Source organism: Phallusia mammillata, chromosome 4 (genome assembly GCF_965637545.1).
Source record: "Phallusia mammillata chromosome 4, kaPhaMamm4.hap1.1, whole genome shotgun sequence".
In the NCBI taxonomy this organism is placed as follows: domain Eukaryota; kingdom Metazoa; phylum Chordata; class Ascidiacea; order Phlebobranchia; family Ascidiidae; genus Phallusia; species Phallusia mammillata.
In genome coordinates, this window is record NC_137255.1 from 17,815,869 (window position 1) to 17,886,760 (window position 70,892).

The 70,892-nt window shown below is 38.7% G+C and overlaps 6 protein-coding genes, 1 long non-coding RNA gene and 2 pseudogenes across 10 annotated transcripts in view; 4 read left to right on the forward strand and 5 right to left on the reverse strand.

Moving 5' to 3' along the window:
* Positions 1 to 354: 354 nt before the first annotated feature.
* Positions 355 to 5,079, forward strand: LOC145224998 (uncharacterized). The gene is made up of 3 exons (XR_013859779.1): positions 355 to 472; positions 1,771 to 1,866; positions 4,811 to 5,079. It is a non-coding gene; the product is annotated as an uncharacterized LOC145224998 (long non-coding RNA).
* Positions 5,080 to 6,356: 1,277 nt separating this feature from the next.
* On the forward strand, positions 6,357 to 8,517 carry LOC145224874 (AP-3 complex subunit mu-1 pseudogene; annotated as a pseudogene).
* A 1,899-nt stretch (positions 8,518 to 10,416) lies between these two features.
* On the reverse strand, positions 10,417 to 15,657 carry LOC145224976 (uncharacterized). Of its 2 annotated transcripts, XR_013859775.1 has the most exons (3): positions 14,881 to 15,657; positions 10,715 to 14,798; positions 10,417 to 10,632 (listed from the first exon to the last, which is right to left on the reverse strand). XR_013859775.1 is itself a non-coding variant. In XM_080091615.1 (2 exons), the coding sequence occupies exon 2, from the start codon at positions 14,339 to 14,341 to the stop codon at positions 11,189 to 11,191; it is 3,153 nt and encodes a 1,050-aa protein (XP_079947741.1). In that variant the 5' UTR covers positions 14,342 to 14,798; positions 14,881 to 15,657; the 3' UTR covers positions 10,417 to 11,188. The 2 variants fall into 2 exon arrangements, 1 of the variants encoding a protein (XP_079947741.1); XM_080091615.1 differs by having other exon boundaries at positions 10,417 to 14,798.
* Positions 15,658 to 27,305: 11,648 nt separating this feature from the next.
* Positions 27,306 to 29,222, reverse strand: LOC145224088 (GTP:AMP phosphotransferase AK3, mitochondrial-like). Its single transcript, XM_080090520.1, has 8 exons — positions 29,146 to 29,222; positions 29,000 to 29,088; positions 28,832 to 28,927; positions 28,650 to 28,772; positions 28,418 to 28,590; positions 28,235 to 28,353; positions 28,085 to 28,179; positions 27,306 to 28,002 (listed from the first exon to the last, which is right to left on the reverse strand). Exons 1-8 carry the CDS (start codon positions 29,175 to 29,177, stop codon positions 27,962 to 27,964), a joined length of 768 nt encoding a protein of 255 aa, XP_079946646.1. The 5' UTR covers positions 29,178 to 29,222; the 3' UTR covers positions 27,306 to 27,961.
* Positions 29,223 to 32,541: 3,319 nt separating this feature from the next.
* Positions 32,542 to 35,685, forward strand: LOC145224089 (uncharacterized; annotated as a pseudogene). The gene is made up of 9 exons (XR_013859559.1): positions 32,542 to 32,728; positions 32,799 to 33,245; positions 33,311 to 33,401; positions 33,490 to 33,693; positions 33,898 to 34,062; positions 34,192 to 34,335; positions 34,854 to 34,884; positions 34,955 to 35,055; positions 35,147 to 35,685. The product of XR_013859559.1 is annotated as an uncharacterized LOC145224089 (transcript).
* Positions 35,686 to 44,409: 8,724 nt separating this feature from the next.
* LOC145224865 (AP-3 complex subunit mu-1-like) lies at positions 44,410 to 46,442 on the forward strand. Its single transcript, XM_080091469.1, has one exon. It carries the CDS (start codon positions 44,516 to 44,518, stop codon positions 45,764 to 45,766), a length of 1,251 nt encoding a protein of 416 aa, XP_079947595.1. The 5' UTR covers positions 44,410 to 44,515; the 3' UTR covers positions 45,767 to 46,442.
* Positions 46,443 to 58,127: 11,685 nt separating this feature from the next.
* Positions 58,128 to 60,870, reverse strand: LOC145224704 (transmembrane protein 53-like). Of its 2 annotated transcripts, none has more exons than XM_080091265.1 (5): positions 60,717 to 60,870; positions 60,210 to 60,362; positions 60,004 to 60,149; positions 59,625 to 59,759; positions 58,128 to 59,216 (listed from the first exon to the last, which is right to left on the reverse strand). In XM_080091265.1, the coding sequence occupies exons 1-5, from the start codon at positions 60,868 to 60,870 to the stop codon at positions 58,947 to 58,949; spliced, it is 858 nt and encodes a 285-aa protein (XP_079947391.1). In that variant the 3' UTR covers positions 58,128 to 58,946. The 2 variants fall into 2 exon arrangements, with proteins under 2 accessions (XP_079947391.1, XP_079947390.1); XM_080091264.1 differs by having other exon boundaries at positions 59,541 to 59,759; positions 60,717 to 60,816.
* A 1,780-nt stretch (positions 60,871 to 62,650) lies between these two features.
* LOC145223562 (uncharacterized) lies at positions 62,651 to 63,809 on the reverse strand. Its single transcript, XM_080089969.1, has 2 exons — positions 63,558 to 63,809; positions 62,651 to 63,256 (listed from the first exon to the last, which is right to left on the reverse strand). The coding sequence occupies exons 1-2, from the start codon at positions 63,807 to 63,809 to the stop codon at positions 62,651 to 62,653; spliced, it is 858 nt and encodes a 285-aa protein (XP_079946095.1).
* Positions 63,810 to 66,116: 2,307 nt separating this feature from the next.
* The window catches only part of LOC145224649 (kelch-like protein 12), a 7,060-nt gene continuing 2,284 nt past the window's right edge, over positions 66,117 to 70,892 (reverse strand). The window contains exons 3-8 of the mRNA XM_080091186.1: positions 70,182 to 70,402; positions 69,628 to 69,777; positions 69,461 to 69,572; positions 69,313 to 69,389; positions 68,984 to 69,158; positions 66,117 to 68,760 (exon numbers count right to left, since the gene is read on the reverse strand). Of these exons, the coding sequence (XP_079947312.1) occupies positions 68,603 to 68,760; positions 68,984 to 69,158; positions 69,313 to 69,389; positions 69,461 to 69,572; positions 69,628 to 69,777; positions 70,182 to 70,214 (705 nt within the window). The 5' untranslated portion in view covers positions 70,215 to 70,402 and the 3' untranslated portion in view covers positions 66,117 to 68,602. The remainder of the gene's footprint in view (positions 68,761 to 68,983; positions 69,159 to 69,312; positions 69,390 to 69,460; positions 69,573 to 69,627; positions 69,778 to 70,181; positions 70,403 to 70,892) is intronic.

Sequence of the window (70,892 nt, forward strand, 5' to 3'; positions counted from 1 at the left end):
ATAATCGGCCATGTAAAATTTAAGATTTTAGCAAACAAGGTACGAAAGAAAAACCGGGCAAACAGCTACTTTTCTAAAACGAGAACTTGGACATATATGTGTCATAATATCGTTCTAAATAAAAAGTTGTTAGTTTTTCTACTCCTTCAATTGTTGTTGCATAGGCCAGAGGTCGGCAACCGTTGGTTCGCGGCCCGGTGCCAGTCCGCGAGGAATTTGTTACCAGGCCGTATAGTTTCAGGTTAAATCCTTTAAGTTAAAGCATTCTGCCTATGTATCCCGGGGATGATAAACTAATTTAGGCGTTTTAGATTGCTGAATATTTGTAGTTTTTTGTAGGCCGACCCACAAGTTTTCAATGTTTTGACAGAACTAACATTTAAGGAAAGTCCACTAACATCTGTACAACGCAAAATGAAGTTTAGTTGGACAAGTGCTTTGATTCTTTTAGTTGCCGTTGGGTTTATTGAAGGTAAGAAACAAATCTAGGAGTAATTAAATTTTCGGGTCTGGTTCGCGTTTAAGTTGAACTAAACAGGGCTCGGTTTGCCCCCGAAATCATATGATTTTCATACTAATTGTCGTCATGCGGGTAGCTTTTTTAATCTGGTTTGGGCCGGGTTGTGGGTGTGTATTCTCAGGTTCGGGCTCAATTAATTTTTTAATCCGCTTAAGAATTTTAACTTAACCTAGCTGTATGGCCGTAATAGGCCAACGGTTTGTGCAATTGTTTTTAGAGAACAAAATATTTTAACAAAAATAAAATAAAACTTACAAATTGCCATCCAAAAAAATTCGATTTTGCATTACGAATTGGCTTAAATTATAATATTTTATTATCAGGCATATTAAAACAGCCAATTAGCTTACAATGAAGGGCTACAAGTAGTTTTGTCTAACGTCCAGATACAAAAGGTAAAAATTAACGAGGTCCGGAGACTTCTGTCATTAATGCCAATGCAACATGACTTTGCCAATTTTGGCTATAGCTAATGGGAGAATCGCGGTTCAAAATGAAACACAGTTGTTCAAACCGAATGTTTATTTCAGGTAAACAAAAGCTTGAAACAGGCACTAAACGTGAATTTAGTACACTGCACAATTAACAAAACAAAGTGATCCTGTAGATAAAATGTGTTTTTTATGTCGATGTGCCAATATTTTCGCAAAGAGTAAATTAACGTTTAGCGCTAAATACAATTTTGTGTTGTTACGTGTTGCTATCATACATTCGGCTTAAACAAATGTGTTTCTGTTGGACCGAGTTTATTTACAACCACGATTGGCTAAGACATGTTGCTTTTTCATTACTGACAGAAGTGCCTGGACCCCGTTGTTTATTACCTTTTGTTACTTATATGTCCCTTTGACAAAACTATTTAAGTAGCCCTCATCTGTAATGAGGCCAGCAATGTGGCCGTTTTTTCGCATTGTTTGCGAACAAATGGCATGAAAAAAGTCTGACGCTTATGACTAGTATAGGCTGGTAACCTTTGCCAGCACCTACAAAATCTTCTTAGAGCAGTTTGAAAACGAAAGTATTTAGCAAACGAGTTTGATCCATGTTCACGGTTGCCAGTATATATATGTCAATATACATGATTACGGGTTGTGGTTGGTTGTGCACCCCGGAGGGGCGAGTTTTAGACATAGGCTATATAGATAAAATGGTTAAAAATGGATAATATTACTGGTATCAAGTAAACAATTGTGGTACAGCTGGGCCTAAGTGTATATATTTCATGAGAACAAGTACATATTCATTTTTAGGTCGATTCCATCACCGAATTTTGTTCCAAAACTGTATGAGTTCCTATTGCAGTCGCGAATGGCTTTCTACGGGTTTGAGTTGCCAATACGCAAGACGTAAGTGTTCACATGACAAGCAAAGGCGGTTTGGACATCGTTCTTTACACGTAGCTTTGTGGTTTGGTATTCCAAGAGTTGTAAACGTCTCATAATCAGGATCGGAACCTTATATAACCTTCTTCGCACTGCCGATGATTTTAAACCGGATTCTTTTGCGAGCCGATCTTTTTTCAAAAAAAACGTTAAAATCTTAAGTATTTTTAGATTCATTCACTGAAGTTTTAAACAAGGGGTTAATGAAACTGAAACATTGCCAAAGCGGCGTATTCAACCGAAATATTTATCAATAGCTAAAACGTGATTGTTGAACGTATTTGCCTATAGATGCCCTGTTCCAGTGGTTCTCAAAGTATGGGTCGCGCAGGTCAAAAAATGGGTCGCGCTATAGTGATTCAATTCTGAACGAACTATTACTGCATTAAGTAAACACAAACGAATTTACCTTATGTAGAAATAAAGTCACCTCACTCGACCACGTTGTACAGTAAAATGAACCAATCATTGCCACATACAGAAGGCTTCCAACTTTACTGTTAAGCAAATGGCGATTGTAACGTCGTAGCACGGGAAATAATAGGACAAGTTAATCATGCGAAACTGAACTTGGAGATGTAACAGTTAGCGTTTAAGGATGAGTAAGCATTCGAACAAGGAAACATTTTTAGATTTGGGATTCACTTCTATCCACAATCATGGTGCTGCAAAGCCACAATGTGTTGTGTTATGCGGTGTTCGTTAAGCCTGAATCGACCTCGTTAAGCCTGCAGCCATTTTGACATGGGCAGCCTCCTCGACGTGGCCTCAAAATTCCAGACCGCCTCGTTATCGACAACACCGCATAACACAATTATTTGCGGCGACGACGTGGCCTCAAAATTGCGGTCCGCCTCGTTATCGAACAGCATAGTTAAAAGTCGAATCACAGACCTTTTTCTGAACATAAAATATCAAGTGGTCTCTTGAATGAAAAATAGAGCCGTGCATTGAAAATTTATGAAAGAAAAGTTTCAATTTCAACAAACAGCTAAAATCAATCAATCATTTGTTTATAATAAATAGTTGTTTCATAGTACTGTGTACTACAAATGGCTGTCTGCGTCTTTTTTCATGCATATCAGAAAAAATAAAATTTTTGATGTTTGAGGCTTGGGTCGTGAGATGTTCATAAAACTCAGATTTGGGTCGCGGTCAAAAAAGTTTGAGAACCACTGCCCTTTTCCAAACATCAAACTAGATAGCCCCTTTTTCCACAACAAAGAAACTGAATAAAAAAATACACAACGTTTTGATCAACCGTTTCTGATAATGAAACGCTTGGTGTGTCTTGAAACCCAAAATGACTTGATTAAAAACACGCAAAATTTCTTTTCATCGAGTTTTTGTCATTTCAACTTTGTTTTCTGTTTTAATGTTGGCACAGGCGTTGTTACCAAAACCGCCAAATGCAAAATTTCAACTTCATCAAGGCCCTGGAGGCATAATACAAACATTTTAAATATGTACTGTAGATTGTGCCGCAGTTTGGGTTGCACTTCGCATGAGGTTATAAAAGATGTATTGAATGCAGTCTATTTTTGAAGCAAAGTCGCGGCGATACAACGGTAGCCTGCAAAGAAAATCGCACCTTCATGGTATTTGAACTCGAAGCCCCGATGTCCTAAACAACGTAAATGATATAGGTTACTGGTCCCAAAACTTAAACGATTTTGTGGGACCGCCAAGTGCCAATATAGTCCAACTCCAATTACCCGGTTTAATGGCAGATTGTGCGTCAGTAAAAGTGTAAATTGGTATGAAGGTGCATTTAAACAGTCGTGTGAGTTTTTATTTCTCAACAAGTAATACAAAAAGGTGGAACGGTTAAAAGGCCGTAATGTAACACAAACTTTGATTCTCTGCTATACATATGCGTGGATTACCGCAAAACTACAGGGAAAGCAAGTTGTTAAGGATGATTTAGTCCTTGCAAACGTACGCATTTTTCTGTTTTAGCTCTGTATATTCATCATAGACCACAAAAGCTCAAACTATGCGATGGGGCGACCTACGAAAAAAATATAAAAGTTTGTAAACTACTCGCCTATAGGCCAATGATTCCTTGTAACGTATTAGCCTATCTGATAAAACTAAAAAAAAAATTAGTTTTTGGAAATATTTTGCATATTGCGCTACATACATCAAAAAAAGAAGAAACACAAAGGCTTTTTGAAATTAAATCGTTTTTAGAACAACGAATCCAGGGCTGTTGGGCATTTCGGGATATTGGAAAGGTTTCTGGTTCTCATTATGGGTTCCATGCCCCAATAACAATAATAATGCATTAATTAATTCACATTTAAACAACATCAAACGAACAAAAATTAAACGCAACGAACGGTACTCACAAGTATTTTTGTAATTGGTTTATCAAAGCGATACAGTTGAATGATTGTTGTCACATAATATAGGCATGGGCGCCGCCACGTAGGGGCAAGAGGGGGCACTTGCCCCTCCTTGGAATTTCAGTGTACCTCAATTTAACATATTTAGCAGCAAACCTAATTAAAGTGGCAGCGCGGGGATTCGTGACATGGTTTAATGCTTTAACTTTTAGGCAACTCAATTGTGAAGTACACGATTTATGGCTTCATATGTAACAAATTCTTGATGCGGTAAAGGATCAGCCAAAATTTGCCCCCTCTTGCAAAATTTTCTGCCGGAGCCCATGAATATAGGCCTAATATTAAATCGCTTTTCTACGCTAAGGACGTTTTTTCGTCGACGTTTATCTTCTTGTCAGAAAGATCGGACTAAAGTATACATCATTCACATAGGCCTAAAGCTAAGGCGTGTCTTGGTACTTTGTACATACAATGACAGTTTCATGATATAGCCTATTTAAATCGCGACTTTGGCCTATAGTTAAATCACAAATTTTAAACACCTGTTGTTTGTTTTAAAGATCACCGACCATGTCTTTGGTGCCAGATGCACGTGTGTCGTCTATTCAGAACTTGTTTCTCAATTTTCGGAGACAGCATCTGCTGAATTAGTCCGCTGACAACACTTTTCGTTAATTCTTGTGTATATGCCCTCACACCAAGCGTACATAAACACCCTTGCATGCTTTTTTCCTTGTTTATCTGCACATGCAGTTTCTTATCTCGCTGCTTGCAAATTTGAGATTCCATCATTAAAGACCCCTTTTAACCCACGTAAAACTTTAGTTTTTACAATGACTGTGTTTTTTGACTTTGTAAAATGTACATTATTCAATCACTATTGTTGTGTATATACCCGTTGTGTTTCTCGGGTTAAACTTGGATACCGCAAGAGCCTGTACAAATATAAAAGCGTTCCCAGATCAAAGATATGCTTAGTGTGTTTTGTTCGCTGCGGCTTTTGAAAAGCCTGGCGAATTTCTTGAACATGTGCGTGATGAAATGTCAAATAACAGCCTCAACAGGATTAATGGGGAGTTTCTGACGAAATTCAGAACATCTCCTTTTAACCTCATCGTGAGATTTAGATTACATGTGATACAGCATTCTTACTTTCACGTTCAGTGTATTTAACGTTTAATAGGCGTGGTCCGTCGAGCTAAAAGTAGGGTTTCGGAATTAAATTGGAAATCCCAGGATTAAAACACCAGGCGAAAAAGTGTATTTTGGGCTGTTTTTTTAGCTTACATTAACTGTGAGTTTCGTATAACGCATATTTCGCGAATTCTGGGAAAAAGTGAGGGGCGACTGACATGCTACGTTGGTGAAACTGGCCAACCTGAAATCTAGAACCTAACCACACGTGTAACAAATTATGTTTGTTTGGTGAATAAATTTGTATCACTTTTAAACTATTTAATGGTAATTGTGGATAGTAGGTGTAGAATGGACTTTCAAAAACCATAAATCAATATTTTTTAGTTTTGTTCAGCCAAGCGGAAAGACTTAATTTCTCACATGACTGACACTTAGTCCGAACACGCAGGAGTACGACTTAATAATGTTCATGTGTTCATTGAAGGATTGTGGTCGAGGATTGGTTTTGTGAATGTAACTTTGTCATTTTACATAATGAGAGGAAAAACTGTTTTTACTTTGTAAAACTCCGTCAACATAATAATAAGTCATGCACGCATAAGTGATAACCAGAAAAAAAACGTAAATAAGTATCCCAGAATTACATCTAAATTTGAAGACTGTTTTGCCATTTCAGTTGTTGAGTAATATTTGTCACTTTAAAGAACAAACAAACATAGCTTTACTTGTACAATTGCAATACTTATTCAATTAATTTAGCACTGTTTTGGCATATATGCGTACTAAAAATTGTAAACACTGATTGAAAAAATTGTTTTAAGCAAAATTTTTTTGTTTTAAGCATATTTGGCAAATTTTTTTATTGGTACCAATTAAAGCTACAGTTATTAGTCGAGAAGTTTTGTTTTTAATAAACATAATAATGCATTGACTTTGATTAGGCATTAATATATCACGTTTATAAGCAACACTGTTTGTCTCATATTAGCTGCAGTTGTATAGTTATCATTTGCTGTTAATACTTCTTTAAATAGGACACTTTGTAATTAACAAGGATGATTCACAGTCTTTTTATGGTTAATTCCCACCATGACATTTTCATGGAAAAGCATTGGAAGACTGCAATAAAGAAATCTATTTGTGACTACTTCTTTGAGGCTTTAGAAAAAGCTTAAAGTCCAGAAGATGTTCCTCCAGTTATTACTACACCACATCACTACTTAATTAGCATCTATCGTGAACGGCTGTACTTTGTGTCAGTTATTACCAAAGAAGTGCAGCCATTATTTGTGATTGAATTTTTACATCGAATTGTTGACACCTTCATTGACTAATTTGATGAGTGCTCAGAGCGTTCCATAAAGGACAACTATGTGGTAGTGTATGAGTTACTTGAGGAAATGTTGGATAATGGTTATCCTCTAGCCACTGAAAGTAACATTCTCAAGGAACTTATTAAACCTTCAAACATACTCAGATCAGTTGTAAACACTGTAACTGGACAAAGCAACATTGCGGATCGTTTGCCAACTGGGCAACTATCCAACATTCCATGGCGACGCACTGGTGTAAAATATGCCGCAAATGAAGCCTACTTTGACTTTACTGAGGAAGTGGATGCTATCATTGATCGTTCAGGCTCAGTTGTGTTTGCAGAGATTCAGGGCAGCATTGATGCTGTGGTAAAGCTCTCTGGGATGCCTGATTTGAACTTGTCATTTGTTAATCCCAGGCTTTTAGATGATGTCTGCTTTCACCCATGTGTGAGATATAAAAGGTGGGAGTCTGAAAGAGTATTGTCATTTGTACCTCCTGATGGCTCCTTCAAACTTTGCTCATACCATGTTGGATCTCAAGGCATGGTCTCTATCCCTATCTATATTCGCCATAACATCCACTATGCAGGAAGTGGTGGCAAGTTTGAAATCACAGTCGGTCCTCGCCACACAATGGGAAAAGTGATTGAAGATCTTAAAATATCTGCCTCAATGCCAAAACAGGTGCTAAATGTCAACTTGCTGCCCACTCAGGGTGACTACAACTTTAACCCAGTGGAGAAGGAATTGGTGTGGGATGTGGGCAAAATAATGGCCGGAAAACCTCCAGTCATTCGTGGCATGGTTAGTTTGCAATCTGGAGTACCAGTTCCAGAGGAAAAGCCAACTTTATCTGTTCAGTTTAAAATTCAACAGTTGTCCATATCTGGTCTAAGGGTGAACAGATTAGACATGTATGGTGAAAAATACAAACCTTTCAAGGGAGTAAAATATATAACAAAAGCCGGAAAATTTCAGGTGCGGACTTGAAACCCGCATTGCTTAAGGCATGGACAAACTTTTACCATGTTAATATTTATTCACAAATACAATATGTTATATATATTAGTGTTTTTGATTCTTGTGGTTTGGTATGTTGTAGATCGTGACTGTAATTTTTGTCTATATTTTGAGAACTGCCATGTATTGTTTTCATGATTTGGGATTGAAACATGTTTCTTACTGACAAGCAAATCCACTCCATTAGTAACACCACTAGTAATGAAATATAGCAAATGATATTCTAAAAGAGTACTATTTTTTGAAAAAAAGTACATATTGATCATTGAGTGATACAAAAAAATGCTTTTGCAACCTGGTGGAGTTCACACTTTCATAATCCTGTTAGTAGATGGAGGACTACTAACTAAACAGACACTGTATAAACCACTTTTTTGCAACAAGTAGTATGTTTACATATAGCATTGGTCATGAAACTACAGCCCAGGGCTAGATCCTGCCATCCAGTTCATTTCATCCGGCCCGCGGCTGTTTTTTTATTTGCTATATCGTATTGATAACTCTGTCATATTCAAAAATTAATGTAGTCTCTACAAACTTTCTCCTTCAGCGGCATGTAGGATTAATTATGGGTCCCCTTATTGCGGGTTGCCTTTCCTGGTGGGTCGTGAGGATGTAGAACTGTAGCTTAAAAAATTAGCTGTAAACTCTTTTGCCATGTTTGGTGATGTAAAGCAGTGCAATGTGATAATCGTTGTTTGACCTTTTGTGGTTGTGTTGTCATTCATGAACTGCTAGATGGCATTTGAGAATCAACAATATGTAAAATGCAAAATATTAATTCCATACCATTGTTTGAGACGTGCATTTGTCAACAGTTCATATAAAAATTAGATGCATACAGAGGGTTGCCATCGACATAGACCCCAAGATAAGGACAACCGAAAAATTAGGTTTTCATACGAACGAAACAAACGTTTTCTAACAAATCCATTACTGATCACATGTGATATTTTTTACCAGAAACAATCTGTTCCAGCAACTTCTTGGTCGTAGAAAAAACATTTTGCATCTCACGACAGGTCTAGGTTTACTTTTACTTGTAGCAGAGAATTAAGATCATTTTATTAGATTTGTATCTATTGTTGAAAGTAAGGCAAACTAAGGACTCAAGTCAAAAACAAGGACATTTCTTATAAATAAGGACAATAAATTTTTCTAAGGCATTGCCTTTCAAAATAAGGACAATTCTTAGAAATAAGGACGATATGGCAACCCTGTGCATACATTCTTAATTCCAAGTTGTTTCAAACATTTCGGACTCCAATGAAACCCTAGTTCAAATAGTTTTATCTTGAGATTTTTTTACAGCCCATTGAGCTTTCTTTAAAAATTTTAAACAAATGTCGAAAAACGTGACAGATAAAAAATGTAGGCTTACGTTCCAATCATGTATTTAACGCACCAAACTTGACTCCTAATCGCTTGAAAGTTTAGAATTCTCTCCTACACCCAGAATTAAATCATCCAGCTATGATCTTCTAACAAAAAAAACTTGGAGATTTATGGCCTAAATCAGTCACAGCAATACAACCTTCAACCAGGTCCTGCGTTTTAAATTCTTCACCCGATAGCAGGTAAATCGGTTACGGACTCACACTCTTTCGTCCATTCGTCTCCACAAAAAGTGGGATACGTTTGTTAAGGGAAACCCGGGAAACAATGCCTTGTTTGCTCGCAATGCGCGAAAGTGTAGCTCTCTAACACAATACAATATTATGGCCTGCTCATTCGTCAGTTTTATTTGCCTGAAATTTCTCACCAGTTCGAGACTGGACAAAAAGTACGAATCTGGTTTAACATGTACCAACAACTTTGCACCGTCAGCCAAAACAATAAACCAATTTTTAAAGTCATAACGATGCCTCGAGCATTCCACAGAAGATACTTGCTTGAGTTGTATTATTGATTAAAAGCATAGCAAATAACGCACAGAAAAGCAGAATCAAGTAGAATAGACACGATTAAACCAATCTAGACCAGACTGTACTAATTAGGCACATAACATTAGTAGGCTAAAGTAATTCGGGTTCTTTGTTCTAACGCCAAAATCACGACTTATGCCTTTTGTAAATTAAGCTGGTTGGGTGGAAGCGTGTGACTAATTTGGGATTCACAGAAAATATTGTCTTTTAACAAAGGTAAGAAATACAGTGAATGATAGCACCAAAAGTTTGCATTAGGGCTTTTAAACGGAAAACTGACTAAACGATTTGAGACAATGCCAGAAAATGACCTTTATTACGTGGAATCTAAACACTTTAGCTTGAACATCCTGAATATTGTTCGTTGAACTTGTCGGAAACAAACCAGTAAATGCAGTCTAAAGGTTTTTTTGTAATCGCTGCTTTTTCGAGCTTTAAAACAAGTCTTGGTGCAATTACATTTAATTCCACCGTAAGATCAGCAATTTAAATAACTGGTCGTATAACGCATCAGGGTTATAACGTAGTGATGGGACGATACCAGGTTTTGAAGCGAGTACGGATACCGAGTACCACATGTATATACCTTCGATACCGAGTACTGAGTACGATTACCGAGTACTTAAGTACAGTGTTGCGCTGTCTTTTAATTAGTAGAGGGCGTGACTCTATGCGCCCAGACAGCACAGCAGGGGTGATCGCTTATATTCCTAGAACGGTTCTCAACGCGCCTTTCCTCGCGCTCAACAACTCCAAGGCACCAAGAGCCAAAATAACGAATTCTTTTATTAAGGCAATTCAGGACAGAGATGGCGCTCAAGGGTTCAGCAGCAAGACGAGCACAAGGGCAAATGCGATTTCTGCAAATATGCACTAATTTAGTTAAGGAAACAGACGAGAAATTATCAGTACAGTTGACTCTTACCGAACTATTATAGGACCAGAGTCACAGTAACATTCAAAGCGATCAGGAGATTTTACGTTCTGCAAATACAGCATCAAATTCAATAAACATCACCAAAACACATTAGTAACGAACTGCGAGACTTTAAGCAACAAGGCTTACCGGAAAAATGCAGTTATTTACAGCAAACAGCAAGTTGGCTGACGACGGTGGGATCCGTGGGCCAGAAATGCACAAATTACACATTGGACGACCGGCAACAGTTCAGTTAGCACAAATTTCCTATTCGTTAACAAAGAAACAAACATAACCGGTCAATTAGATAAAGCATTCTGCCTCTATAACATCCAGTCGCTAATAAACACGAGGCAGTCACGCTTACAAGTTGGGACTTCAGTAAAACAATGCCAAGGTTGTGACATCATAAGCACCAAATATGTGACAGACAATGTCACCAGGTTGCACAACATTGCGCCATACAAGTGAGTTAAGCCTACTGGCGGGAAACATAGAAAACATAATAATATGTACGATGGCGATGTAACACTCCCCCACAAAATGTGGGACACATTTTCAAACACAACATCGCCAATCGCGCGCGCATCGCAATGCGGCAAAAACAACGTCGGACAGTCCTCAACACCAGCGCACCGCACAGTCAACTCGGCGTTCATCCCAGAAGTCTGGGCTGCAATCAGTCGGAGGGGCTGATGCCGAACTCTCATCAGAATCAATAATGTGGTCAAGTCCTTTAACCGGACACCGGAGCGTACCGCCGCTCGCCAGTGCGAGCTCGATATTAACTCCTCGAAATCCACCAGGATTGGCACGAAAGATTAGCTTCTCACTGAAGTGGCAACGGGAATCATCGATCAGTGGAACAATGTCGTCATCACAAGACGATCGCAGATCACACAACCAGGACCCAAACATGGGCACTTTCATCCCATGAGGCGTCGGAGAGCAGCATGAATTTCCATCAGGCCATAAATGAAAACAAATTCTGTCAACATTCGGAGGCTCCATAGCACAACCCAAGTGAGGACCCAGCACTTCAGCATTATCAGGACAGACCTTTGGGCTCCTAGCACAACAGTTAAGCCGCCTGTCTAGCTTGTTCTCACTCGAATTTAAATTGAACGGCAAACACAAAAATTGCCCAGGAGTAGAAACCTCTTCAGCACGACCCTTGGAATTGTAAGTCTGCATCGTATCAACATCCTTTTCACAGAAACCTTCGCTGTGTAAACTGACGAGACGCTTGCCAGCCATCGAGCGGCCAGCCTGCAGCGTTTCTGCACGAACCTTCCGTGACAACGGAAGTTTTGAACGTTTATCGCGGTGCTTGACAGACCTTTTTGTTGAATCCAGAGTGATTCGCTCCTTGCCAAATGTAGGCGCACCGTGAACTGGTTTCCTGTCGCTATATTTGCCTTTCCTTTCCTGTTGGTACATAACCTTGGCCACTCTCATGCATCGGACGTCGGTCTTGTTCGTAGCGGACGAACTAACTTCGGGACCAAAAAGTGACCACCCAAGGGGTGTCTTTACAGCACACGGACCTTGTGGACCCGAGCACGTACTCAGGACGTTAAAGGCAGATGGAACGTCAGCGCCAATGAGGATGGTGACCGTTCCTCCTTTCAAACGGGGCAGGCTGCAATCTTGAAGATGTGAAAACTCGTGAAGAACACTCGGTGCTGGATTACAATTCGGCGAAACAGGAATTTCGTCAATGGACAAAACCTCTTTCAACTTTAGAGGTTCTCCACCTTCAAACGGCGTGACAGTTAAGGACACCGTGGAACCTTGATACACTCGGGATTTGTCGGTGAGTGTACTCAAGCAGATTTTTCGACCTTTACGCTGCAAGCCGAGTTTGTCAATCAGTCGTTGTTCACAAAATGTAGAAGTAGAGCCTTGGTCAAGAAAGGCATATGTGTGTACCTCAATCCCGTTATGTCTGACCTTTACCGGCACGATATTGAGGTAGACCCCGCAGTTATTGTCGGACGCATTCGTCGTTACCATGGCAGAATTTCTCGAATTTTTGAAAGCTGGCCTTCTCTTGAAGGTTCCATGCAGCTTCGTGTGATGAAAGTTACCAGCGCAACCCTCAACGGAGCACGATTTCCGAATCGGACATTTTCGACAACGATGACCCGAACAAAGACATTTGAAACAAAGGCTATTTGAGCGCACAAACTCACGACGCCTGAGCAGTGTCATTTTGTCGAATTCCGGGCACACGGACAATTCATGTGACTGCTTGCAACAGACACACGAAACAAGAATTGGCGAATTCTTAGAACGTGCCCTGTCGAACTTCGATAATGAGATGCTGTATGCCGCGGCCCTTGAACCTTTCCTTGTTTCAATTCGCGGTTTATCGCGCACGGCCTCGTAGACCACTTCTGTTCCAAACAGCGAATTGGCCACACGAGCGCACCGCACAACGAAACTTGTAAACGCAAGGTATCCAGCTTGTCTCCCGGTCTCGTCAAGCACTTGGAAAGATCGTTCCACCCATTCCCTTTGAAGATCAAATGGAAGTTTCCAGATCAATTGCTTCAACATATCCAGTGAATTCAAACTCGCGTACTCTTGGATGTCTTCCAGAGAGCTACGGCATCTTTCAAGCAGATCAGAAAACTCCATCAGTTCCTTTGGTCGATCGGGTCTAACGGGCGGGAAAAGCCTTAAGCGACGTTCGCAGGCATTGGCAACAATGTGTGGCTGACCATAATCATAATACAGTCGGGAACGCGCCTTTGAATACCCAGAGACTGTATCCTTGCTGTACATTTCGAGTTTGTCAGCAACAGAATCTTCACAGTATTGAAGCAAGCAAACAAGTCGCGATTCTTCAGATTTTGTTCTGCGGTGAACATGCGACTCAATGGCACAAACAAACGACCAGTAGTTCAACGGATCGCCGTCGAACTTCTTGATGGCCGGCTGAGGCAGGACTATTTGCTGTTGTACGAAATCAGTGTCAGGTACACATTTAAGCGGGGTAGAAGCACGCGGTTTGTTCATGTATGGAGGATAGGAGTCGCAACAGGTGCGTGACCTATCGATAGGTGGACCGACAGAAGGAGCAAGAACTGGCTTTGCATCCATCTTCGGAACATGCGGCAGTGACATCTTTACATGTTTCGTCGGAGTCTTGATCACAGCGGGTGATCTAGTTGTTACGTATGCTGGCTCTCTAGAACAGTTTCCAAGAGAAACGACAGGTTTGGCTTCGAGGGCGACCTGCTGCTGCTCAATAGCAGCTTGATGCTCGACTTGTTGCTTCTTCAGTGCTACATCTTCGTAAACTTGCTTTCGCAACAAGCGAGCCACGCGCAGCCGCACCCGAGCAGCCCTTCGGCAACTTTCCGTCGAACCAGACGTTCGAATACTTGCGGAACCGTGATTGGAGCTGGACGAGTAGCTTGTACGAGTTTCGTGGTCACCCTTAGATTTCTCGACGTTTACTATCCATTCTTGTACACGGAAATCGAGTTCACGTTTAGCCTGTTGGCATTCTTTTCGCGCTTGAGATATGGTTTCGTTATCATTAGCAAAGGTGGCGTACGCGGCAATAAGATTGTTGAAGATGGTTTCAACCAACGGAATATACCCTTTCACGAGATCAACATTTCTGGCCTTCAGCATTAATTCCTTACATTGCCAACAAGCTTGTTTCCAGGCGTACGCGCAGCTGGAAACCTTGTCCCCTCCATGGGCATCAGCAATGGAAAAGAAATCAAGCGAAGGAGTGACGGATTTACCAGTTTCCATTGCAGAGATTTTCAAGCTTGATTCTATTGAATAAGATATGATCTTACAAGTGTCCAAAGGTTCTGAAACGTCCTTCAGTTCGAAACGTCCTTTAGTTCGAAACGATGTTGCGCTGTCTTTTAATTAGTAGAGGGCGTGACTCTATGCGCCCAGACAGCACAGCAGGGGTGATCGCTTATATTCCTAGAACGGTTCTCAACGCGCCTTTCCTCGCGCTCAACAACTCCAAGGCACCAAGAGCCAAAATAACGAATTCTTTTATTAAGGCAATTCAGGACAGAGATGGCGCTCAAGGGTTCAGCAGCAAGACGAGCACAAGGGCAAATGCGATTTCTGCAAATATGCACTAATTTAGTTAAGGAAACAGACGAGAAATTATCAGTACAGTTGACTCTTACCGAACTATTATAGGACCAGAGTCACAGTAACATTCAAAGCGATCAGGAGATTTTACGTTCTGCAAATACAGCATCAAATTCAATAAACATCACCAAAACACATTAGTAACGAACTGCGAGACTTTAAGCAACAAGGCTTACCGGAAAAATGCAGTTATTTACAGCAAACAGCAAGTTGGCTGACGACGGTGGGATCCGTGGGCCAGAAATGCACAAATTACACATTGGACGACCGGCAACAGTTCAGTTAGCACAAATTTCCTATTCGTTAACAAAGAAACAAACATAACCGGTCAATTAGATAAAGCATTCTGCCTCTATAACATCCAGTCGCTAATAAACACGAGGCAGTCACGCTTACAAGTTGGGACTTCAGTAAAACAATGCCAAGGTTGTGACATCATAAGCACCAAATGTGTGACAGACAATGTCACCAGGTTGCACAACATTGCGCCATACAAGTGAGTTAAGCCTTCTGGCGGGAAACATAGAAAACATAATAATATGTACGATGGCGATGTAACATACAGTATTGTACTTAGTTGTATATCACTGGCTAATTTGTCTGCCATAGTCGGGGTACAAGCGCGCACACACACATGCCGAAAAATGTAACCTCCACGTGATAGCGAAAAACATATACGTAAACTGGCGGAATTTTTTCCTATTTTGTGCTGTCCGAAGCAAATATTGACATAAAGTTGCCAGTATTCTTATGGTGCAAAACGGCCTTCGGTACTCGCACGTTGGTATCGAAAACTGAGACAAAATATTTCGATACCGAGTACGAGTATCGATACCACTGAAATCGTTCGATACCATCGATACCGAGTACCGAGTACCGGGTACTCGTCCCATCACTAGTTATAAGGGTGCTATTTGTTTGAAATAATAAATGCCAGAGTTGCTGTTCCATGTGTTTTATATTAACTTCTACTTTTCCACTTGGATTGTTCGTGCAAACTACCTGTTGCTTAAAACATTTATTGGCGCATTATGACGTCATTACGTTTTTACCAATTTTTGTGACGGCATCAACAAAAAAATATTTCTTCAAGTTAAAAAAGTTCTCTCCGATATTTGCAATAGATTTGCGCCCCAAATTCGAATAGCCTTGTATGTAGTAAAACCTGCTTTAACGTATATGTTTTGTATCGACTAGAAATACGATCAGCTCCATTTTTCTGTATCGAATGAGGTCTGGTAAAAGTTATTCATAACGCATGGGGAAAATCAAAAAAGGTCTGCAGTTTTTAATTCCGCTGTTGGATTGGTCTAATCACAAAAAGTCTCTATAAACACAAGGCTTGTGGCACAAAACAGGTAACGACGCTTGGAAAAAAACGTGGGCGAAATGATTACTAATACCGCCTGTGTGTTGTTCCCAGTTTTTGAGATGTGGTTGCATATAGGCGACGTGGAGCACATTTGTCTCTAAATTTCTTGGGTTCATCTTTTGACTTAGCTTTGGTTTCATCCCACTTTATTTCTGCACGTCCGTTTATGGTGTCAATGGCCATTATGGTGACGTTGGAATTCAGGCTGAAAAAGCCAAAAACGGCTTTGTTCATGTTATTTGTTGGATGCAAACAATTATATTTAAACTGCATGTATTGCCTGATAGCTGTGTTTATGCAACTTATAACAATTCAAAATATTTTGACATGTCACAACGTCGATAGACGACGATTTGTTAAACAAATAACATTCAACTTACATCGACTTAAACGATCCCCTTCCCAGAACTGTATTATTATATTGCAACCCGCATGGTATAAAATCTCGTTTTCCTAAGATTTATATCGATGTTTTTATAAATTTGTAGCCCCTGCTTTATTGGTTAGTCACAGTAAAAATTGTATATTCTACCTGCAGCACACATATACGTTGTCTCCAGCCACGTTGCTTGACCCAATTGGGGTCAAATCAAGTGTCGGAAATCTGCAAGAAAATCTAGTCCAAGCGTTTGGTTTCTTGTGATTCAGACATTGGACAGACCAGTCGCCGACATACCCGACACCTGAAGTGGGAACAGTTCAAAAAAATGGGGTTGGACATTTCTGTCGTCAATAGTGACACTTACCAAAAGCAAATATTTTGTCTCTGATCGCTTCAACACTGAAGTAACCCTCAATTGCTGTCAAACGTGGACCTTCAGTCTCTGATCGCTTCAACACTGAAGTAACCCTCAATTGCTGTCAAACGTGGACCTTCAGTCCATTTGTTCGATAAAATACAATAGACATAAACATTTTGTTGGCCATTCATTATGCCATCATCCAAAAAGTAAATACTGTCTAAAACAAATCAAAATTGTCGATGGTATCATCACTTTGATTAGCGAATAAGTTTTGTTTTGTTTTTGAACCAATAAAAACACATCAGTCGATGCCGGGTTAAACAACCCATGGAAAATATCGGCCCATCTGAATAGTGTTTGGTTTAACAATAAAACACAAACGGGTGTGTTGCAGTAAAAGAAAATTAAATTTGCTCCGTACTAAATTAATGAGTTGGCAGTTGTTGAAACAAAGACTTAAAACGATAAAAACAGCTGTGTGTTAGGGGACTAGATTGCATCTTATAAAACAGTTTTCACTTCTATTTAATTTGTGTACCCCTTATCTTAAAGACGGAATACAAACGAGTTGTGTGGGCAGTAAAAAAATTAGTCGCGTCGGGGGGAAAGGGGACAAGAATACTTCTGGTAAGATTTACCTCCGCACGATACAGCTTTTCCTCTATTTGTAATGGGCATGGGTTCGACAAATATCCATTGTTTTCCATTTTTCTTCAATTTTTCAACGTCATTGATTCGTGAGCTTCTTTCACCAACTCCACCGAAGACAAACAGGAAATCTGAAATTAATACATGTGAGGTATCTGCAAGTAATAGGAGCCACCTAAAATAAGCTATTGCGTATAACTGAAAAAACATTCCAAGAGTTTCAGACTAAGTTTGGGACGTTGTAGTTGTAGCGGTTAACACCAAACATATAAAAAAAATATTATTTGGGCCTTAATGCATATACCTGCTGTCAATAAGATTAAACACTTTTTTTTGTTTTTTGAAGGTCCCAAAACAGCATCATTAACTTGACATGTAACTTCTAAAGTTATAACCAGCAACGAATAAAGGACCCATTGACAGTCAATCATCCCTAAAACTTATTATAAATCATCCATTCATGAAAGTTATCCATAAATGAAAAGTTGATGACATCCGAATAAAGTTTTTAATCTATAATATTAATGAAAGATCTCATTTCAAGTACTTCCCATTTGAGCTTTCACCTCTTTAGGAGAGCAAAAGTATTTTTATGCATACCAGCAGTCAGCATATTACTATGACATACATTTCGGTACACGAAAAAAACACTCTTGGATCGTATTGCCACCATTCGGTAACGTACAAAACCGAACTATAATTTGCCAGGAGTTATTCCTTTATCTTGATCAGACATTCCTTCTACATCAGTGGTTCTTAACCTTTTTGTAACGGTCGAACCCCCACGATATTCTTCAGCCTTTGGTCGAACCCCAAAGTTACATCCTAGGTTTTTAGCTCATTTTGTTTGGTGGGTCGAAAAAGATGAAGTAATAAGTTTTTGCTGCCGACAAAATTTCGTTGTTTTTCTGCTTACGAACAAACAATGCTTGTTCTAATGTACTGTGTTACGTCAAAAATAAAAGAAATCAAAACCTCAGTGCTGGGGTGCACGACCACTTTGCTAGGACGGCCACATCGCAGATTCTTATTTCACCAACTGCCGCCATTTACCTGCTTATTATGGTTTTAAAATACTTCGTTTATATGATGTATTTACCATCTAATAGCGTCCAAAAGCCCACTTTAATTTTTAGCTCGGTGCACAGATTGAGCTGCACAACGAGGAGATCAGTCTTAAGTGTTTATGATGTCATAATCTATATTGTGGTGCTTGTGGTACCTGTTTTGTTCGCATTGTTGGCACACAATATGCGTACAAAAAGATTGACACATACGGGTATTAGGCTGGTAATACTATTTTTAGTACCACAAAAACTGTTTAGTGCAGTTTAAAACACCCCTGCCTAAGTTAAGCTTCCAGTGTTTTGATATTGAGCAAATACAAATTGCCGTTTTTAGCGACAATAGACCCTAAAGTTTGACAAAAACGAGTATTGTACTTCAAAAAGACCTTCGTCGAACCCCTGATTCGGCGTTGCCTAACCCCTGGGGTTCGATCGAACCCTGGTTAAGAACCACTGTTCTACATATACCTTGATATCTTTTATCACAACAACAAAACCGTTTATTTTTTTTAAACCAAAATTATAAAAAGTCGTAACAAACAGATTTGAAATTGTTATTGTTCGTGTCAACTATTATACATAAAAAATGTCCAAAACTCATTGTTGATATAAGTCTTTCGTTATATATAACCGAGGTAAAGAAACAAAATGAACGTTACAATATCCCATCTACTGATGCCTGAAAGGTTGATGTCTTACTTTATTCCAGGGGTCTCCAACTCAACGGTTGTCCCGGGCCAATTTTTAAATTTCCTAGAGGCCGCGGGCCACATGCAGTCATACATGTCAAAATGTTCTTAAATACCTTGATACTGCACGCTACCAATCATAGAAAAATATGTGGTTACATTACTGTGGAATTAACAGTCCACGCCAGATGTTTCCAAACTAGATAGTTTATAATCCGTTAGTGCAGGGGTCGCCAACCTTTACTACTCAAAGAGCCACTCGGACCAGTTTCACGTAGTAAAAAAAACACTGGGAGCCACAAAGCCGTTTTAAAATTTAAAATAAAATGCAAAACGTTTTTAGTCTTATGACATTCGACTTTTTGTTGTTAGCTAGTGTTTCATTGCATATTAGACACACTGATATACTAGTCGCGTCAGCAGAGAAAACAACTTTACGTAGCGTTGCATATTCTGTTTTTGCAGATTTTTATTCCTTTGTTTACGCGTTTGTTGCATGACAATTAACAAACAGCTATTGTTACGCGCGCACACACACTGCAAACAAAAACAGTATTGTCTCATAGTGCGTGTTAACCTGTGAGCCGCCAGTTTGCCTCTTTCCGACTTCACGTTTGATGGTATAGAGGCGGGGTTGCAGGTAACTACAACAAGCGAGTACAGTCATGCTACTGCACTTCAATTTTCGTGTTCGACTTTTGTGTTCGGCATAATCGTCACATATTTTTTATTCAAATGTAAAACATTTGGTAAATTCAAAAACTTAGCCGCATCAGAGGGATCAAAGAGCCGCATGCGGCTCCGGAGCCGCGGGTTGGCGACCCCTGCCTTAGTGGCTAACGGCATTTTTTTCGTTGACCTCCAAGAGCTCTTGACTTAATTTACAATCTTACTTGCGTGTTCATCAATGCTTTTTTCTTTCATAAAAATCAGTTTTGTCTGTGACGTCACAACCCGCTCTTAAATCATTGGTAAGCGTAACCAATTGATAATACAGTATTTAGGTAAAAGTTTAAATTACGTTTGGCAGCTTAAGCTGTTTAATTGGTTTTATCCAAGGAGTCGAACCGGAACTGAACCCGAACCCGCGAAACCGGTTTGTGCGGTTAATTTCATTAAACCCGAACCGAACCCGAACCGCTAATTACGATTTTCTAAAAACCCGAACAGGTGTTGAACCCCATAATTTGTTGGACGTTGAACCCGAACCGGAACCGAACCAGTAAAAAACGCAGTCTGTATTATATATTGTGATTTTCTCAAAACAGCGCATCGAAGAATACGCAAGATAACTCTTATAGGGCGTGTCAAAAATAACAGTACATGGGCAAAATTCTTTTGGAGTTTAATAAGGCCGAGTTGATGATGGCTAGAATTAAATAAAAACGAATAGAAATTTGAACCGGTTTAAAATCCGCAAACCGGTTTGAACCGGATAATTTGCCTGAACCGGAACAAAACCCGAACCCGAAAATATAAATTTTTAAAAACCGGAACCGAACCCGAACCCTTAAAAACAAAACCAAGTGAACCCGAACCGAACCTGAACCCACATGACATGCGGTTCGACTCCCTGGTTTTATCATTGAATTCATCGTGGACCGCGGAAAATTACGAAACGTCTGTTATGTAAATAAAATGGTTTGGAAACCACTTGGCTTATAGGCATCTGAAAAAGTCAATGCGGCCAACATAAATGTCAACAAAATGTTGGTTGGCCTTCATTCATGAACAAAAAAAATCCTTATTCCTAAGCAAAAAAAGTTCCTTATGCCTAAGCTAGGCCTACCATACTGCCTCTTTTTGGAGGACATGTCCTCCTTTTTAACAAAAAACAAGTTGTCCTCCGAGGACAAAAAACGCCCAAATGTCCTCTTTTTTCAAATTTCTGACTTGCCAAATACATATGTGACAAATATGCCTTTGAAAACAGCCAAATATACATCTTCAGCTTATATTTTTAAAGAATACAAGTGAATTTAACATTTTTTTGAATACAAACTTATTTTAGTGTTGTGATGTGATAAACGTTAAACTTTATCTGGATGGATATGGTAAGCCTACCCTAAGCTAAACAAAAATAGTGGACACAAAAATCTTAACGGATTGTAACTTTACGCTTTGATGAACGGATTGTAACTTTACGCTTGATGATAAGAATAAGATTGCATTATTTCATCACAATAAAAATAATGTATCACAAAGGTTAAATTTGGTATTTTTAACTTTCAGTGATATATAATTTTGAATTGTGAAATTCTTAAAGGGTGAATAAAACAAACACATCCTTTAAATTTTACAAGATATTAATTTATTTTTCATTTGCTAATAACGTCGCGGGCCACGGAAAATTGCCTGGCGGGCCACATGTGACCCGCGGGCCGCGTGTTGGACACCCCTGCTTTATTCATTGATTATAGCACAGCGGTTCTCAAACTGGTGACCGCGGTTCTTTTGGGGTCCGTGAGGCAATTTTTTGGGGAACGCGAAAATGTTAAAGTAATTCTATAATCTTATTTGACAGTTTGTGCCCCTACATATGTTTAAATCAATTGAGAATCGACTTTCCCCATTGCTAAGCAAAAGCCTTTATTGCATGACAACTAACAAAAATGCAATTTTGTATAGGACGTCGAAACGTCGATTGTTTACAATAAAACTGCTGGATGAGCAATACTTAGTCATACAAAAATGCAATTGTTCGCGCACAATCGAATGTTTTTGCAAATGTTTTTTGTCTTGTCTGTGATGTCAAATGCTGTCTTTGGGTCATTGTTATGCGCAATTTTGCATAACTAGCTAAAATCCTGCAATCAAAACTTCCGTTTTTCTGAAATACACATTCAGGCTTAAGGACAGCGAGCCCTCGAAATATTGGCAAAGGATTTGAAAAAAATGAAAAAGTTTGAGAACCACTGGGTTAGCAAAACGATTTTGCAACCAGTCTTAGCTGTTTTAAGACCTCATTATCTATCTCTATTGTTGGGTTGTTTGCTTATTTATAGTCGTTTGCACTTAGTGTATTTATAAAAAAAAGTCTGATGCGTTTGGCTAATGTTTATCCTCTATCGCGTACGGATGGAAATATATGATTCGAGTCTAAAAAACAGACCGGTGTGTAAAACAAAATAGTTTAATCGATGTACGCCCTTCGGGACATATATTTTAACACACATGATTACGGCCGCATTTAGCAGCAGCAGGTGGTGCACTGCTGAGTGCTGCTAAGTTCAGCGTTTTTTACGGCCCCAAATATTAGGCGCACTTTTACAACTTCAATGATCCAGTAAAACCATGCCAACTGTACACAAAAAGTATAAACCAAAATGAGCTAACGTTCTCAAAAGTCTATTTAGTTTTACTAAAACATAACATAGCAAAGTGCGTATATCACTTACCTTGAGCCCAAATTGCACAGGCAGAATACCTGCAGCTTTGCATGGAATGCAGTGTGCTCCATTTTCCGTCACTAAATTCCATTACATCAGAGACAGGTTTGTCGTCGCGCTTTCCCCCACATATTGTGATAGCGCCGTGTCTGTGGGCAGAAGCATTCAAAGAAAAGGTAGACGACAAATTCGGGATCTGGGAAAACAAGTACACAGCAATAATTAAAAAATCTTAAATCAGATCAATATTCAGATTTACCTTTGTTCTTGTTGCAGCTTTTGACTTAAATGTTATAACTTCGTCTTTGTAGGTAAAAAACATTGTTTGTTCATGTTCTAAATGGGTGGATGTGTCGGATTTTTCTGTAATATTATCAGAGCATTAGGTGTAACCATAGCAACGTGCTTGGTTATTTTAAGTTAACATTCATGTGGTTTTGTTGTAAAGCAGAAACCGCATTGTCTGCTATGTTTATACTTTATGAATATGATGTAACTATGTACAGGCTCTGTTTTCTATTATTTCACTTCACTGAAATGTACCTTTAATTAGTAAAACCTAAAAAAGCATGTAAGCATACTAATTTACTTTACTTTTTGAATTGAAATCATGTTTGTAAATACCACCAGGTTTGACAAATGTACTGGATACCATCATTTGTTGATTTCATTTCGAATGTAATAATTCCAGTCGGGGTGTTGCTTTTTGTTTTTCTCCATTCCCATTCTTCATCAAATACATTGCAGGTCCAAATGTAGTTTGGCGATCTATTAAAAAACATTTATTTTTATTTTCTCATATAACTCTACATTCAAACAATTATCTATGGTTTGTGGAAACTTACGGAGCATACGGAGCATACGGAGCATACGGAGCATACGGAGCATACGGAGCATACGGAGCATACGGAGCATACGGAGCATACGGAGCATACGGAGCATACGGAGCATACGGAGCATACGGAGCATACGGAGCATACGGAGCATACGGAGCATACGGAGCATACGGAGCATACGGAGCATACGGAGCATACGGAGCATACGGAGCATACGGAGCATACGGAGCATACGGAGCATACGGAGCATACGGAGCATACGGAGCATACGGAGCATACGGAGCATACGGAGCATATTACGGCCAAGTATTGTAAATTGTTGATGGTCATGTCGTATGCCAACTTAAAACTTTCAACATGACTTACGTTTCGCCTATTAGGCAAATTTTATCTAAAATATTTCCACAGAACAGTCGTCCGTATGAAAACGGAAGTGTGGTCTTGATGTTAGTCCAATAATAGTCCAAAGCATGAAATGTTTCCACTGTGTTTTCCTCACATGTATCTCCACCTGCAGCGAACACTTGATTTAACTTTCTGGTTAACAAAACAGTGTAACTATAAAAATTCGATTCGCGTATACGTTGGTAACCTTGTAGACACGCACTTAATAATATTTTTTACTGATAAATGTAGCAAGATTATACTGATGTGTGTCTGCAACAAAATGTTATTGCTGTATATAATGTTTTTACATGTTATGTTTTATTCAATGTGTCAAAGCCGCTGAGGAAATTGTCTCACCGAACACAAAAATCTGTTGCCTGAATGTTTGTGCACAGAATGACGCCCGACCCTTTCATATTTGGACCTGGACTCCAACCATTTGAGGAAGGACAGTAAATTTCCGTGGTTGTTGTTACTGGAGACGTTTTGAAAACAATATTTTATTGACATTCAGTCGTTTGGAAAAGTTAACAGCTTGAGTAAAGAGCTCAAAAAACGGTTTCCAAAAAAATTGTTGCGTGTTTGGAGCAAACTGTATACTCACTTGTGATTTCAGTATCATCTTCTGATGAGCTTGTTTTTATGTAACCGCCCATAAGATAAATCAAACCTGAAAAAAGTATGTGCAGCAGTTAAACCAAGGAAAAGGAGTGCTACTGTTTCACATGTACTTACCGTCCAGTAAAGCACAACACAAATGAGAACGTTTTGTCGGAGCTTGACTAATCACACTCCACTCTCCAATTACACGATCCAGCGTCTCCACTTTGTCCGTAAACTTTCCTTCAAATCTGCTTCTTGCCGTGCTTCCTCCGAAAACGTATAGTTTGCCTTTGTAAATTAGATTTTGTCATCTTTTATGGAAAACGAATGAGTCATGTGGAACAAGGATTATAAGCAAAATAAACATAAACTTCCGTTTGTGCAACTTCGAGTGCGTAAATATAAGAAATGTTGAGTTAAGTCAACAAACTTTACACTGAGTTCAAACCATGACAAATTATTTACTCCGAATTTGATTTCTCACTCTGTCATTTTTTAATTGCACCAACCGACCTTGACAAGAAACAGCTCCAGCCCCAAAACGAGGAATTGCTAGTGATGGTAAACTGATAAACTTTTGATCTTTATACTGTACTACATCACCCACTACACAGTCAGTCACTCCTCCGCAAAGAATCACACTGCTGCCGTCAACAACCGACGCCTGCCCTCTGATTCCATCACGAATCTTTAAAGAAACCAAATACCAAAACGACACTATATGATAGCTAGCATTTCAACTTTTAAACCTATTTGGTAAGCTGCGCTTTCGGTGGCAAAAATCGAATTTAATCAGTGACAACCGTTGTCTAAAACTGTTACAACTCACCTTGCATTCAATGCTAAGTTCGTCTTCTGAAAATGACATGATGTGCTTTTCCGTAGCAATGAATGCTGTGCTAAAATCTTCAAAAAAAAATGTATAAAATATAAACAATATGGCAATCCTAATGTTTTACACGTCAATAAATGGAACTTGGCTATACCTTCATCGTTGTGGCGTCGCTTTGCTTGCGCTGTGCACTTTTCGGGGCGTAAATGAAAAAGCAATGCAGCTTGAACGAGGTCTCGGCATGAAGTAAATTCCTTGACAAGGTCCTTAAAAATGCATTTTTGTATTTTCAGCATTTCATTTTTTAGTGCCAATTCTCACCTGAGCAGATATTACATCTATGAGGTAATCTTTCGGAACCAGTTGAAGTCTGACGAGCCTTAATAGACTCGGAAAATGTTTTCTCCTTGTTTCAAGGTCGAATTTAACCCAGGTCAGTATTATTTCGTACAAGTTCGTTTCAGATTCTGCCTGTTTAGTACATTATTGTTCACCAGACATGTGCATGTTGGTAGCAAAAAGAATCAAAACTCATAGACTCAAGTTAAAGCCGACATTAAACTGAGTTTAAATTTAATGACCGTCGTTTTGACAGCTTCAAGGGTAGTGCAACTGTTTTTTGTACAAGTGCGGGGGTTTAACTTATGCCTTGACTACTTGTGTTTTCCTGAGTAAGGAACTATTGATAAACAGTAGATGGCCATAGACGTACTTAATTTATTCTATTATTCAACTGCTTGCTTACTTAAACTTCTCGCAAACGTAGTGGTTAAAGAGAAGAAAGGCAAATGCAACCACCAGAAAGACAGCAACAGCTATTATTCCGACAAGCCATGGTGCGATGTAAGTGCTCCCATCTGAAAAAAATATTTGATAAATCTGTTCAGTTGTAAACCGACCGACATAACCATTCTAAAGCATTGATGTAAGTTTTGAAACAATTTCTTTGTAGTTAGTAAAATATTAAGTCGGAATGATTACAAAAGTCATGCACTTTACCCTGACAGATAAGACAGCAAGCATTCGCCCTTGTTTTTATTTATTTAGTTTAGCGTTAACTTACTTGCAGCCGCCACTTTACATGGTTGTAAAAGGGCTAGCAGAAGACAAGGTAGGAGGTATTTTGACATGATATCCGTTTACCTGAAAAACTGACGCAAACAACTAAAAACTGTTCGAAACTCGCTGAGACACCTCACAATACCTTCAATTATAATCGTAATGCAGATCGCTGGCTCACTCACAAAGGACTTGGTACGCAGTGCACCAACATTAAATTGTTAAGCAAACACTTATGAAATGATTAACCCGGCGTTGTGCAATGTGATTGCGGTTTTTCAGATTGTTTAAAGAAGCTTTCGTGTCGAACAATATTTCATCTAGAACACAACAGGAGTGCACAAGCTTTTTGTTACGACGGCCGCATCGCAGATTCTTATTTCACCAACGGCCGCCATTCACCTGTTTATTTTTGTTTTAAATTACTGATGTAAAGAAATTGGTTTATATCATATATATACCATCTAATAGCGCCCCAAAAGCCCAGATTAATTTCTAGCTTGGTGCACAGATTGACCTGCACAGCGTGGGATCAGTCTTAGGTGTTTATGATGTCATAGTCCATATTGTGATGCTTGTGGTACATATTTTGTTTGCATTGTTTGCACACAATAAGCGTACAAAGTCTGACGTATATGCTTATTAGGATAGTAATACTCTTTTTAGTACCACAAAAACTGTTTAGCGCAGTTTAAAAATCAAAATATTTAGCAAGAGTTTTATTTACGTCACAGCCGCCAGTACGTATATTTTAATAAACATATTCACGGCCGCATGCGGCCGCAAGTTGTGCACCCCTGATCTAGAACTAGACAAAATTGAAATAGAGAGTAAAGGCTTGACAAACAACCGTTGCACAAAACTCGACTAGATGTTGATTATCTCAATGAAATTGCAACGTTAACAACAGTTACTTGTCTTTTGAAGCACTGTGGTTCCACATCATTTTAAACCACTGCAAATGAAAACACATTCGTCCAATAAAACTTTATTGCATGCAACTAAAATATGTGAAAGCTTTGAAAGAAACAAAGTTGTATTTCACCTTTAATGAAAGCACTTGGAGCAGCTTCAACACTCAAACAAGGAGCATAAGGGATAAAACAGCATTTAAAACCTTTTAAAATATTCTTTTATGCAATGACAAAACCCAGTTATCTAAAACTAACATCCGAACAGCATTCAATGGAAAAACAAACAATTAGCAGCTATAGTTGAATATTTATATGAAAGTACAATGCAAATTTCACAAACAGACGTATGTACTATTGGTTGGATATTAACTTTGATACATTTTAATTACATTGCACCATGTGACATTGTTTGCATAATAGCCTGATTATGTGTTTAATCAACAATTAGAAATGTAGCACAACAGACTGAACATAAATTAGGATAAAATGGCAGCAATTGTAGACAAAAAAATTGTAAATAATTGTTAGGATGTTATTTCATAACACTCACTGCAAGAAAACTTGTTAAACATGCAGTCACTACTCCGTTAGTCATGTGTCCCAAAACTACCAGTTTCACACACCACACCTATCGCAAACCTGACCACTGATCAAAATTCGCCACCAACACCAAAAATTGCTCTTATGTGAATCCATTGTTAATCTTTTCTATTTTTTTCTATCCTGAAGCTCTTATAGATTCTTTTTTCTTGCTGACACCTTAGCACATGATTAGGGTTGGACTTAAAGTTACCAAAAATCTAAAACACATGATCTAAAAATTAAAATAATAAATTCTAACATTGTTGTGGAAGAACATTCATCAGATATTCTTTCACTTTGGGCCAAATTTCATCTGTCTTTGTGCCATGATAGTTGTGTAAAATGCCTTGAGCACTGAAAAATACATGGTTAAAGTTTGGAAAAACCTGTAGCATTTAAGAAAATGTACTCATAAAATTCCAAAAGGGGAGCAGTTTGGTTTTCATATGTTTCCAAGCGCTTTTGAACTGTTTCCGGTTTGTCATCATCTCTCTGTAATAACGGTTCCCCAGTAATATCATCCTTTCCCTACAAAAAAAATCAATCACCTTTAGGAAAAAAACAAACCGATATTGTTGTATTTGTAACATACTGGGACTTTCGGAGGGTTAAAGCCAATGTTATAAACTCTTCCACTTGGTAAATGTGTCCATCTACTACTTAATCGCTCCTTAATAATGGCAAAAGGAACATCTAAATTTATGACACTGTCAATATGTTGCTTTTTTGATAATTCTTTGGCTTGTGTCATTGTTCTTGGAAAACCTTGAGCAAAAACATCAAATAGTACTCATAGTGCAAAAACATACCAAGAGCTTCATTACCATCTAACAACCAAGGTGATGACTGGGGTACTTTAGTCAGACTTGCAACAATGAGATCAATGACAAGTCCATCTGGGACCAGCTTTCCAGTTTCAATATATTTTTTTCCTTCCTGTCCAAGTGCTAAAAAAGCATGAAATATGTTACATAACAATAGTAAATGGTAGCAATGGAAACATCACCTGATTTCCTAGATATTTCAGCCCTCAACAAATCACCACTGGAAAGATGCTGAATTTGAAAATCACGAACAATTCTTCCTGAGACTGTCCCTTTTCCTACCAATTTAGGAAAATATGTTTAATCTGTTGCTCACTGAGTATTTAAACACTGTAAAACAGTGTGTTTACCAGATCCCGGTGGTCCCATTATGATAGCATGAAATGCTTTTCTGATATTTCCAATTCTCATCTTGGCATTGGCAGTAACTAGAGTATAACTTACACAAAAACACACATTATTAAAAACAATATTAGATACGACCCATTAGGTATACCTAATGTAGTTCAAAATGCAAATCCATTGCATATAACGTCACGGTTGAAATAACAGCTCTACCGACAAAAGTTTTTGTATTTTTTTTATAATTTAGTTTTAGTCTAAACCAGTGGTTCTTAACCTGGGGTTCGCGGACGCCCAAGGGGTCCGTGAGATGGTTTTAGGGGGTCCACGGAGGGAAATATGTTAAGTATCATTAACCAACAGAAGAATATTTTTAAGTTTCTCAACCGTTTTTACTATCCTGCATGCGAGTGCACGCTGTTTATTACACCCTAATTATGCCAAGAATAATTGCTTTTTGTGATTGTCTTCCCTATTGTGACATCATAACACACATGGACAATAGACTTTATAGGACGATTTGTGAAGTTATATATACCAGAAATATTAACAATTCGATGCGAGGCCAATACAATACAGAGACATCATTGATTTTAAAGGACTGTGAAGGTGGATTTAAATACTTCACAAGCATGACAGGGTATAATGCAAGAAACGTGAAACATAAAAAGACTTATGGTAAATTGCGTTGGGGGTCCGCAGACGAACAAAATTCATAAAAGGGGTCCATGACTACAAAAAGGTTAAGAACCACTGGTCTAAACGAAAGATATGACAGGCCACAAAATTTGCGTGTTTAGTCGTATTAGACTTCTATGGTTTTCTTCAGGGGTGAACAACCTGTGGCCGTAGGTACAGCCACAAAGAAGATTTGGTGAACGAACATGTATATTAATTATTAAATTATATGTACTGGCGGGCGAAACGTAAATAAAACTTTTTCGCTAAATGTTTTGATTTTCAAACTGCTCTAAACTGATTTTGGGGGACTGGAAAGAGCATTACCAGCTCAGTAGTATATACGTCAGGCTTTTTTTACGCCCATTATGTGCAAACAATGCAAATACCACGAGCGTCACAATATAGATTATGATGTCATAAATAAAAATGGTGGTGTGCAGGCCGTTCAGCTCGTTCTGTGTGTCCTACACTATATATACATAAATGATATGAACCAATTTCTGTACATCATCAATTTTAAAACACAAACAGGTTATATGCGGCCGTCATAGCGAAAAGGTTGTGCACCCCTGGTTTAGTTGTTTACAATTGGGCAGCCAGACGTAAAAAGGTATATAACGCTTGCGGTTTGTCTCGGACTGCTTGATAGCGAGAATTCCAACCAGTACCTGTTAGGCGTTTTAGCTTTTGTTGAGCGTTTTAGAAACGTGTTGGAGAATAAATTGATCAATATAATAGGCCATTTAAAATTTAAGATTTTAGCAAACAAGGCACGAAAGAAAAACCGAGCAAACAGCTACTTTTCTAAAACGAGAACTTGGACATATATGTGTCATAGTATCGTTCTAAATAAAAAGTTGTTAGTTTTTCTTCTCCTTCAATTGTTGTTGCATAGGCCAGAGGTCGGCAACCGTTGGTTCGCGGCCCGGTGCCAGTCCGCGAGGAATTTGTTACCAGGCCGTATAGTTTCAGGTTAAATCCTTTAAGTTAAAACATTCTGCCTATGTATCCCGGGGATGATAAACTAATTTAGGCGTTTTAGATTGCTGAACATTTGTAGTTTTTTGCAGGCCGGCCCGCTATAAAATTTTAGTTTTAAAACCGGTCCGCATTAAAAAAGGTTGCCGACCCCTGGCATAGGCTAAACACACTAAAGTGTGTACTGAAATTTAAAACAAGTTTTCAATGTTTTGACAGAACTAACATTTAAGGAAAGTCCACAAACATCTGCACAACGCAAAATGAAGTTTAGTTGGACAAGTGCTTTGATTCTTTTAGTTGCCGTTGGGTTTATTGAAGGTAAGAAACAAATCTAGGAGTAATTAAATTTTCGGGTCTGGTTTGCGTTTAAGTTGAACTAAACAGGGCTCGGTTTGCCCCGAAATCATATGATTTTCATACTAATTGTCGTCATGCGGGTAGCTTTTTTAATCTGGTTTGGGCCGGGTTGTGGGCGTGTATTCTCAGGTTCGGGCTCAATTAATTTTTTAATCCGCTTAAGAATTTTAACTTAACCTAGCTGTATGGCCGTAATAGGCCAACGGTTTATGCAATTGTTTTTAGAGAACAAAATATTTTAACAAAAATAAAATAAAACTTACAAATTGCCATCCAAAAACATTCGATTTTGCATTACGAATTGGCTTAAATTATAATATTTTACTATCAGGCATATCAAAACAGCCAATTAGCTTACAATGAAGGGCTACAAGTAGTTTTGTCTAACGTCCAGATACAAAAGGTAAAAATTAACGAGGTCCGGACACTTCTGTCAGTAATGCCAATGCAACATGACTTTGCCAATTTTGGCTATAGCTAATGGGAGAATCGCGGTTCAAAATGAAACACAGTTGTTCAAACCGAATGTTTATTTCAGGTAAACAAAAGCTTGAAACAGGCACTAAACGTGAATTTAGTACACTGCACAATTAACAAAACAAAGTGATCCTGTAGATAAAATGTGTTTTGTATGTCGATGTGCCAATATTTTCGCAAAGAGTAAATTAACGTTTAGCGCTAAATACAATTTTGTGTTGTTACGTGTTGCTATCATACATTCGGCTTGAACAAATGTGTTTCTGTTGGACCGAGTTCATTTACAACCACGATTGGCTACACTGTAAATTATTTTGGGTAAAAAACTCGCAACATTTTGGGTAATAGCTATAATAACCCAAAACGACATTGGCATAAAACTTGTTTTACCCAAAATATCAAAAACGCTTACCCAAATTTATTTAGGGTAGATTATCTTCCTACCCAATTCATGATATATACCCATGAAGCATTTTGGGTTGGTAACATTTTTACCCAAAACATGAGAATCACCCTTTATGATAAAATGGGTTAATTCTTATTTTACCCAAAATATCAAAAACGCATACCCAAATTTATTTAGGGTAGATTATCTTCCCACCCAATTCATGATATATACCCATGAAGCATTTTGGGTTGGTAATATTTTTACCCAAAACTTGAGAAACCTTTACGGTAAAATGGGTTAATTCTTATTTTACCCAAAAAGGTTGTAAGACTTCTGTGTTGGAATGGGTGATTTGCACATTTACCCAAAATGGGGTAATTTGCATGATTGCAATGTTGTATGTGTTCGTAATTAAAATGCGTAACTACATATTTTTGACCAAAAAAAAAACGGTCCTCTGCATGCAATTACCGGTAACAGGATTTTATGTTGCGGTAATTTAAAAAAAATAGTGATTAAAAACATAAGTTTTTTAATGTGATTTGTGATGAAAAATACATAACAATGATAATTAGGTTTTATGGTAATACGATGTTTTAACTTGTGAAAAGATAGCTTCACGATTTGTTTTAAATTTTGCGCTCTTTTGGCGTCATCTAGTGATTGGCGGGAATTTGCCCGAAACGTCAGTCGAACGTTGACTTTATTAAGTTCGGTTCACGTGTGATAATATCCAGCAACGTGTTTGAAGAAACAATGAATTCGTCTGTAGACATTGTCATCAATTTTGTTCGAGATACTTTACATGAAATCCCAGAGAATGATTTGGAAAAAATTTGTAAGGAGTTTAGTGGTATGTACAAGTTGTAACTTCGATGATGCAAAAGTATGTTATTTTTCTAGCTGTAAGTTTTTTTCTGCAGATAACAAAATCGACTCGTCGGCTTTAAAATGTGTCAATAATTTTGACACTCTAACAAAAATTTTGCCAGGTGTGCCTTTTGGGCACACTCTCAAACTCTTTGGTGCCATTAGAGAATTCAACACAAGCAAAGATGAGTTTTGTGAGTCGGATGACACCCTGCCTGTGACGTCTGATGACTCTTTTTCATTTATTTCAACATCTACACCAAATAGTATACCTATGGTCATATCTGAGGATTGTAGTGATAGTTTGTCAATTGGAAATTAGTCTGAGCTCGCTGGTCCAAGTTTTGAAAATACAACCCATCCAATTCCAAAATCATTTACTATAAAATCCTGTCAATTTGGATATCATGCAAAAATGTTGATAAATACAGGTTCACTTACTGACAAGGGAAAAGAGAAATAACCTCTGAGATGATTAGAGTAATGAAAAATTATGAAAGGTACCTGTATTCTGTTTGTTAGTGTGCAACATTGTATTTAGTAAACTTTTGTTCATTTTAACCAGCCATCCTGGTAGACTTTTGAGAAGAGCAGCAGTTTCAGCTTTAGTGACACTTGGAAAAGCTTCACTGCGTTTAAGTGATGAAGAAGCCAAGGTAGCTGTTCATATTTGATATAACTGTAACCTACTGATGTATTTGTAAAATAAAGCTATGGAATATTACTAATCAGTTTGTTCTTCAGATCTTCTGGTTGCACAAAATTACTCAAAAATTTAATACGCAACTAAAACAAATCAGAAAGTCACAAAAGGAAAAAACGCCATCCAAAAGAGTCAGCAACAACTTGTCAGGGCTTGCTAATACATCAGTTGCTAAATGCCGAAAGGTTTCCAATACATTTGAAAATCACATGGAGGAGAATTCTTTAATGGAACAACACCAAATGGTTTGTTTGTGTTTGAACAAAACCACTTTATTTATTCATATTTATTTTGTGTAACATAGGTGTGTTAAACATCATGCCTTGTTTTAGGTGCTACTTACAATAAATACATGCCATACCATATAATGCTGTTTTACTGTGGAATATCATATTTTATAATCATGCATGTTTCTCATGAAAATACTTTTTAAAATAACATTTATTCAGAACCTGAAGCAAGAATTTATGAAACCAATCATTCTCCGAAACAAACAAAAAATTTCAGAGTTAATGGCACAAACATTTTACTTCCGACAAAAGTACATAGCAGATAACAAACCTACACCACAGACAATGACAAAGGAGTGGCCTGCAATATCTACATTTGATGAAGTAAGATTTTTTATTTATCTATGGTTGCTTTGTCTTAATACAGAATTTATATGTTTGTTAAAATAGTTGTTTAATTTTGCCACTATTCAGTTGTATGTGTGTGCTATTGTTGGCTTGTTTTGTTTGCAGCTATTAAGGGAAATGAACAGAATTCAACAAATTAATCCTACCTTGGACAAACTGCAGACAAATGGGGAAATTTTGTTTGACAAAGTAATTGCTTATGTACAGAAAGTCCAAACTGGGTCCAAACTTGAAAGAATATTGAAACTAGTGATGTACCGAATCGGCTAAATTTCGATTCGGCCGAAACCGAATATTCGGCGGTTTTGCCGAATAAATTCGGCCGAATCAACCGAATCATTTATGACGTCACGCGAAGTCGTACGCTACGGGTTGACATGAAAAAATGTTTATCTACCAGGCAATTAGTGCAGAATAGTTCTGTTTCGTCCTCATTTAAGTTCTGTGAGGTTCACAATTGCCTCAAGAATGATTGGCAACCTGCCAATGAATTACTAATTTTTTTGACTACAGTGGGAAAAACGACAATGTGTTGAAAAAGGTAAAAATCGACGCGATTTTCGTTATGTTTGGGCTTGTAAAAGATTCCGTGGAGCTTAATAAGCAGCAAAGAGACGTTTTACGCTTCAAATTTGTGTTCGTAAAAGATTCGGTTTCGGCCGGATCGCAACAAATTATTCGGCCGAAACCGAATCTTTGCACAAATGAGCGATTCGGCCGAATAAATTCGGCAAACCGAATATTCGGTACATCTCTAATTGAAACAGATTCCTATTGAGGATAACAACACCAACCAGGGTAAGTCTACCATATTTTTAGACATATGTAAATGTGATCTAAAAATAATATTCGTTATTTTTCCCAACAGACTGGAAACTTGTTATTGGGTTGTGGCTTTTAACTAACCTTTTCCCAAATAAGACAAAGAAACACTTTGGCTTGGAGAGATATCTTCTGGACCTTTATCCGGTAAAATGACAATAAATTTATTTTTTTAATGAACTTACTATATTCTAACATAGTGTCTTTGATGCATCTACATAACTCTTTGTACTTGCAGACCAATACAACCTATGAGGATGTAAAAAATGAATTACCAGACCGCCACCAACCAGTTCTTATTTTATTTGGGACACTTGTAAAAATTCAAAAAATCTGCCTAATGTCGGAAAAGAACATTGTAATGCAGGTAGACTCGATTGTGCAGGGTGCTGTTGCCCTTCTGTCTTATTATTATGCAATTAACAATGAATACTGCCCCCATGTGTGCAAGGCCCTGCAGTTTTGTTCAAAATTTTTTTTTTTTAAAAAGCCACCGATTGTTGACTTTGTTAAAGAGCTGGCAATGAAGTTGGAATTTTGACATTCACTCATTTACATAGCAGTACTTATTATAATGACTAAATTGAATACCTGAATCAAGTATTCTTATTTGCTGTACATTATTAATACAGTGCATGATTGTGTATATACTGTATTGTTTGTATAAAAACGTGTTTCTTGCCAGTCTGGGTTACTTGGGTCATTTTTCAACTGTTTAGCCAACTTCATTTTTGTCATTGCATTGTCATGGGACAATAAAAGTATTTTTGACATCAATGTGTGAACATTTTAAGGCTTGGATTTTTACATGGTTGGGTGCAGTGAGGTTTTACCTAAATGTTTGGGTATTTAGTACCCAATAAGTTTGGGTGTTCATTACCCAACAAGTTTGGGTGTTTTAACCCTATAAGTTTGGGTGTTTATTACCCAATAAGTTTGGGTGTTTATGACCCAAAGCATTTGGGTTAAAAGAACCCAAACAGCATTTTGGGTTTACCAACGAAGGTATCCAACAAGCTACCCAATTACTTTGGGTAAAAATAACCCAATATCATTTACAGTGTAAGACATGTTGCTTTTGCATTACTGACAGAAGTGCCTGGACGGACCCGTTGTTTATTACCTTTTGTTTATTAAGTACATATTTATTTTTAGGTCGATTCCATCACCGAAATTTGTTCCAAAACTGTTTGAGTTCCTATTGCAGTCGCGAATGGCTTTCTACGGGTTTGAGTTGCCAAAACGCAAGACGTAAGTGTTCACATAACAAGCAAAGGCGGTTTGGACTTCGTTCTTTACACGTAGCTTTGTGGTTTGGTATTCCAAGAGTTGTAAACGTCTCATAATCACGATCGGGCCCTTATATAACCTTCTTCGCACTGCCGATGATTTTAAACCGGATTCTTTTGCGAGCCGATCTTTTCAAAAAAAACTTAAAGGGGTTAATGAAACTGAAACATTGCCAAAGCGGCGTATTCAACCGAAATATTTATCAATAGCTAAAACGTGATTGTTAAACGTATTTGCCTATAGATGCCCTATTCCAGTGGTTCTCAAAGTATGGGTCGCGACCCAAACATCGGTCGCGCAGGGTCAAAAAATGGGTCGCGCTTTTTTTTTTATAGTGATTCAATTCTGAACGAACTATTACTGCATTAAGTAAACACAAATGAATTTACCTTATGTAGAAATAAAGTCACCTCACTCGACCACGTTGTACAGTAAAATGAACCAGTCATTGCCACATACAGAAGGCTTCCAACTTTACTGTTAAGCAAATGGTGATTGTAACGTCGTAGCATGGGAAATAATACAACAAGTTAATCATGCGAAACTGAACTTGGAGATGTAACAGTTAGCGTTTAAGGATGAGTAAGCATTCGTACAAGGAAACATTTTTCGATTTGGGATTCACTTCTATCAACGATCATGGTGCTGCAAAGCCACAATGTGTTGTGTTATGCGGTGTTGTCGAACGAATCGACCTCGTTAAGCCTGCAGCCACTTTGACATGGGCAGCCTCCTATGCGGCGAAGACGTGGCCTCAAAATTGCAGCCCGCCTCGTTATCGAACAGCACAGTTAAAAGTCGAATCACAGACCTTTTACTGAACATAAAATATCAAGTGATCTCTTGAATGAAAAATAGAGCCGTGCATTGAAAATTTATGAAAGAAAAGTTTCAATTTCAACAAACACGCTAAAATCAATCAATCATTTGTTTATAATAAATAATTGTTTCATAGTACTGTGTAGCCTACTACAAATGGCTGTCTGCGTCTTTTTTCATGCATATCAGAAAAAATAATTTTTTTGATGTTTGAGGCTTGGGTCGTGAGATGTTCAAAACTCAGATTTGGGTCGCGGTCAAAAAAGTTTGAGAACCACTGCCCTTTTCCAAACATCAAACTAGATAGCCCCATTTTCGACAACAAAGAAACTGAATAAAAAAATTAAACAACGTTTTAATCAACCGTTTCTGATAATGAAACGCTTGGTGTGTCTTGAAACCCAAAATGACTCGATTAAAAACACGCAAAATTTCTTTTCATCGAGTTTTTGTCATTTCAACTATCTTTGTTTTCTGTTTTAACGTTGGCACAGGCGTTGTTACCAAAACCGCCAAATGCAAAATTTCAACTTCATCAAGGCCCTGGAGGCATAATACAAACATTTTAAATATGTACTGTAGATTGTGCCGCAGTTTGGGTTGCACTTCGCATGAGGTTATAAAAGATGTATTGAATGCAGTCTATTTTTGAAGCAAAGTTGCGGCGATACAACGGTAGCCTTCAAAGAAAATCGCACCTTCATGGTATTTGACCTCGAAGCTCCGATGTCCTAAACAACGTAAATGATATAGGTTACTGGCCCCAAAACTTAAACGATTTTGTGGGACCGCCAAGTGCCAATATAGTCCAACTCTAATTATAACCCGGTTTAATGGCAGATTGTGCGTCAGTAAAAGTGTAAATTGGTATGAAAGGTGCATTTATACCAGCGATTCCCAAACTGGGGTCCGCGGACCTTTTGGGGTCCGTGAAGCAATTTTGCGGGGTCCGCGAAAAGGTTGACGTGCCTCTATAATCTTATTTGGCGTCAATTTGTGTCACTGAATAGGTTTAAATCAAAGTACAATTAGAGATCCACTGCCTCCATTACTATACGATAGATAGCCTTTATTGCACGACAACTATCAAAAATGCAATTGTTTGCGCACTATCGTAATGTTTTCTGTCTTGTCTGTGATGTCACAAACCGCCTTTGGATGGTTGTTATGTGTAATTTTGCATACCTAATAAGCTAAAATTCTGTAAATCAACTTTCGTATTGCTAAAATACACCTTCAGGCTTAAGGTCCGCGAGTCCTCGATATAATGGCAAAGTGACCGTTTTGAAATAAACAATGAAAAAGTTTGAAAACCACTAAGTTAGAAAGTTGTTACATTAAAAAGAATCGTGACTGCACTAGTGTACTATAAGAAACAATGGTTCATTTTTCCTATAGCATGTTTTGATTTTTATAGGGCCGCGAAATATCAAAATAATTGCAAAGGGTCCACCAGGCAAAATTTTTGGAAAAGTTTGGGAACCGCTGATTTATACAGTCGTGTGAGTTTTTATTTCTCCACAAGTAATACAAAAAGGTGGAACGGTTAAAAGGCCGTAATGTAACACAAACTTTGATTCTCTGCTATACATATGCGTGGAGGCGTGTCTTGGTACTTTGTACATACAATGACAGTTTCATGATAGCCTATTTAAATCGCGACTTTGGCCTATAGTTAAATCACAAATTTTAAACACCTGTCGTTTATTTTAAAGATCACCGACCATGTCTTTGGTGCCAGATGCACGTATGTCATCGCTTCAGCACTTGTTTCTCAATTTTCGGAGACAGCATCTGCTGAATTAGTCCGCTGACAACGCTTTTGGTTGTTTCTTGTGTATATGCCCTCACACCAAGCGTACATAAACACCCTTGCATGCTTTTTTCCTTGTTTATCTGCACATGCAGTTTCTTATCTCGCTGCTTGCAAATTTGAGATTCCATCATTAAAAAACCCTTTTAACCCACGTAAAACTTTAGTTTTTACAATTGACTGTGTTTTTTGACTTTGTAAAATGTACATTATTCAATCACTATGTTGTTGTGACTATACCCGTTGTGTTTCTCGGGTTAAACTTGTACCCGTACAAATATAAAAGCCTGTAGCCTGTACAAATATAAAAGCGTTCTCAGATAACAGATATGCTTAGTGTGTTTTGTTGGCTGCGGCTTTTGAAAAGCCTGGCGAGTTGCTTGAACACGAGCGTGATGAAATGTCAAATAACAACCACAGCAGGATTAATGAGAAGTTCCTGACGAAATTCAGCACATCTCTATTTAACCTCATCGTGATTAGATTACATGTGATACAGCATTCTTACTTTCACGTTCAGTGTATTTAACGTCCAATGGGCGTGGTCCGGCGAGCTAAAAGTAGGGTTTCGGGAGTAAATTGGAAATCCCAGGATTAAAACACCAGGCGAAAAAGTGTATTTTGGGCTGTTTTTAGCTTACATTAACTGTGAGTTTCGTATAACGCATATTTCGCGAATTCTGGGAAAAAGTGAGGGGCGACTGACATCATAGTCTTTACATACCCTAGTCTGAAAGCGCAATGGCAAAAACAGCATTAAAAGTGGGGGGCTACGCCATCTAGCGGTGGTGTGGCACTTTTGCAAGCTACAATGGAATCGGTATTGAGAAAACGCGTGGTTAGCGGGTTTTAAGTGTGGTATTTGGTAATTTTTTTACTGTATTAGTTTTTTTCGGGTCACGTCTAAAACTGCGGGCCCACTTGGCCCACTTGGCCCGCTAGGTCCAGCACTTGGCACGCCCCATGCAATAAAAAAAACTGCGGGCCCGCAGTTTTTCCTTGTGAGAGCCGCGACAAGCACTAGATATAATGGGCCCGCGGTTTTTCCCTGCGAGAGACGCGACAAGCACTGGATATAGTGGGCCCGCAGTTTTTCCTTGCGAGAGCCGCGACAAGCACTAGATATAATGGGCCCGCGGTTTTTCCCTGCGAGAGACGCGACAAGCACTGGATATAATGGGCCCGCGGTTTTTCCCTGCGAGAGACGCGACAAGCACTGGATATAGTGGGCCCGCAGTTTTTCCTTGCGAGAGCCGCGACAAGCACTAGATATAATGGGCCCGCGGTTTTTCCCTGCGAGAGCCGCGACAAGCACTGGATATAGTGGGCCCACAGTTTTTATACTTGCGAGAGACGCGACAAGCACTGGATATAGTGGGCCCGCAGTTTTTCCTTGCGAGAGCCGCGACAAGCACTAGATATAGTGGGCCCGCGGTTTTTCCCTGCGAGAGGCGGACCAAGCACTAGATATAGTGTGCCCGCAGTTTTCACACTTGCGAGAAGCGTGCCAAGCGAGCCCGCAGTTTTTTAATTGCATCCATGAAGCGAGCCAAGTGCTGGGCCAAGCGGGCCAAGCGATCCAAGTGGGCCCGCAGATTTAGACGTGACCGGTTTTTTTCTGTAAAATTGTAATGTAAAATTTTATTTAATCATTACACGCTTGAGAAAATATGTGCAACACCTTCATTTGACTAGGAAAATCTCCCTTCGCCAGTAGCTAGCAATCTTTCTGAGAGATTTTGCCAATTTAGTTTGCTAAACATAACGCGTTGTATGTATCGTTTACTTTTTGAATAAAGTAACTAATCTGTGAGAGTCATAGTGGACCATTCAGTAAAAAAGGTTGGTATTGTATTAAAGTATATTAGACACATTTGAAACTACAAAGTTTGTTTCTGTGTTAAACTGTCAGACAGTAACTTGTTTTTTAACTGTGCACTATGGGGATATTTCATGCATTTTGTTCATAAACTCCACAAGAATGACTAGTTATTGCAATAAGTATTTTAAATGTTTTAATAATAAATTATGTACAAACACACATTGTAAAACAAGGCTTACAGAGACATGAAACAACATTAAAACACTCTTCTACCATGTAGCCTACCTATTTTTGTTTTCATTGGCTTTTTGAAATCCTTAGTTTTTTGTAATTTTTTCCGATATTCTCTAATACAGGGGTTCTTAAACTTTTTCGGTCGTGCCCCACTTGACACTATTTATTTAATCTCACGCCCCCCTAAAAATATTAGCACTGATGATGCTTGTTTTTTGAAAACAACATACATCATAAGTCCGCCTTAAGCTACTGTCGAGTTAGTTCCAATCGTTAGAAAAAGCCACTTCAACACTGATAAGTTGCGAAAAACAAGTTTTTTTGCGCGCGCACAGACCACGTTGCCAGTATTCTTGTAAACTGCGCATATGCTGCCCAGGAATTGTTGATTCACTCAAAGTCAAGGCAATCTCTAATGCGAAATTGCGAGAAAATAAAGAATGTGCAGCCGACTATATAGTACAGGGGTCACCAAACTACGGGCGCGATGCCATTTTTTAGGTTTGCCAAAATGAATTGATAACTTTGTTACTGTCAAAAATTAATCTACTCCTTACGAAAGTTAACTGTTACGACATGTAAAAATAATATTGCCGACTTTCACAGGATTGCTACGCCCAGGGTTGATCCAAAGCCAGTTTATTACGTCACAGACAAAACAAAAAGTGTTAATTGTTCACAAACAATTGCCTTATTGTGTTACTTGTGACATAATATACAAGCATTCCTTGTAAGATGAGACTAACTATTCAATTTAACAGATTTAAATGGGTTTTTAAAACGACCATATCTTGGCGCCAATATAAAAATCGCCTCATGAGCTAAGTTTGAGAAGACGGCACTAGAACAACTGCATGGACATCCAAACAATAAGTTTGAATCAGCGCCAACATAATTCCAATGCATTCATTTACAATTGTTTGCAAGTGAAAACTGTGCTGCCATAATGTGCTGCGCCCCCCTTGCGAACCCTTCACGCCCCCCAGTTTAAGAACCCCTGCTCTAATACATCTGTGAGAGTTGAAATATGCTGTCATTCGTACATATCTATACATTGCAATACTTGCCAATTTTTTATTTTCAAAAGAATAAATCTCTTTACCTTTACAGAATCAACAATTTTTTTATATATTTTTTTTAATAAGTGGAATCTTCAGTTTTTCTGCACTACATCGATGCATTCCTTCTAATGACTGAACTGTTTTTTTAAATGTTTCCATTTTTTCCATGGCCCTTGCCTCATTGAGCTCAAGGTTTAAACAATTTAAACATCTTTTGTTTTTCACAGCAATATTGCAGTTATGTGCCATGAACCTATGTCAGAATATTAGTTAAATGTTTAAATATTTGTGTATTACAGAAGGAAATGGTAAAAATATTTTTTTGTAGATGACCTTACCTGTTGACAGCTTCTGGAAATTGACCAAAACTTTGTTTATACTTGGTAACTGAAACCCACTCTGAAGGTTTAGAAACTTCTTTATATCCGGGACACAAGCAATATGTTTCAAGGGACTTTAAAAAAACTTGAATATTGATGGCATTTGGACTTGTGAGTGTATTTAAATAAAAATCATGGTTGGTTGGAAGAGGAATGCCTTCAATAAAGCAAAGAAACTGGAGATCTGAATTGACAACATTTTGATACCGCGGACTTCCATAAAAACTGTTGTTTAACAGGTTCCACTTCAGAAAAAACAGTATAGATTGATCATTCATTATGCCTTTTTTTTAATTCCCAATCGATTTTTTTCACCAGCTCTAAAGGCTGACTCTTAAATTCTCAAGTGATTCATAGTTGATGTTTATTTTTAGGGGTAACTCATGTTTTTTAATGATTCTTCTGGAAGAAATTGATTTAGTGAAGCATTTCTGTGGTAAATTTTGGGATGGTAGTCTACCAAACTTGATCCATTTTCGTTTTGTTGTTGATTGTAACCTTTAAAAAAACATAACCTTTAAAAAATTTGTAGCCCAATCATTTGTGTCAACACCATATCTCCCCTTGTTTTGGCCATATGGAATTTTAAACAAGTTTACATATTTTGCTTGTGATGAATTGCAACAGCCTGGTATTGAGCAGTACTTAATTGCCTCTATTATTACTCATTTTCATTTCCAGTTGAAAAAATTCGTTTTGTTTACAATCTGTGGATTTTTATTAAGTCCTTTGAAATGTTTATGTGGTTCATTGTTATAGATAATAAAGACAATCCGATTGTTTCATAATGGATAATATTTGTTAGGTTAGTTAACAGCAAACCAACTTAAATTGTGTATTGCAAGAAACTTTTAATATTGGAGTACGATTTAAATAACGTTTTCGTTACAATTAATGTTGGAACCTTTAGGAAGGTAAAAAAAACTTAGGTGGGCCTGGTCGATATACTTGCTTAGTCAAATATTAATTAATATTAATAAGTTTTATGCGACATATACGGTTTGAAACACACAATTTATCACATATAGTTTAAAATAAAACTTCTTTGCTTCGTTTTTTATGAGTTAAAGGCTGACCAAGTAAAAAAAACGAACAGAACGCATCGATAGCGTCTTTTCTTAATACCGATTCCATTGTAGCCTGCAAAAGTGCCACACCACCGCTAGATGGCGTAGCTTCCCACTTTTAATGTATGTGCGCTTTCAGACTAGGGTATGTAAAGACTATGCTGACATGCTACGTTGGTGAAACTGGCCAGCCTGAAATCTAGAACCTAACCACACGTGTAACAAATTATGTTTGTTTGGTGAATACATTTGTATCACTTTTAAAATATTTAATGGTAATTGTGGTTAGTAGGTGTAGAATGGACTTTCAAAAACCATAAATAAATATTTTTTACTTTTGTGCAGCCAAGCGGAAAGACTTAATTTCTCACATGACTGACACTTTGTCCGAACACGCAGGAGTACGACTTAATAATGTTCATGTGATCATTGAAGGATTGTGGTCGTGGATTAGTTTTGTAAAAGTAACTTTGTCATTTTACACAATGAAAGGAAAAACTGTTATGGTTATGACACTCAGGTGTGCAATAGGGTTATTAGTTTAACAATGAAACCTTGACGAGGCTCTTTTACTGTTTTAGGACAAAGAGAAAATAAACGACTGGAGAAAAATTGGCATCAAAAACAGTTTTTACTTTGTAAAACTCCGTCAACATAATAATAAGTCATGTACGCATAAGTGATTACCAGAAAAAAACGTAAATAAGTATCCCCGAAATACATCTAAATTTGAAGACTGTTTTGCCATTTCAGTTGTTGAGTAATATTTCTCATATTAAAGAACAAACAAACATAGCTTTACTTATACAATTGCAATACTTATTCAATTATTTTAGCACTGTTTTGGCATATAGGCATACTAAAAATTGTAAACACTGATTGAAAAAATTGTTTTAAGCAAGTTGCATATAGTTGGCAATTTTTTTTATTGGTACCAATTAAAGCTACAGTTATTAGTCAAGAAGTTTTGTTTTTAATAAACATAATATTCTATAGACTTTGATTAGGCATTAATATATGACGTTTATAAACAACACTGTTTGTCTCATTTTAGCTGCAGTTGTGCAGTTATCATTTGCTGTTAATACTTCTTTATGTAGGAAACTTTGTAATTGACAAGGATGATTCACAGTCTTTTTATGGTCAATTCCCACCATGATATTTTCATGGAAAAGCATTGGAAGACTGCAATAAAGAAATCTATTTGTGATTACTTCTTTGAGGCTTTAGAAAAAGCTTCAAGTCCAGAAGATGTTCCTCCAGTTATTACTACACCACATCACTACTTAATCAGCATCTATCGTGAGCGGCTGTACTTTGTGTCAGTTATTACCAAAGAAGTGCAGCCATTATTTGTGATTGAATTTTTACATCGGATTGTTGACACGTTTATTGACTACTTTGATGAGTGCTCAGAGCGTTCCATAAAGGACAACTATGTGGTAGTGTATGAGTTACTTGAGGAAATGTTGGATAATGGTTATCCTCTAGCCACTGAAAGTAACATTCTCAAGGAACTTATCAAACCTCCAAACATACTCAGATCAGTTGTAAACACTGTAACTGGACAAAGCAACATTGCGGATCGTTTGCCAACTGGGCAACTATCCAACATTCCATGGCGACGCACTGGTGTAAAATATGCCGCAAATGAAGCCTACTTTGACATTACTGAGGAAGTGGATGCTATCATTGATCGTTCAGGCTCAGTTGTGTTTGCAGAGATTCAGGGCAGCATTGATGCTGTGGTAAAGCTCTCTGGGATGCCTGATTTGAACTTGTCATTTGTTAATCCCAGGCTTTTAGATGATGTCAGCTTTCACCCATGTGTGAGATATAAAAGGTGGGAGTCTGAAAGAGTATTGTCATTTGTACCTCCTGATGGCTCCTTCAAACTTTGCTCATACCATGTTGGATCTCAAGGCATGGTCTCTATCCCTATCTATATTCGCCATAACATCCACTATGCAGGAAGTGGTGGCAAGTTTGAAATCACAGTTGGTCCTCGCCACACAATGGGAAAAGTGATTGAAGATCTTAAAATATCTGCCTCAATGCCGAAACAGGTGCTAAATGTCAACTTGCTGCCCACCCAGGGTGACTACAACTTTAACCCAGTGGAGAAGGAATTAGTGTGGGATGTGGGCAAAATAATGGCTGGAAAACCGCCAGTCATTCGTGGCATGGTTAGTTTGCAATCTGGAGTACCAGTTCCAGAGGAAAAGCCAACTTTATCTGTTCAGTTTAAAATTCAACAGTTGTCCATATCCGGTCTAAGGGTGAACAGATTAGACATGTATGGTGAAAAATACAAACCTTTCAAGGGAGTAAAATATATAACAAAAGCCGGGAAATTTCAGGTTCGGACTTGAAACATGCATTGGTCAAGGAATGAACAAACTTTTACCATGTTAATATTTATACATATATACAATATGTTATATTAGTGTTTTGGTTCTGGTAGTTTGGTATGTTGTAGATCATGACCGTTATTTTTGTCCATATTTCAAGAACTTCCATGTATTGTTTTTTTAAAATGGGCTTAAAACTTGGTGCAGTGCCCACTTTCAGAATCCTTTTAATAGATGGAGAACTACTAAACTGACACTGTATAAATCACTTTTTGCAACAGTATGTTCACATATAGCATTGGTCACCAAACTACAGCTCAGGGCGGCATCCTGCCCTCCAGTTCATTTCATCTGGCCCGCCCCTGTTTTTTTTATTTGCTCGTTATGATAACTCTGTAACATTCAAAAATTAATGTAGTCTCTACTCTACGAACTTTCTCCTTCAGTGGCATGTAGGATTAATGATGGGTCCCCTTCTTTTTTATTGCGGGTTGCCTTTCCTGGTGGGTCGTAAGGAGGTAGAACTGTAGCTTAAAAAATTAGCTGTAAACTCTTTTGCCATGTTTGGTGATGTAAAGCAGTGCAATGTGATAATCGTTGTTTGACCTTTTGTGGTTGTGTTGTCATTCATGAACTGCTAGATGGCGTTTGAGAATCAACAATATGTAAAATGCAAAATATTAATTCCATACCATTGTTTGAGATGTGCATTTGTCAACAGTTCATACAAAAATTAGATGCATACAGAGGGTTGCCATCGACATAGACCCCAAGATAAGGACAACCGAAAAATTATGTTTTCATACGAACGAAACAAATGTTTTCTAACAAATCCATTACTGATCACATGTGATATTTTTTTACCAGAAACAATCTGTTCCAGCAACTTCTTGTTCATAGAAAAAACTTTTTGCATCTCACGACAGGTTTAAGTTTACTTTTACTTGTAGCAGAGAATTAACGTCATTTTATTAGATTCGTATCAATTGTTGAAAGTGAGACAAACTAAGGACTCAAGTCAAAAACAAGGACATTTCTTATAAATAAGGACAATAAATTTTTCTAAGGCATTGCCTTTCAAAAAAGGACAAATCTTAGAAATAAAGACGTTATGGCAACCCTGTGCTTACATTCTTAATTCCAAGTTGTTTCAAACGTTTCAGACTAAATAGTTTTATCTTAAGATTTTTCTTCCGCCCATTAGGCTTTCAAAATATTAAACAAATGTCGAAAAACGTGACAGATAAAGAAAATGTAGTCTTGCGTTCCAAACATGTATTTAACGCAAAAAAACTTGATTCCTAATCGCTTGAAAGTTTAGAATTCTCTCCTACACCCAGAATTAAATCATCCAGCTGTGACCTTCTAACAAAAAAACTTAGAGATTTATGGCCTAAATCAGTCACAGCAATACAACCTTAAACTAGGTCCTGCGTTTTAAATTCTTCACCTGATAGCAGGTAAATTGGTTTGTTTTAAGAAGGGAAACCCGGGAAACAATGCCTTGTTTGCGCGCAATGCGCGAAAGTGTAACGATGCCTCGAGCATGACACAGAAGATGCTTGCTTCAGTTGGATTATTGATTAAAAGCATAGCAAATATCGCACAGAAAAGCAGAATCAAGTAGAGTAGCTAAACCAAACTGGACTCTATAATTAGGCGCATAACTAAATTAGTAGGCTAAAGCAGTGCTCTTCAACCGGTGTGCACGGCGCACCCTAGGGTGCACCAAAATATGCATGGGGTGCACCAGTACGAAAGGATATACAAGGGTGCATCACAAACTTTTATTGAACCATTAATATTGGACACAATATTTTGACTTTATCAGAAAAAGATGTAGGTTTCAACTGATGTATAACCCAGGTAAATTTTTTTTCTCTCGGTTTAATTGACATGACGATATGCATAATGATTTTTCGTGTCGCGTTTTACCTCAGTTTACCTTTTAAGTAAGCAGTGTGCATGAGTTCATCACAACAACTTTAAGGGTTCACCAAACCAAAAAAGGTTGAAGAGCACTGGGCTAAAGCAATTCGGGTTTTTTGTTCCAATGCCAAAAATCACGACTTGTGCCTTTTGTAGATGAAGGTGGGTGAAAGCGTGTGACTAATTCGGTATTCACGAAAATATTGCCTCTTAACAAATGTAAGAAATACAGTGAATGATAGCACCAAAAGTTTGAATTAGGACTTTGAACGGAAAACTGACTAAACGATTTTGAGATAATTATGTCAAGAAATCCGGGATGTCAGAAAATCGCCTTTATTGCGTGGAATCTAAACGCATGTTAGCTTGAACGTCCTGAAAATTGTTTGTTGGCGTTGAACTTATCGGAAATAAACCAATAAATGCAGTCTAAGTTTTTTGTAATCGCTGCTTTATCGAGCTTTAAAACAAGTCTTGGTGCAATTTTTAATTCGACCGTAAAGTCAGCAATTCGAATAACTGGTCATATAACGCATCAAGGTTAGTCCAAGGGTGCTATTTGTTCGATATAATATATGCCAGAGTTACTGTTCCATGTGTTTCATATTAATTTCTACTTTTCCTACAGGAGTGTTCGTGCAGACGACCTGTTGTATCAACATTTATTTGCGCATTATGACGTCATTGCGTTTTTACGAATTGTTGTGACGGCATTAACAAAAAATATTTCTGGAAGTTAAAAAGGTCCTCTCCAATATTTGCAATAGATTTGCGCCCCCAAGTTTTAATAGCCTTGTATGTGCTAAAACATGCTTTGTATATGTTTTGTATCGACTACAAATACGAACAGCTCAATTTTTCTTTATCAAACACTACTATCTAAATAAGGTCTGGTAAAAGTTATACAAACACATGGGGAAAATCAGTGGGAAAAGTTAAGACATAGCGGCTATGGCAAAACAAAAACCAAAAAGGTCTGCAATTTTTAAATCCGCCGTTGAATTGATCAAATCACAAAAAGTTCTCATCAAACACAATTCTTAATTGTGGCACAAAACAGGTAAGGACGCTCGGATACAACATGGGCAAAATGATTTTTATGCCTGAGTGTTGTTTCCATTTTTTGAGATGTTTTTGCGACTTAGAGCAAATTTGCTTCTAAAAGTTGTCTCAGTTTCAGCTACTGTTTATGACTTTGTCCACCGTCCTGTCTGTTTTGAATTTGATGATGAAAACCAGGATAATGGCGTGTTTTTTGGCTTCGCTTTAGTTTCATCCCACTTTACTTCTGCACGTCCGTTAACGGTGTCAATGGCCATAATGGTGATATTGGAGTTCGCGCTAAAAAAAGTCCAAAAACAGCAATTTTTATGTTATTTGTTCTATGGAAACAATTATGTATCAACTACATATATTGCCTCATGTTGGTAGCAACTGTTTAGGATTGCTATGTTTGTGTAACTTTGTTTAAGCTATGTTTGTGTAACTTAAACAATTAAAAAAATGATCATTTTTTGACATGTCACCAGATCAAAAGACGACGATATGTTGAACAAATATCATTCAAGATTGGCCTCACATCGACGTTAAGTGTCGGTTTACCAGAACTGTACTACTATTATGCACCCCGCATTTAAAATCTCGTTACTCTATACAAAGATTTATAGCGAAGTTTCTTCTGGATTAAATTTTCGCCTATTATATTATTATATGGGTGTAGCAATTAAATGTGTATTCTACCGGCAGCACACATAGATGTTGTCTCCAGCCACGTTGCTTGAGTTCATTTGGGTCCAAATAAATTTAGGAATTGTGCATGATAACTTTGTCCAAGCATTTGGTTTCTTGAGATTTAGACAGTGGACAGACCAGTCGCCGGTATACTCGACACCTAATGTAAAAAAAGTTAATGGAATGGGGCTGAGCGTTTCAGTCGTCCTAGAGACACTTACCAACAACAAATATTTTGTCTCCGATAGATTCAACACAGAATCCATCCTTATAAGCTGCTGTCATACTTTGGCCTTCCGTCCATTTGTTTGTTGAAATACAGTACACATAAACATTTGGTTTAAGATCCACTAGTCTTCGGTCAATAAAAATGTAAATACTGTCTACAATAAAACCATGGGTGTCACTGATACTTATTATGTCGAACCAGTCCGAGCATGGGGTGAACCCATGGCACATGGGCTTATTTGGTCATTGGTTGGTTTATGACACGCAAACAGGCCGGGGTTGTGCACTAAAGACGAGACATTTTCTCTTTACTAAATCATTCCGTTCGCAGTTATTCGATAAAAGAGTTAAAACAAAAAAACGAGACAGGGGCCTGCATATTGTAACTTGTAAAAACCTCGGTTACGTTTCTATTTGAGTTGTGTAACCCTGATGTTAAAAGCGGAATACAAACAAGTTCTGTAAGCAGTGAACAATTAATCGTGTTGTGTCAAAAAATCCAAGCTAATATTTTGTAGAGTGGGTCTTTTTACCTTATTTTGGTTCATGATATCATTTGGACATAAAAAATAGATTTCACAGTCATATAACTCTTTCGACTGTCCTTTAGTATTTAACATTTTTTGGAGGGAAGGGGAACGAGAGGACCTTTGATAAGATTTACCTCCGAACGCGACAGCGTTCCCTTTAATGGTTGATATCGGCATGGGTGCGACATATTTCCATTGTTTTTCATTTTTCCGTAGCTTTTCAACGTCTTTGATTTCTGAAGTCTTTTTATTAATTCCACCGAAGACAAACAGGAATTCTAAAATTATTACAGATAAGTTATCTGCAGGTATATTATTAGGAGTTAGGACAACCTGACAAAATATTGTGTGTGACCGAAAAAACATTAACAAGTTTTGGGCCAAATTTGGCATGCTAGTTCTTGTAGAGACTAAATAGACACACAGGCCTTGTAAATGTCCTAAGGCGTGGAAACGTTTGTAAACCTAAAAAAAGAAACTTTTTTTTTCCACCCCTTGTGTTTGTTTCATCCACCATATATCGTTTTAATGGTGGTGGAAAAGGACATCCAGGTAGATGGTGGGAAAAAAACACATGGATATATATGTGCAGAGTTTTTTTACTGACTGTGCTCACAAATCAATAAAAAACTTGAAAAAGGGATTGGGAACCGCATTGTGGGTTTTTCGGCAACGTTAGATTTTAAAAGAAGAAGAAGAAGTGCTTCTAGGTTCTTAAAAAATGAGATACCTTATTGCGGCACCTAAACAATTAGTTCCAATTTTTATTTGTTTTTGTTAATTTATTTTGACACCAGTTTTTACTGCAGGTGCAAATAAACGCAAATGTCGCAAATGTTTTACGTTGACTACAGTGTGACTGTTAAAAACATAAATTTGGACCTTAAAACATACCTGCTATTAATAAGGTAAAGGTCCAAAATTCACCTTATTGATAGCAGGTATGTATTAGGTGGATGTCTCCACATTAAACTTTTGTATGAATAAAGTCTAAACTTAATGAAAGAACTTGTTTCAAAAGCTTAATATTTGATCTTTCGCCCCTCGGAGAGCAAAAAATATTTTTATGCATACCAGCAGTCATTTTAACCCTGACACAAAATGACAAAAAAGGGAGCTGTGAAGGTGGTACTCGCGTAGCTTTCTGCACATACTTAATTCCAATCAGTTAAAGAATTACAACCCAACTGACCCAACTGATCATGGTTTGGGGCGAAGTTCGTGTATTGGCCATTCTATTGGAATTGACAACCCTGCTGGTTTCAGAAATATCCATTCAGGCCAGTTTTTAAACCTTTTTTCTTTTTTCTTTCACGGGGTTCGAACCCAGGACACTCCCGGGGACGAATCTCGATCAAGGTTTTTTATGTCTGTATATGGGTCAGGCGCGCCGGGCCATTCGGCCAAGTTCCTGCCCGTGTTTTAATCAAAATGCCAAGAAAAAGATTTTAATCAATGCGCCGCCGACAGTGCATGTTTTAACACACATTACAGCCGCATAAATTTGTCTTCGCGTCTGCAGGTCGTGCGCCGCTAGTGTGGGCCTATTGCCCTATTCGGTAATCTACTTTCGGGCTAGGTTCTGTCTTATGTACGGCCTTAAAATTTAATTTTTTTTTTCGCTTTTACAAGGATGGATAAAGTGTTAGCCCTGCTAATTGCACACCAAAAGTATAAACTAAAATCAGCTAACGTTCTCAAAAGTATGCAATGCGTGTATACCTCACCTTGGGCCCAAATTGCACAGGCAGGAATCCTATAACTTTGCATGGAACTTAGCCTGGTCCATTTCCCTTCACTAAACTCAAATACATCGGAGGCAATATTATGGTCGCGCATTCCCCCACATATAGTAATAGCGCCATTCCTACAGGCAGAAGCATATCTAAAGGGACTAGACGAGAAATGCGGAATCTGGAAAAAGTGGGTATCATTGATTGAAGAAACTTAATTCGAATAAATATTTATTTTCACCTTTGTTCTTGTTGCAACTTCTGATTTAAATGTTATAACTTCGCCACCATTGGTAAAATACATTGCTTGTTCATGTTCCGGATGCTTGGGACGGCCTGACTTTTCTGCAACATTATCAGAGCATTAGGTGTAACCAGAGCAACGTGCTTGACTGTCTTGATATTTAATATCAAATGTTAAATAGCCCCATGCTTTTTTCTGTTAATACAGCAACCGAAAATGGCAACTATAGGCTGTCCCCGTTGTTTTCTGTTAATATGTTGTTGTTTTTAGTAAAGCCAATACTTTTTGATTTAAAGCATATTTTTGAAAATACCACCAGGTTCGACAGATGATCTCAAAACCACGTTTGGCGCTTTTTCCTTCTTGGGTGTAACAGGAAAAATTGGGGTGTTGTTTTTCGTTTTTTTCCATTCCCATTCTTCATCAAATATATTGCAAGTCCAAATGGTGTTCGGCAACCTACCAGAAAAACATACAGGAAAGTTGATGGTCAGGTATTATAAATTGTTGGTCATGGCTTTTGCCGACTAATTTTGTCACATGCTCGTTTAAACTTCGCAACATGACTTACATTTCACTTGTTACGCAAATTGTGTCTGAAATCTTTCCACAGAACAGTCGTCCGTATGAACAAGGAAGCTCCGTCTTGATGTTAGTCCAAAAGAAATCCAAAGCATGAAATGTTTCCACTGTGTTTCCCCCACTTGTATTTCCACCTGCAGCGATAACTAAACTCAACTTTCTGGCGAGCAAAACAGTATAACTAAAGAAAAATCGATACGTGGAAAAGCTATAGTAACATTGCAGACAAGCTGATAAATTTAACAAAGATTATATTTAAGGGTTGAAATAAAATGTTATTGCTGTATATAAGGTTTCTGACAGCTATGATTGATTCAATGTGGCAGAACCGCTAAGCAAACTGGCTCACCGAACACAAAAATCTGTTGCCTGAATGTTTGTGCACAGAAAGACGCCCGGCCCTTGTTCATATTTGGACCCGGACTCCAACCATTTGAAGAAGGACAGTAAATTTCCGTGGTTGTTGTTACTGGAAACGTTTTGAAAACAATATTTAAGTGACATTCCAGTCGTTTGGAAAGATTAACAGCTTGAGTAAAGAGCTCGAAAAACGGTTTCCAAAAAAAATGTTGCGTGTTTGGAGCAAACTGTATACTCACTTGTGGTTTCAGTGTCATCCTCTGATAAGCTTGTCTTTATGTAACCGCCCATAAGATAAATCAAACCTGAAAAAAGTTTATGTACAGCGGTTAAAACAAGTAAAAGGAGTGCTACTGTTTCAAATGTAGTTACCGTCCAGTAGAGCACAACACAGATGAGAACGTTTTGTCGGAGCTTGACTAATCACACTCCACTCTCCAATTACACGATCCAGCGTCTCCACTTTGTCCGTGAACTTTCCTTCAAGTCTGCTACTTGCTGTGCTTCCGCCGAAAACGTATAGTTTGCCTTTGTAATTTAGATTTTGTCACCTTTTTTTGTAAACTCACCACAAGGTATTTTTGTACTCTACGCGTTTTATCAAAGACCTCAAACAAAACGAATCATGTAGAAAAAGTATCGTAAGCAAAATAAAGATGAACTTTTTTTGTGCAATTTCAAGTGCGCAAATATAAGAAATGTTGCGTTAGGTCAACAGACTTTACACTGAGTTCGAAATATGACAAATATTTACTTCGAATTTGATTTTTCACTCTGTCATTTTTTAATTACGCCAACCGACCTTGACAAGAGACAGCTCCTGGCCCAAAACGAGGAATTGCCAGTGATGGTAGACTGACAAACTTTTGATCTTTATACTGTACTACATCCCCCACTACACAGTCAGTCACTCCTCCGCAAAGAAATACATTCATGCCGTCAACAACCGACACCTGCCCCCTGATTCCAACACGAATCTTTAAACAAACCAAAAAGACACTATATAGATAGCCCAAAAAATGTGTAAAATAACTTCAACTTTGAAACCTTTTTGTACATTAATTACTATTTACGGCAGTCAAACCGACTGCGCTTTCGACAGTGAAAATCGGATTTTATCAGTTATAATTGCAGTACAAAACTGTTCCAACTCACTTGGCATTCAATGCTAAGTTCATCCTCTGAAAAGGACATAATGTGCTTTTCTGTAGCAATGATTGTTGTGCCACAATCTTCAAATAAAAACATATAAAGTATAAACAATATGGCGAGCCAAATGTTTTACACGTCAATAAATGGAACTTGGCTACACCTTCATCGATGTGGAGTCGCTTTGCTTGCGGTCTGCACTTTTCGGGGCGTAAATGGAAAAGCAATGCAGCTTGAACGAGGTCTCGACATGAGATAAATTCCTTGACAAGGTCCTTAAAAAACGCTTTTTTGTATTTTCGACATTATATTTGTTTGTGTTAAATCTCACCTGAGCAGATATTACATCTATGAGGTAATCTTGCGGAACCAGTTGAAGTCTGACGTGCTTAAGTAGACTCGGAAAATGTTTTCTCCTTGTTTCAAGATCGAATTTCACCCAGGTCAGTATTATTTCGTATAAGTGCGTTTCAGATTCCACCTGTTTAGTACATTATAGTTCACCAGACCTTTCCATGCCGGTGGTATGAAGAATCACAACCCATAGATCAAGTTAAAGCTGTCCGTATAATATTTTTTTTTAATTTAATGACCGTCGTCTTGTGGTTCTATACGACTACTTGTGTTTTCCTGTGTAAAGGAACGAAAATGATATTGTTGAAAAAAGATGACCAAGTGACTGAGCAATACCACAATTTGCTCGACGCTCGACTCATTTTAAACACAACGCATTTAGGCGTTGTTCTGTCCATTAAAGACAAAGTAAAACAAACAAACAACAATGCGGCATGCAGTTATAAAAAAATACTTTGATATCGTCGGATGCTACAATCTTTTCCATTTCAGAGATAGGAAGAAAATAAAACGCGTCTTGTCCGGAAACTGCGTCCAGATTTTCACAGATGAACTTTTTCACTGCCCTGTAAAATCTTGTTGTTTTGTTGCGACGTGCGATATGAAGCATCCGAAGACAATTGCCAGGAACCAGGATAGAAATCATATATTTCAGAACGTCATTTGTCAAATCTGCACAAACAATGTATATGGTTTGCATGTGTTAAACAATCTTGAAACAGTCCTGTTAGCATAGGCCTACTATTCCTTCATCACTAAAAAATGGACATATTTTTGAAAAAGTAAATTAAAGTCTAATTTTGGGGCCCAAGCTAAACATAACTATTGGACGTTGGACAAATTTCCGGCAGTCAGATAAGAAAAAAATAGTTTGGATGAAGTTTAACGTACTGTAAAACTGTTTATTTCAAATTCAACTCACATTCACGTATGAAGTATAAGCTGAAGATGCATTTTGGATTGTTTTCAAAGGCATAATTGTCACATATATAATTAGTTAGTCAAAAAATTCAAAAAGGAAGACATGGGCGCTTTTTTATTGTCCTCGGAGGACGTTGGTTCTTTTCTATAATGTACGACACACAATGCTTTTATTTTTTTTACCTTTCACAGATAACGCAAGAGTGACTTTCAATAACTCTTCAACGGTTTCTTCCGAGACATATATGTCGTCACCGTAGATGTAGTTAAGCACATCTCTCATTCCAAGTGCTGTTACGTTTTTTAATGCCACTTCTATTTCATCCTCAAGATTTGGATTCTTAAAATTAATTCAGGTTTTCACATTGCATCATAAATTTCGCATTTTTTCCATTGAATCACGTTACATTCTGCATAGTTTGTATTTCTCAGTTGTCTACCTACAGGCTACAGTTGGTTATTAAAATCAAAACAAACAGCATTTGTGGGCGAACAGACCATACATTTAACCAAACAATGTCTTTTCCTACTTAAAGCATTTTATTGGGTAATGTTCTGGTTGTTGTTTTTGTACTGGTGGAAAAAGTACAGCACTTACCTCAATGAGAAATAATTTGTTGAAATAGGTTGACGAGGCGGCCAGTACACATTGGTGGGCATGAAAAATTTCATTTTCAACCACCAACTTTACTTCGCACAACTGGTTGCGCTTCCGTTGTCTAAAATGAAAAGTGCAGTTATTTCCTGGATGTTTTACCTCTGGTGTATATCTGTACAGTGTATTTGTAATGCACAGTTTGCCAAGCTTTTTTGTTCCACAAACTATTCGTAATTTTCCGTGGTACATTTATTGTCGTTGTTGTTATTTCCCTGAAATCATAGAGCCTTGCCGTTATTGTAGGTTTGCTCGAAACCGCAGTTTCCTTTGCGCCGGCGTGAAATCCGGGGTTTCCCCTTCATGCTGAAAAAGGTTCCGCTTTCCAAGTAACGTACAGTGGGTGTCTGTTTACTGTTTGACTACATTGTTTGTAGAGCAAAGCTGACGCTATTACACACACCTGAGGTAATTTTGTTGGCTGATGTTTAACTAAGTCCATGACCAAAGAGTTTTTCCACAAGCCCCTTTTTGATAACTCTGTTTCAACTAGTATTGTATTGTCACACAAGCTTTTGTTTGTATGTAATCAAGTCTTTTTTAGTTCATGTCCAAACACACGCTTGAAGTAAACCTACCTGTTAAGTTCTTGTAGTAGGTTTGCAGGCTGCAAACTGTTTTTGATCATTTTGATTGAAGCCATGCTTTCTCACAAACGTTAACCCCAGGAACTAAAGTTCAACTTTATTTTACACATAACTATGAATCTCTAACCACTATACATTGCACCTTAACAACTATTGCTGCTCTGTCAGCGTATCTTTTGCATCTAAAGACAGTAGGGATGGGTGACACATCTAGTAAAACGTATTTAGATACTGAATTGTAACTTTCGTTTGGTTGTATTTAAACCTGCTTCTTCATTTAAGTACATCTGATACAGGCTGTACTGTAGTTCATCTACTCCACTACTTTGTGTGCGGCTGAGGCAACTGCGTTGAAGCGGAAAAAGGAACTCCCAGTAGTGTGACGCCATAAACAACACCAAAACCTTTTTGAAGGTTCAAACTCGGACTTTCTGTCTACTATTTTAAGTTCACTACTGTATGAAATCTACTTTAAAAAGGATTTTAGGTTTCGAAATTGAAGTTACAACTAATCTTTGTTTTCATGTACGTACGTGTGCTTTAATTCCTTGTTGATTGAATTCACTTACATGGGAGATTTGCATTTTGTTAAAACGTTGATTCAAACCAGACGGAACCCCTTAGAATCCTCTTTCTGGCAAATTTTGCCAGGTCAAACAGTATGTTGGGTGGAATTAAGTATAAAGGCCTACATGCATGTGTTATAGGCCAGTGTTTCGCCTGTAAATTCTGTTGGGTCGCCAGTTTTTGTGACAATTAGAGCATCTACGTTTCGTAGCGTTATTTTGTTATTTCCCAAGGATATGAATTGTTTCCCAATAACAATTTCATGACTATTTGGCATGATAGTGAATTATTCTCTTTGTGACGTCATAATGGTTGTGTGAGATCACTGTTAAACGTTGTGTGGCTCATAATGCTTTGAACCAGCTCTAAAGTTGGCGGAAAAACGAATAATTTTTGTTTGATGTTTTTATTTTTCAAACTAGCGTAGTAATTTTAGAAAAACTTTCCTGATTTACAAATAAAAATACAACCCAAATAGTAAGAATGCATATCCATGGGTCGCGAGAAGCCACAAAACAAAATTTTGGTAAGTATTTGGGTCGCGACAAAAAAAGGTTGGGAACCACTGTTATAGGCTATACTAGTATATTTAGGCACTATGTTGAACCTGATGTAACAAAAACAAGAAATGGTATAGCATTCAATCAAAACCGTTTTATTGCACATTATTGCCGTGTCCACAATAAACGTAGGTCTTTAGTTTCTGTAGAATACGAAACCCTTTGGTTCTGATTCCACGTCCCAGCTAGCTTTCTAACTGGCCACTGTGTGGGTTACTTGCACCGCCAAATGCTGTCTGTCACACTGATACGTTGCAACAATAAAACGAAGGCTGTATTCCAATACCGAGTACCACAGTATAACAAAACTGGACAGTTCATAACAGTACAGATTAGTACAGTCAGATCAGTTGGTACAAAACATTCAGTACAGAACCGATCAGTACAGTCTTTGACAGAGGAGTCTAAGACAGAGCAGAATGAAACAGAACAGTCTACAACAGAGCAGTCTAGGACCAAACGAGACAGAACAGAATGAAACAGAACAGATTTCTGCGTTAGCAGCTCCCACACAGATTTACATTGCTTAGTGTCTTATTCAAATAGAATACAAATGCACGAGCTGCCTCGTGTAAAACGTATGGTAAACGACACGAGACACGACAATCACCACGCCACAACTAATAGAAATCGATATTGACACGCTTCACTGCATCTTGACCACAACAGTTTCGTCGTTATTCAGTAATTTTATGCTGTCATAAACAAACGTCCTTTTTTTTACATTTCAGTATGGATTTCGATTCAATGAGGCATAAGCAGAGGGACAAGGTATATTTTTATGTTTAAAAAATAAATCGGTTCCGAAATACATAAACAAAAATATGAAAATGGTTGAAAACAGCTTTATAATATTGTTGATACCCAATATGTGATCGCTAGCGTGGTTTTGTACTTTGTGACGGCTACTACTCTTGTTCTTAATGAAACACCAGGCAAAACATAAACAAAATTTGATATATCTAACAACGTTTAATACAATACGTAGGGATAATGAAAATGTTGGCAAAAGTGAAATCACCACTAATCAATTAGATTTTTCGTCAAATCATTCAGGAAAAAAATGCCCTTTTACAGTTTACATTGCTGGATTGTTTTCTCTGAGTCAAAGTGTTTTTCCAAACAAGAATCGAAAAAGGTTGTACACTCCTGTAAGTAACGTTCCGGAAAGTCTCTAAAGTGTTGAACGTGAAGAGATGATAGAAAGTTATGACTTCGAACCGCTGATGTGACTTTTGCTTGTTCAATAGAGGCTTTGACCGACGCACTGGGTATTACAGTGTCGGAATCGGAATAGAGGTAAAGTTTTGGCCACGGAAATTTATTGCCATCTGTTATTGCCTGTGGATAAAAAACGTAGTTTGACAGAATATACTGAAAATACTTTAGCAGAAATACTTTGCCTGTGACGATGTTCAAAAGTTTAATGTTGCTGTAAATGACTATTTCTAAAGGCTATTATATAATGTCTGAGCCCTAAAATTGCAACTATAACCCAATTAAGTCATATATGTATTTGATTTGCAAATGGCAAAAAATATTTTAGCGTGCTAATGTGCGTGATATTAACGTCATTTTGATTTGACACCGCAAAATGACACTCATAAATTGCTGATAAGATAAAAAAAAATGCATTGCAAATTGCAGAGTGATGGGTTGACCAACCTCTCGATTTTTTTCCGCTACGGAATATCCTGTGAGATAAAGTATTCTCCAATACAATTTATAAACATACATAACCACCCTCACAAAACAGTACAACACCGATCGTGGAAGAGGAATCTTGGCTCGAAGTAGCTCGAAAAAAGCATCCATTATCCTTTCAAAGTTAAACCAAGCTGGACAACTATCAAGAACTGCTCCAACTATTTTTCTGTTTTGTTCCTATAAATACAAAGAAATATGCTATTCTTGCTTTTACTGTGCTCTAGAAAAAGCGTTTGTTTGTTTTTTGTTTAGGTGAAAAAAAATACCATTGTTATATTGCCATATGTATGACTTGCAACAACACCCAAGAATTACGGTCCCAACAAAAGGCATTGTAATTACCATGTGTAAAACAAGAGGCTTGTGTTTTGTATGGGTCATCTAGGCCTTAAAGTAGTACTAAATAAAGCTTATATCTTACCATTAACGTTTTGCCCAAGTTTCTGTATTGATGGAAGCCTGTATTGCTCATCACATGAAAGAATATTGGATTGTTAGTGAGCTTGTTTTCAGCCATATGACGAACTAGTTCATATGATCGTGTTTGTTTAACAGGAGCGTCTGGAACTTTAAATCAATAGTTTTGTTTCAATTGTTTTGAAAAACTTTTTTGTCAAAAAATCTTACGTTCTAGCAAATGTTGCCCAGGTGCTTGTTGAGACTGCGTTATAATGATACATTGCTTTTGCAAATAAACTTCTCGGTATTTTGCAAGCTGCTTTAATGTTGATCCACCCCATCCGACCAAAAATACCACTGGAGTTTTGTCGTTGATTTCGCCTGCAGAGAATATGGGTCAACTTGTTTTCATGCACCCCCAAGCACAAAAATGCCACAGACCGAATCGTATATCACAGATTAGCATATGTAGGCTACGTTACAAACCCCGGTCCACTTTTTATAGCAGTCAGTCGAAGTATGTACTGTTCAAAAGCAGTAACATAGTTTTTGTGCATCTGCAAACTATACAAAACCGTGTTCGTTGCTAAAAAATAATATATATCAAGCAAATACACCGTCTCACTGACAACCATATTTTGTTACGTTCCAAATATTTCATTTAAAAAAGTTAATGCAAAGGTACAGTACAAAAGTAGTACAAATTATAATGCTAATTTGTAACAATAAGCTAACCTTCAGGAAAAGTGACTTCCTGGCTCAAGGAATTCGTTTTAATTTCTGCATTATTGGTTGACGTCGAAGCATCGTTCAGCAATCCATACAGAAAAATCATTTTGAACTGCTGCTGTTTGTTGCAACTATCTACAATTAAAAAGTATGTCACCATAGCCTAATTTCCTGCCGAACACTCCTTCAGACTTAACGTGATGTGATTATATCAACTAATTTATAGGCGTGTATGCCGTCACTGTCCCAAACGTTTGCCCACATACCCTGTTGGTTACTTACAGCTTTGTTTAAAACCACAAATGTGCTTAAAACAGTTGATTTGCAGGAGATTCAAATTATGCTTACATACAGATGGTTTTTGGTGAAGATTTCGCGTCAAAAGGCTGAACAAACTGTAAACAAACCAGGTTACCCAGACGGAGCCTTTCTGATCAGGGAACCGATGTGCTTCCTATTGTACTTGGCGCCAACGGTTACGATGGTAACAGTCCTTCCCCGTAAACAGTCCAGGGGGCATATTCGGCGCTGCACGTTGCAGCAGTAGGTGATTTGGTGTAAGGGGCTCCTCATCCTTCGAATCGAACGTCACCGGAACCAACGGACGAGAGTTCAGGATGGCCTCGACCTCCACCATCAGCGTCATCAGTTTCTCATCGGACAGGGTCTGTTCCGAAAGCAGAACGTTGAGGATTTTGCGCACAGCGCGTATCATTCGCTCCCAAACCCCACCCATGTGGCTGGCAGTGGGAGGATTGAAGCTCCACGCAATTTCACGTTGTTGCAGATATTTGTAGATCTGCCTCTGATTCCACCGGTTCGCGCAGGATGTGCTCAGCTCCAACGAAGTTTGTGCCGTTGTCTTTGTCGAAAAACTTTTTTGTACATACTTGACGATCTCAAGCTCGGCAGCCTTGAGTTCAACAACGGTCAGTTGCCCAGTAGGTACTTTGTACTCAGGAAATCGGCAGGAAATCTCCTTGACATCAACATCGATTTAAATCTGAGCAACCAGCTTACGGCCCTTCAGCTGATTAAGCGATGAGTATCTGGCAATGCGTCGATCCGTAGCGGGTTCGCTGGCGACCAGACAAACGGTTTGAGTTTCTTTCTTTACCAAAATAAATTCGATTGGCAATGGCGACAAGTCCGGACTGGTGGGCCATGTATTTTCTTGCTCCCAAAGAAACTGGGGTCCAGTAAGCCATCGGCTGGACCTAGGGAATTTATTCACACTGAGTCCACGAGACGCTTCGTCGGCTGGATTTACCTTGGTGCTGACGTGTCTCCATTGACTACGCCGGGAAACATCCTCGATTTTGGCCAGGCGATTTGCAACAAATACAGGAAAGCGCTTATTACAGTTGCGAATACTTTGAAGAACCGCAGTCGAATCCGTCCAGAACACGGATTGGCATTCTTCCAGTTGCAGCTCCTTTCCCACAAGTTGATCCAACTTGGCGGCAACAACGGCCACTGTCAGCTCCAGGCGAGGAATCGAACATTCTTCCATCTTCAGGGGGGCAATGCGTGCCTTTGCCTATTACAAACGAGCAGTGAATGCGTCCTCGCTCGTCTACCAGCCTCAGATAGGTCACCGCACCGTAAGCTGTAGATGACGCATCTGCCAAATGGTGCAATTCCGTTTTTTTGCACCTTACCAAAATCGCGGGGCTTCACACATCTTGGCAGAACGACGTCTCCTAACCGCGGTAGTTGCTGCAACCATTTTGCCCACAATTCGGAGTCTTCATCGGAAAGCACGTCGTCCCATCCCAGCTGATTTCTGCAGAGATCTCTTTACATCGTCTTGGCCACCACGACCACAGGCGCTGCAAAGCCAAGAGGATCTTATAAGGAACTTACCACCGACAGGATCGACCTTCTGGTGTAGGCTGCTTTACATCGACATTGAAACCGAACTCGTCCGACGAAATGTTTCATCGAACGCCAAGTACCCTCTCGCACGAGGAACCATCCACGTCCAGCTCCTTCACAGATTTAGCCCGTTCCTCTTCATCAATAGACGCGAGAACTCGCTCGCTGTTGCTAAGCCACTTGGCTAGCCGAAATCCCTTCTTCTTAAGAAGTGCACAGATACCTTTGACAAACTGAACTGCTTCTGCTTCAGTCGACACGGATTTTGAACAGTCGTCAACGTAGAAATTCTTTTCTACCGTCTCGACGACTTCATTTGGAAATTCGCTTCGCAAATCATCAGCGGCTTGTTTAAGACAAAAACTCGCACAGGAAGGGGAAGAAGTTGCTCCAAATAAATGAACGAGCATCCTGTGCGCGGTGGGCTTCTTCGGCACATCGCCATCAGGCCACCACAAGAACCGAAGTGCATCGCAATCTGTCGGCTTCACACGTATCTGATGAAACATGGCCTCCACGTCGGCCACGAGAGCTATCTTTTCCATCCAAAACCTTGAAAGAACTCCTACTAAGGAATTGGTCAGATCCGGGCCCTGGAGTAGAGTATCATTCAACGACTGGTCGCGGTATTTGGCGGCACAGTCAAAAATCACCCGCACCTTTCCGGGCTTGTGTGCAGTGCCGGATAACCATTAGGCAAAGTAGGCACGTGCCTACAGGCCAGTCAAAAATCCAGGCCACTTTCAAATCAGTAGAATGATTTGGCAACACTGATAATTCTATTTTTTTAGTTGGTAATCCTGATTTTCGGGCCACTTATAAATTGTGCCTACAGGACAGCAGACCCTTAATCCAGCACTGCTTGTGTGGATTTGTAACAGGGTGGTGCGGCAGGTACCATACTACCTCTGCAGACTATTCCTCATCTGTAACTTCTTCGGCATAGCCTTTAGCTATGTAACCCTGTACCGTCTTTGTATACGCATCGCGTAGCACGGCGTCGCGTCTCAGGCGACGTTCCAAAGAACCCAAACGGTTTAGCGCCATGTCCCGGTTGCGGTTGCACCGAAGCGGTTGTGCGTTCGGGCGCCATGGCAACGGCAACTCATAATGACCTTGCTTGAATTGCACACTGGTTTTCATTTCATCCAAGACGTATCGGTCTTCACGCGACAATGGCATCGCGTCGGCGTTGGTGTCTTGAAAGTCGGTCTTCCACATTCCTCTAACTTCTCTTGCAGCGAATCATCGGCAACTTGAGTAAAGTTGACGGAAAACAAATCGGTTGACTTCTTAGAAACAGGTCCTGCCAAAGCCCATCCAAGTGGAACCCTCAATGCAATAGGTTGCTTCGGGTTTCCCTTTCGTACCTCTTGCACGAGAAAAGCCTCTGGAACGTCCAGCCCGATAAGCAGCAAAGCTTCACCGCAATCTACCTGTGGGAATGACAGGTCTCTAATATGTGGAAGCGCTCCAATTCCGCGTTTCGCGGAAACTTGTTGGCGGTAATCGGCAGACACTCAACAGCGAACACCTCGGGAAGCTCCACAGTTGTGAAGCCATCGAGCGAAGCAACAGATAAATTTACTCTTTTGCCCTTGCGCCTGCGACTGTCCCCCGTTGATCGTTTTAAGCGTCACGTTGCTAGGTTCACCTTGCAGCCCAAGCTTGTCTGTCAGTTTCTTGTCGCACAGGGTAATGCCCGAGCCAGTATCTAAAAGAGCGTATGTATCAACAGTCCTACCGTTAGCACAGACTTTGGCCGCAACCATCATCAAGTTGACGCTCTGTCTACCAGAAGAAGCATGACAGTCATTTCCAATCGCCGACCCAACCGAACAAACGGTTCGTTCCGGCGCAGGTCCTTTGACAGGAGACTCGTCCTCTCTCTTCTCTGGCGGATGCAACAAGGTGTGATGAGCTTCATTGCAGTCCCTCACGGCACACGCCTCGGGGCTGTTGCACTTAGTGGCAAAGTGCCCAAATCTGAAACAATTATCACAGAGTCTGCGGCGCCGGGTGACGCGCAGCGATCGCGGTAAGATCGGGATTTAAATTCCTCGCACTTAGCAAGCCCATGGTTTCCCGAACAGCACTGACACAGCGGGACAGTGGGAAAATGGGAAGGCCCGGGACAACCCGTAGGCCTAGATTCTTGTTCGCTTACAACGACATGACTGGAGGCCTTTACGTGACTACTTTTACCTTTCGCCCTTTTAGCTTCGTTACGATGCTCATCCAGCATGCGACTAAACAACGAGTTTGCAATCTGGTCCTCGGTTTCCACGAAATTAACAAGATGCTCGAACAGAGGTTCACGATCAGTCTCTCTGATTATTGTTGCCACACGCCGTTTCCAAGTCTCCTGCATCTTAAATGGTAGACGATTTACGACAGCAATCAACGTAGGATAGTTATTCATCTCGGAATGCTCGTCAATGTCTCAAAGTGGAAGTAAACAATCGCGCAGCGACTGCGCAAGCTCGCTCAAACCAGCAGCATTTCTGGACCGTTGACAACACACCTTACACATGCATAAGCGATTATATGTGACTTGCCATACTTGTCGTACAGCAACTTTCTCGCTTGATGGTACCCGTTTTCCTTTAGTCTAAAGCAGTGTTCAATCAGTTTACGGGCCTTGCCGTCACAATGCTGCGCCAAATACGACAATTTGGCACCATCGTCGTCGACACGAGAATCGAAATTGCGAACGAACTTCCAATAATCCATTGGATTGTCGTCAAAGACGTGAACTTTGGGCTTTGTCCTGTTTATACGTTTCACAAGCGATGCAATTTCATTGTCATGTACGCCAGTTGGTTTGACTAAATCATACGTACAAGAATTTTTTACAATTGGGTTTGTCGCGGTGAAATAACCTTTCTCATCAAGCGAAGATTTCAATTCAATATGTTGAATAGCCAGACGCGCGGGCTGCGTAGTTACTTTAACTCTAGTTCTACTGTTAGTCGAAGAACTAGATCACCTACTTCGCCCACAGAAGGAGTCGTTGTCCCTTGGACTCCAACCACCGCTCACGAACCCAGTGGGAAACTTGCTAGTTCGTCGGCAAGATCAGGATGCACCTCGTAGGCAGCAACAGCATCGACAAAAAGTTGTTCAAGCGCTACCAAGACTGTCTCGAGCACCTGCTTGTTGCGGTGGTCCTTCATCAGACACTCGGCGGCTAGATACTGTTCACTGAGACGTCGACGATAATCAGCGACCGCTTCAGGAGTTGTAACGTTTGATTGACTTATCTTCGACCGCTTAAATATTCAACAAACGGTTAAACTTGTTTACAACAAAGTTAAAATATTCTTTTAACTGTAATGTTCTGTTCAACGAACAGTTGAAACTTTCTTCAACTGTAAACCACTGTTCAGCGATCAGGTAAAACTTTACAAACAGTTGAAACTTTCATGTAACGTCCCGTGAACGCGCTCCGGTTATAGCGCGGAACGTCACACGAGAAGAGAATTGAAACGCGATTCCTAATAGCCTCCAACAAGCAGTCCACACAGATAGGTGTTTTGCTGATCTTATTAGGCGAATTCTTTGAATGAAGGACAAAGAGGACGGCAAGAGACGATGGAAAACGAATAGGAAACGGTTTCTGCATAAAGCATGACATTAACACACCGCGTTTTAAATGCAGGAATATAGCACAAATTACCAACTGTTGTGGTAACCGGGGAGAGTAAATAGCAAGGGTATTCAACTCGCATCAATTACTGGTACACATACAATAACATATATCACCACAATGCGCCGTTATGACGTCACACACAGGCCTTACCAAGCTATGTTGGGCGACAGCACAGGAATAAGACACGCTTCACGTGAGGAGAAAACAGGAATACTGCGTAAATAAAATGCACCTTAAGCACCTTGTCTAAACCCAACTACACGTACAGTACAACTATTACAAAGCGAATAACATTTTAGGTCATTGCAGTTAAGTTTGCATTCATCATAATAATTCACGCTTGGGGAGACATTAAACACATATGTACAAAGTGACTCACCAATAATCGTCAACACGACAATAAACAGCCTTCTCTAGTTCAACCGACGCAGCACCGTGCTCCACGGAAGTCAGCAACGAAAAGAACGTTGCGTTATCACACAAAACTGGTCACACAAATTATTACGTCACACAACCCAATAGATTACAACCAGGGAGTCGAACCGCTTGTCATATGGGTTCAGGTTCGGTTCGGGTTCACTTCGTTTTGTTTTTAACGGTTCGGGTTCGGTTCAGGTTTTTAAAAATGTTCATTTTCGGGTTCGGGTTTTGTTCCGGTTTGGGCAAATTATCCGGTCCGAACCGGTTTGCGGTTTTTAAACCGGTTCAAATTTTTATTCGTTTTAATTTAATTCTACCCATCTTCTACTTAGCCTTATCAAACTCCAAAATAATTTTGACCGGGCACTGTTATTTTTGACACCCCCTATAAGTGTTATCTAACGTGTTTTTCAGTGCACTGTTTTGAAAAAAAATCACAAAATATAAAACGGACTGAATTGTTTTCTGGTTCAATTCCGGTTCGGGTCTGACGCCAAACAAAAGATAGGGTTCAACTCCGATTCGTTTTTTTTTAAAAATCGTCATTAGCGGTTCGGGTTCGGTTCGGGTTTAATGAAATTAACCGCTCAAACCGGTTCGCGGGTTCGGGTTCAGTTCCGGTTCGACTCCCTGATTACAACACAAGCTGTGCTGAGGAAAAGCGGGAATCAATAGAAATCGGCAATTACCGGTAAATAAGATGTAACATAAGGTGTAGTTGGCACTTTATTAATACAATACAACAAATGACCTTGAAAATGAGTTGAAAATGAGCGTTTAAGAAAAGATTTTATTCCCGAGGTTGTTTTACGAACAAAATAATCAGCCGTGTATACTGTTATTGCTGCAGCGGTTAATAAAGGTTCTTTTAACGGGAACCAATTGAAAGTTTGGCGATATGCGTATCTAATATTTTGCATAAGCACAGGGACAAGGTAAATTTTTATGTCATAAAATTAAATTGGTTTCAAAATATGTAAACATAAATATTAAAAAGGTTGAAATCAGCTGCATAATATTGTTGATAGCCAATGGTGTGATCGATATCGAGGTTTTGTACTTTGCAACGGCTATTATTCTTGTTCTTAATGAAACACCAAGCGAAACATAAAATAATTTGATATATCTAACAAACTTTACTTAAATACGTAGGGATAATGAAAATGTTGGCAAAAGTAAAATCACCACTCATCATTTAGATTTTTCGTCAAATCATTTGGGAAAAAAATTTCCTTTTACAGTTTGCATTGCTGGATTAAATATAGTGCGCGAACAATTGCCTCAGTTTGTTACTTAAAAATGAAGCAGTGGATCACTTCTTGTCACTGAAAACTCATTTGTGTGACTAATTTTTACTTATACACTCGCAAGATCTGATATTACATAAGATTGTAGAAATACTGCAAGCTCCTCGCGGCCCCTCTGAAATTGCGTGACGGACTTCAAAGGGACCGCGGACCCTAGTTTGAGAACCGGTGCGCTAAGAAAACTAGATCACCGAACACAAAAATCTGTTGCCTGAATGTTTGTGCACAGAATGACGCCCGGCCCTTGTTCATATTTGGACCCGGTCTCCAACCGTTTGAGGAAGGACAGTAACTTTCCGTGGTTGTTGTTACTGGAAACGTTTAGAAAACAATATATCGTTATATATTTCATTTACATTCAGTCGTTAGGAAAGAATATCCTGAGTAAAGAGTTTGAAAAACGGTTTTAATATAGAATTAACATTGATCATTCAGTCCAAAATTATTGCGTGTTTGGAGCAAACTGTATACACACTTGTGATTTCAGTATCATCTCCTGATGAGTCTGTTTTTATCTAACCGCCCATAAGATACATAAAAAAAAACTAAAAAAAGTATGTGTAGTGTTTTAAACAAATAAAAGGACAGATTCAATTTCACATGTATTACCGACACAGATATTACCGACACAGATATTACCGACACAGAGCACAACACAGATGAGAACGTTTTGTCGGAGCTTGACTAATCACACTCCACTCTCCGATTACACGATCCAGCGTCTCCACTTTGTCCGTAAACTTTCCTTCAAATCTGCTACTTGCTGTGCTTCCGCCGAAAACGTATAGTTTGCCTTGGTAAAATGGATTTTGGGTTTTTTGGCGAACGAAACGAGTCATGTGGAAAAAAGATTGTAAGAAAAATAAACATACACGTTCCTTTGTGCAACTTCGAGTGCGTAAATATAACAAATGTTGCGTTATGTCAACAATCTTTACACTGAGTTCGAAGCATGATAAATTATTTACTTCGAATTTGGTTTCTCACTCTGTCATTTTTTAATTGCGCCAACCGACCTTGACAAGATACAGCTCCCGCCCCAAAACGAGGAATAGCCAGCGTCGGTAGACTGTCAAACTTTTGATCTTTATACTGTACTACATCACCCAGTACACCATCAGTCACTCCTCCGCAAAGAATTACACTGCTGCCATCAACAACCGACGCCTGCTCTTTGATTCCAACACGAAGCTTTAGAGTTAGACAAACCAAGACACTAAAAGAGATAGCTCACAAAATATTTAAATAAAATTCTGCTTTAAAGTCAATTTAGAAGGCGGCTCCTTCGATGGTGAAAGTCGAATTTTATCAGTGACAACCGTAATCCAAAACATTTACAACTCACCTTGCATTCAATGCTAAGTTCGTCTTCTGAAAAGGACATGATGTGCTTTTCCGTAACAGTGAATGTAGTGCTACAATCTTCAAACATAAATATACAACAATATGATAAGCCATATGATACATAGTTACTAAATGGAACTTGGCTATACCTTCATCGTTGCGAAGTCGCTTTGCTTGAGCCGTGCACTTTTCGAGGCGTAAATGGAAAAGCAATGCAGCTTGAACGAGGTCTCGACAAGAGATAAATTCCTTGACAAGGTCCTTAAAAAAGCATTTTTGTATTTTTGTCATCTTATTTGTTTGTGTTAAATCTCACCTGAGCAGATATTACATCTATGAGGTAATCTTGTGGAACCAGTTGAAGTCTGACGTGCTTAAGTAGACTCGAAAAATGTTTTCTTTTTGTTTCAAGGTCGAATTTCACCCAGGTCAGTATTATTTCGTACAAGTGCGTTTCAGATTCCACCTGTTTTGTACATTACAGTTCACCAGACCTTTCCATGGTGGTGGTATGAAGAATCACAACTCATAGATCAAGTAAAAGCTGTCCATATAATATGTTTTTTGAATTTAATGACCGTCGTCTTGTGGTTCTCGGAGCTGGGTTGGTCCAACTGCGTTTAACAATAATGTTGGGCCCAACTTGTACGCCTTCTTCTGTTTTCCTGTGTAACTATACGACTACTTGTGTTTTCCTGTGTAAAGGAACGAAAATGATATTGCTGAAAAAAGATGACCAAGTGACTGAGCAATACCACAATTTGCTCGACGCTCGACTCATTTTAAACACAACGCATTTAGGCGTTGCTCTGACCAAGGACAAAGTAAAACAAACAAACACAAATGCGGCATGCAATTATAAAAAAATACTTTAATATCGTCGGATGCTACAACTTTTTCCATTTCAGAGATTGGAAGGAAACAAAACGCGTCTTGTCCGGAAACTGCGTCCAGATTTTCTACAGATGAACCTTTTCACTGCCCTGTAGAACCTTGTTGTTTTGTTGCGACGTGCGATATGAAGCATCCGAAGACAATTGCCAGGAACCGAAGAGAAATCATATATTTTTTTGGAACGTCATTTGTCAAATCTGCACAAACAATGCATTGGTTTGCATGTGTTAAACAATCTTGAAACAATCCAGTTAGCATAGGCCAATACCATTCCTTCATCACTAAAAAGGGACATATTTTTGAAAAAGTAAATTAAAGTCTAATTTCGGGACCCAGGCATAACCAGTAGACGTTAGACAAATTTCCGGCAGTCAAATACGAAAAAAAAAATAGTTTGGATGAAGTTTAACGTACTGTAAAACTGTTTATTTCAAATACAACTCACATTCACCTATAAGCTGACGATGCATTTTGGATTGTTTTTAAGGGCATAATTGTCACATGTATCACATGTATATAATTAGTCAGAAAATTCGAAAAGGAAGGCTTGTTTATTGTCCCCGCAGGACGTTGGTTCTTGTTATAATGTAGGACACACAACGCTTTTGTTTTTTTACCTTTCACAGATAACGCAAGGGTGGCTTTCAATAACTCTTTGTCGCGTTTAGTGTACTTCCTTATGCGCGA

Bases quoted from the DNA above. Each gene is read 5' to 3' on its own strand.
- LOC145224976 (XM_080091615.1), bottom strand. From the start codon at position 14,341: ATGGAAACTGGTAAATCCGTCACTCCTTCGCTTGATTTCTTTTCCATT.
- LOC145224088 (XM_080090520.1), bottom strand. From the start codon at position 29,177: ATGCAATGGATTTGCATTTTGAACTACATTAG. The intron at 28,773-28,831 runs GTGATGTTTCCA...ATGCTTTTTTAG, and splicing joins TGAAATATCTAGGAAATCAG to CACTTGGACAGGAAGGAAAA. The intron at 28,180-28,234 runs GTACATTTTCTT...TGTATTTTTCAG, and splicing joins CCCCTTTTGGAATTTTATGA to TGCTCAAGGCATTTTACACA.
- LOC145224865 (XM_080091469.1), top strand. From the start codon at position 44,516: ATGATTCACAGTCTTTTTATGGTCAATTCCCACCATGATATTTTCATG.
- LOC145224704 (XM_080091264.1), bottom strand. From the start codon at position 60,816: ATGATTTTTCTGTATGGATTGCTGAACGATGCTTCGACGTCAACCAAT. The intron at 60,150-60,209 runs GTAAGATTTTTT...ATTGATTTAAAG, and splicing joins TGGGCAACATTTGCTAGAAC to TTCCAGACGCTCCTGTTAAA. The intron at 59,760-60,003 runs GTAAGATATAAG...TTGTATTTATAG, and splicing joins ACTTGGGCAAAACGTTAATG to GAACAAAACAGAAAAATAGT.
- LOC145223562 (XM_080089969.1), bottom strand. From the start codon at position 63,809: ATGTGGAAGACCGACTTTCAAGACACCAACGCCGACGCGATGCCATTG. The intron at 63,257-63,557 runs GTACAGGGTTAC...ACTGCACACAAG, and splicing joins GCGATGCGTATACAAAGACG to CCCGGAAAGGTGCGGGTGAT.